This window comes from Schistocerca cancellata, chromosome 3, assembly GCF_023864275.1.
Source record: "Schistocerca cancellata isolate TAMUIC-IGC-003103 chromosome 3, iqSchCanc2.1, whole genome shotgun sequence".
NCBI classification, from domain to species: Eukaryota; Metazoa; Arthropoda; class Insecta; order Orthoptera; family Acrididae; genus Schistocerca; species Schistocerca cancellata.
In genome coordinates this window covers 586,193,642-586,265,730 of record NC_064628.1, presented here as the reverse complement: position 1 = coordinate 586,265,730, position 72,089 = coordinate 586,193,642, and the positions used below count along the sequence as shown (strand labels likewise).

General features: G+C 45.1%; 1 pseudogene; it reads right to left on the bottom strand.

Moving 5' to 3' along the window:
- Positions 1 to 36,381: 36,381 nt before the first annotated feature.
- LOC126177584 (5S ribosomal RNA) lies at positions 36,382 to 36,498 on the bottom strand (annotated as a pseudogene).
- Positions 36,499 to 72,089: the final 35,591 nt, after the last annotated feature.

Below are 72,089 nucleotides of genomic sequence, written 5' to 3'. Positions count from 1 at the left end.
AAGTATTGCCCATCCTCTGCTCGGCTGTCACACTGATGACCGGTACAAAGTGTAACGATACCGCAGTCACGTCACGCGTCCAAAATTCAATTGGTGTTACGACAGGACGCGCTCTGTCCCCAGCTTATCAGACATCTCTGATTCAGGTGCTGATGGGTGTATTATTCTTTCTAGAGGAAAATTAAAAAAAAAACAAATGAAACAAATTATTCTGTACCGTTTACAAGTTCTCATACACTATACGTATAGGAACTCCTTCAACGCAGTTCCTCACTATAACACTCATCACCAGGCACAAATCCCAGTTAGTCAGACTGTGTACTGTTATTTCCGATGTTATCAACATTAGAGAAGCATGCAAATAATATGACATTTTATGCAGGGTGTGGTATGTCTGTATTAAGCCAAACAGCGACTCATGAAGTGAAGCCATGTAAATGAATGGTTCTGCCGTCTGATTGTTGCTAATCGGGTGTAGGACGGCCAATAGTCGTGTACATAAGGAATTCAAGAAGTGTGTTGTGTACCTTGGACTGCGAGTTGGAAACATTATACTCAAGAGGCCTTGTGGGCTGCCACGTCGTGGATCTACCGAATGTGAAATTTATGGTTTTCGTAAATTTGGTTTCAATGCATCACGTTACTTTAGTGATCCATGTGTAGATGTGTAGGGTTACTGTAGAATGACATACCCACCTGCCTTGCAGAGATGAAATTTGTATTGAAAGCGACTCGGCCATCTCGGAAGGCTACAATGAAGCGAAAATATTTGAAAGAAAAAAAAAATTGTTGGCAAGCAGCGCACCACTGTCAATACTGAGGACTCCATGGCAACCGGAGACGCATTTGGCTTGGCATTAAGAATGCATCGACTAACGACGTCAGAAGAGGCCAGCGAACTGCCAAGGTACAAAATGACACGCCTGTAAGAGTATGCCAGTATCGGGAAGGAACTATATGATCCGTCATTGCCCTGCGGGTGACGTATTTCTCACACACTTCAGACGCCACATTTCTGGTTCAAGGCCACTCTTCGAGAGAAATCTTTGCTACGCCGTTATTAAAGTTTAGCTTCTCCTGTATCACCAACAGCTCCTGTATACCATGAGCTATATTCAAATCGATCGATCATTTGCCCATTTTAAATTTTGCACTTCTCTGTAACAGCACCCTGTGATATTAACGGAGCACAGCCTCTGGCGGGCGAGGATCTATACACAACGTTTAACGCTCCTGTGTAGTTATTTATTTACACCTCCAACCCTGCCGCTTGTGGAGGGCTGCTCTGCATCCCTTTGCTTTTTAATGCTAATAAAGTAAGTGACCCGACTTTGGCTCGCATCCGCAGTCTAACGCACGCTGGTCTGACGTTGCTCTACCAGGCAGCAACTGCATCGAACCATGCTGGTTGATGAAGGTTTAGTCGACAAAAACAGCAAGGTTACATTTTAGCGTATTGTCGGCGATCAGATCATTAGTGGCGAATGGGAGATGAGCAAACAGATCTCTGTCCACTGGATGGAGATGTTAAGTTTGCAGCCTCCTTTGTGTTATTATAGAGGAGCAGCCTGTGTGACTGCATTGAAAACCACCTCCTATCCTCCCCTCGGTTAAACAGATATCCACTGCGTAAACACCACATTCGACTGTGTAAGCACTTATCGCAGTTCCGCAGTCCTTCAAGAATCGGATATACTTATGAAGCTTTATAACATGTTAAGAATGTGACGCCACTCCCTCGTTTTCCCCCCTCCCACCAGAACCCATCTCAGAAGCCGAATAGCTAACGCACGCCTCTGAGGTGAGGTTTGATTCGAGGGTAAGCCGGTTCGAATCCTGGTGGTGGAAGAAATGGTCACCACCAGTATTTGAGCAGTAAGAGGAAGAGATATGCTTGAGTTAAGTTCGAGACGGTTTTTAAGGTTTTAGCATAATGTCAAATATTGGTCTTCATCAAATTACCTTCCATTAGGAAAGTGGAATGCGCTCCACAACTGTGTTATAACTTTCAAAATGGTAAAGAGCAGCAAGCAGTCGGTGTTTCCGTTCTAGTTTTATTAAAGCAGATCCAGATTTCGGGTAGTAACCAGCCATTATCGATGCAGTACTTCGGAGTTGTTATACATGCCCTCGTACGTCTTGATCTGTTGTTCAGGCTCTTGTCAGAGTTCATTAATGAATTTTGAAACTCTGGACTATCTTTGAACACCCTTGAATATTTTGGAATTTTCAATAACATGTTTCTCTCAAATGATACAATTTTCCGCATTTTTCTTCTTGTAAAAGTATTAGTACATACAATCACTGAAAAAACTGATGCAGTCACTCTTGTATGAAGTATTTTTTTCAAACTTTTTTATGTGACTTACCTGTAACGTGCTAATGTATTTTGTTTTCCTTTCGCGTTATAACACCTCTACACGTACTTGTTCTTCTGATTGATTTTCGCGTTGGCTCTTACAGACGAGAGAAGATCTTCTGTACCCGCTTAGTTGGTGTGTTGCTGATACGTAAGAATAACCGCAAATCTAATATATGTCATAACATCGTACAAAATTCAGGAGAAAACGTGATCTAGTAAGCATAAGACTTACTGATAGAGCTGTAAGTTGTCTTCAATTCCCTCCTTTTTCTAACTTGTGAGAAAAAGTCTTCTGAGCTTTATATAGAGATAGAGATCTTTTCGACAACGAAAGTAGAGCGACACGAACTGCAAAAACAAAACGTTTACAGCAGAGAATTAATTGCAGCACTGTTAAGAAATCTGAAGTGTTTCCTACTGCGTGAGACGTGTATGCATGAAGAACACCCGGCGAGGCGTACAATGCAGACTGCATTCTTCCAACTGTGAAGCTTGATAAGGATCCAGTAATAATTCAGACGGTCCTATAGTGTTCTTACTGATCACAGTGAAAGGAAAGGTACATGGCGAGGTCTTTACAATTATTTTCGTTGACCAAGTCAGTCAATGGTACAGGTGTTCTTCACTGCATGAGACTTTGTTTTACAACACGATCATTCTCCCAGCCAAGTAACTGACTGTCAATGTCCACGAACGGTCTGATTAGCATGAATGTGAAACAATATGTCTCAGCTGGTCTACACAATTATATATGAGTATTTTAAAACTAATTTACGCGTGCCTGAGGTCATAAAGTTTGCATACAAAGGTGTTAGTGCAACCTACTGTAGTTTACATACATATCATAATCACTACATGTAAAACGTATGTACGGATGCGTACATTATACTAAATAGATACTTTAAAAACGTCATAGCCCTCAAAAGAGGAGGATCTCATAAAACAGTACTTAGTGGAGTCACGAGGATTGTTGGTGCCTTAACTACATCTTTAAATGGCTCTGTAGAGGACAATAGGTGCAGTACAGCAAGTGTGGCATCCCAGAGAGTTACCGCACAAGAACAGACGTAATCCTTTTATTTATTAACGTTTCTGTTCAGATCTGTCACGTGGTATTTATAATGCGAGGCCTTGAATTTGTAAACTTCTTTGAAATTAGTTACAATATGGAAATTAGAGCTACGAAACTTAAGTAAAATCCTACAGAAATAGCAAAAATAAATAAAAAATGGGAAATTAGTTATAGTCGATACACAGGACCAAAACCCCAGTAGGCGGAAGGCGAAAAATAGCACCAAAAATAGAAATTTAATCATAATGGAAATCTTTTCCTCTCGGATAGCCACGTGTGTCAAGAGCACCGCTTCCGCGATTTGACGTGGTCCGCCGAGCAGACTAACGACGAGGGCCGGTGTGCCGGCCAGCCTGGATGGAGTTTCCAGGTGGTTTCACACATCCCACTAGATGAATACTGGGCTGGTACCCAAGTCCTGCTTCAGTTATATGATTCGCAAATATTTAGAAAATCATCCCACTCTTTCACATAGAAAACAATACACGCCTGAGCGAGGGGGAGGGTAACAGAGTAGCGAAAGGAAGAACATCCGGCCACCCCATAAATTAATCATGCCAAATTCAATAGTAACCATGCTGACCCTATGTAGATGTCTTATTTATTCTTGCCAGGTGGAAGAAGGAAGAAAAAGGTATAAAGCATGAAGAGTGAATAAATATTCTGCATTCCAACAATGACAGAGTGGAAATCTTAATGACATACTACACTACCTAATCCTTACCTTATAACTTGTTCCCAGGATGTCTAGCATCTCACCCGTTTTATTGCGTTCAGGTCGCCTGAGGGGGCTGCTGCTATTTATACCTGCGTAGCTATATCTGCTAGAAACATTTCATTCATTCGTATTTAAATCATACCTATCATTATGTCTATTAGAAATACAGAAATACTGTATCGCTAAGAGCAGATGCTGCAATATCTTTTTGTTTGAATTAGATCTCGCAACTCAACATCTTAGCCCATCTAACGAACTGCCATACTGACCATCGTTCTTGATATCCTCCCGGCGGAGGTTCGAGTCCTCCCTTGGGCATGGGTGTGTGTGTGTGTGTGTGTGTGTTTGTCCTTAGGATAATTTAGGTTAAGTAGTGTGTAAGCTTAGCGACTGATGACCTTATCAGTTAAGTCCCATAAGATTTCACACACATATGAACATCATCATCTTAGTATCCGGGTGGGAGCCTTTCAAATGTGGCCATCCAACCCTTTGTAACTCGAGGTCTGCAGCTGATTCGAAGTAAATACAGTCAAGCCTTACTGGTGTGTATTGCAAAAACAATTAAGGGCTCTTGCATGTCTCAAGGAACTAGAGAAGTTCTTTAGGAGAAATGGACGAAAATCGCATTATCCACTGTTCAGAATTTATGAGCATCTTTCACACCCATTAAAAATTGTTTCGCAGGAGGATTCCCGCTGTTATAAAAATGAAAAAAGAAAGATCCTAGACCAAATTAGTCCGTTTGGTTCAAACTCTGTATGTAGCATTCGTTTTCTGTTGCTGCGCCACGCCCTCGTCTGGAGCACTGAACTGCCTGGCACAAATGCAGCAAAACTCCATAGAGAGGGAGGTACCATCATTGTGATGACGACGCTCTGTGAAGCAAGAAGAAATATTCAGAGTGCGAGAGCGCTTATTTACAAAGCTGATGAAGCTGAAGCAGCAAAACAGTAAGAATGAAGTTGGGTTACATTACAGCTCTAGCTGGGCTTCTTCAGAGGCTGACTAAACGAGCCACCCCTTGGCGAATCCAGCTGCTACGGCCTACTGTCTCTACCGAGGTGGGGTTGCTGCTGTTGCAGAAGTACTGGCCACCGACTACTATAAACATCGCCCCCCCTTCCCCTCCCAGATCATTCTCAGATGCTCGCCAGTGTCAAAAATGCTCAATTGTGTGTGAAACCTCAGGGGACTTAACTGCTAAGGTCATCAGTCCCTAAGCTTATACACTACTTAACCTAAATTATCCTAAGGACAAACACACACACACCCATGCCCGAGGGAGGACTCGAACCTCCGCCGGGACCAGCCGCACAGTCCATGACTGCAGCGCCTTAGACCGCTCGGCTAATCCCACGCGGCTCGCCAGTGTCCCTTGTACATGACCGTATTGGAGTGCGCGCGTGATGCCAACCACCGCCATCTCTATCAGCTACTGACTTGGAGGTGGAGACTGGTGCAGTGGCACATGCAGTATCCAGCAGAAGTATCCAGTTACCTACCAAGGACTACTCCAGTTGTGGCAGACAATCGCCTGTGATAGGGACCGTATGCAGACGACTTAGCTCTTTCGAACTTGTGAGTCTCCCTCTGGGTGATTAGTTACTCTTGGCAGCCACCTTTCTAGTGGGACGCCTGTTCTGGCTTCGACTGCGGACAGCCCCGTCTCAGTCGCCGTGCTCTTGTTGCTGAAGTTTTCCACTGACGCTGATCACCGGCCATGGCCGGCACATTCCTTCGACGTCGACCGTGCTAGAGGTACAGTTCGAGTACCATCTCACGCTGAGCTGTATTTCGCGAGCCAGCAGCTGTCATACAATGGCCGCGGCGCGCGGCCTCTGCCAGCTATGGCCGTCCCACTAACCTCAGCTGGTGACGTTGCTTATGCACGCCAGCGTCCAGGCGTACCTGCTGATGGCTCGCTGAGCTCTGTAGCCCACTACTTCAAACCGGGATCGACGACTTCTCCTCCAATGCGGACCACGCCCACACCTCTCCAGCCGACGCGAATAAAATTCTAATTCAGCCAGGGATATCATATTTGCGGTCCGCCACTCGCTTCCAGTCACCACCTCCACTTTCAACATATGTCCCGAGGAAGGAGGCGGCGTTACTTCCTGACCTTCGCACAGCGCTTTCCTCCACCGTAATAGAAGTCACCCCCCCCCCCCCAGCCTCTGCGATGTTTTTCCAACGACTGCTTAATAAAGACTACATTTTTTCGGCAGATGGTGCTGTGCTGAGTTAGCAACATGCCACAAGACTTGTAGTGATACGAATATATAAGCTGGTCGCTCTAGACGTCAATGATGTGAGAGAAGCTGACAGCGTAGGAAGAGCGTGGAGCACATTTGGTGAATATAGCTGATGGTCGCATGTTGAGTCGAATTTTCACAACAGCTGAGTCTTGGGAAATGACACGAGAGCGAGGACGTTGCGTTCAAACCAGACGGAAATGACAGATATAGTGTCAGTTTCAGGCCTCGTAGAAAATCAGCCTTTCTGGGAAAACTTCACAGATTCTTCTGTCGTCCCTGTGCATGGAGCATACCTACCATACCAATACTGGTTTGGCTACCTAGGAGGAGCCGATGAAGGAGCTTATCTGAAGCCAGTCATCGAAGAAAGGTCAACGGTTGTCAAGAGGAAACAAGACTGATCGCAGGCAGTTTGTTTGGAGGCGAGAGGTGCCATGTAGCCGTCTCCATCGAAGATGAGCGTTTGTTTCGGAGGCCAGGTCCTTGAGCCAGTGAGGTCATTATCACTGCAGGGACCTGTGTTGCAGTATACAGGCGAATTCTCAGTGCGCACCCAAACCTTGACGCAACTGTTCCCTAGTTTTCTCCCATGTTCATTGGATTTCTGCGCTCTTTTGCCATTGTGGTTAGTGCACTGAAATGTTCAGGATCCCTGTGTTTTTTACTTTATGCTCGAATAATAGATTTTTTGTTTCTACTCCCATTCACTTTGCTGCTCTGGAATCGAACCCAAGAAGGATTATTGCTGTCCATCGTGGCAAGTAGGATCGCATCGATGGCCTTTGATCCAGAGCATTTCTGTTCCGATTAATGTCCGTCGTTACTCTTCCCGAGGAAACGTAGAGTTAGTTTAATCTGACTACCATAAATTACGCATTTATTTCAGCCATACATTAGGCTATGCATTTATTTGAGCCATACAGGCGCAGCCAGTGTTCTTCATTTTCCTCTCTCATCTCATATCTTCACAGAGTCAGCATGTTAATCTGAATTTGACAATGTCCTGCGTGTCGGTATCCGTGCCCCCCCCCCCCCCTCCCTCGCCACCATTACCCGCAGGATGGAATTTGTGTATCCCATCTGTCTGCGTCTAGTGTTATCCCATGTGAAAGGGAGAGGATGTTTTCGAAATGTTTGTGAATCGTTTAACTGAGGCGGGAGCTGGCTACAAATCTGGTATGCACCCAGTCGAACTTGAGAAACCGCCTAAAAGCCACATCTAGGCTTGCTAAGACACCCGCCCTCTTATTAATTCTCCAGGTGGATTTGTTCCAGAGCCAGCACATCTCCCTGACTTCCAGAAGCGGGGTGCTAACGCGTGCGGCTATACTGCCGCATTTACATGATGTATCACAATCAGCGGTGAAAATGCGTAAGTTGAAAGTAGACAATACTAAAAGCAAGAAGAGGTTAGTAAACCCGGGCTCTAAAATGCATACCTGAAGAACAATGGGCACTATTTCATCTCATATACCGTGAAATAAATCTCATCTACTAGACGTTCTTTGCTTTCCATATTTTGGGAGGTAGTAACATGGACCAAAACAAGACAGAAGGTCCAGCAAATGTGGGCTCTGAAGTCCATACCTTAAAAGCTACGAGCACTTGTTCAGCTTCGTTACTGTGAGACTCATCTCTTCTACTGAACAAGTACACGTAGTTCTTAAGGTGCGTAATTTAGAGCCTATGTTGATTGGACAATTTCTTCTTGTCTTCGTCCATAGCCCATGGCCAGGCAGTTCTTTGTGATGCTGCCCTGGAGTGCCTAGCTTTGTGATCAAACTCATATAGGATCTCCTTGGCGCAAGCCCAATGCAAAAACATGTTGCAGCCTGGGAGTGGAGTGAGAAGGGACGCCTGTTAGTGGGAGGCAACGTTGTCCTCAAATGTAGAAACCTGTATCTTTTTCATGGAAGCATCGAATAACAGAGATAAACATCTTGAAAATGGAATGGGGACCGGCAGTTTTGGGCCTTTGAAAGTGTGACGCCGCTGGGCGTTGACTTCCTGAAGACAATTGCTTATGCAATGTAAGAATCACAGGGATTGGCTCACTGACATAAACTACTGGTTAGACAGAAGTTCTGATGTGCCGAAAAATTTCGCCTCGTTGGTCACAGAAAAAGACAGAAAAAGGCAGAGAGAGAGAGAGAGAGAGAGAGAGAAAGTGAAGCGACTTTTTCCTGTGTAAAATGGTAGGTAGAACATTGTTGATTAACCAAGTAGAAGACAGCCAAGGGAAGGTGACTAACGTGTTCTAAGAACCATTTTCATCAGTCAGCACTTCGAAGATCTGGAGACCAGCCAACCACAATTCAGCAACAGATGCTAAATAGAGCAATGTGAAGTTTTCTTGAAGTAAACTATAAAGCACAAATCACATTATCCTTATCTTCACCTTGGACTTCATTGTCAACTTTTTCTTCAATTCTACAGTTACATCGCACATTCGCTGTACTTCCACCACCAGAGCTGATGTAGCGAGGGGCTTGGAGACATTTTGGACCAGTACGATGCCAATACAGGAGCGCCGCAAGTGAGAGCTTTGGGTGCAGATCCAAGAAGGGTATACCCCGATTTAGAGCACGTCATGCAGTTGTCGCACTGGGAGCAGCCGGCTGTACTGACAACTGCCCTAAGAGATGTCGTTCGCGTAGGAAATAAGTACGGGAGAAAAGTCACCTACACCTACTCGACAATGGAGGATGTGGACAGAACACAGTTAAAGTTGATGAATCTCCCCACAGAGGGTCATGATGACCTTGTTAAAAAAGTTTTTGAAAGAACAGACGAATGATTCGACTTCGACGAAATTTATATACCGTCTGTACTAGCTAATGGGCGCATTGCGCTAGACTGGAAAAAAAGCTGGCCTGAGTGCAATGTAGACATTGATCTCCCATAATGCACCGGAAATAAGCACTGGACACATAAATACACACAACGGTCGTTTGGTGATGCAGGAGCTGCGAAGGGCGGTGGAGGAGTGGAGGCTGGATGTAATCTGCCTGCACGAGCTATACTCACAAGCTGGGCAAATTTCCTCTATGGCTGCCACTTGGCAGGTAATAAGCATTGGGGATGAGCAAAAGCAGCTCTAATAGCAGTTAATAAGGTAGTCCTGTCACAAATGTCAGACAGCCACTGCAACGTCGTGGATCTTCAGTCACCTGCCGGACTCGTTTACATCGTAAATACGTATTTCCAATGTGGAGGTAATTTTGAAGATCACCTACATTACCTCAAACGATTCACCACGGAGTTGTGGGGGCGAAGCTTATCATAACATCCGACATGAATGCTAAATCTCCCCTATGGTTCAGTGGCACTCGAGTCGCAAATGGGGAGAGAGTTGAAGAACTAATAATGGCCTCACCTAGTTGTCGCAAACAGACCTGAGAATCCCCGTACTTATAGAGGTGGTGCTGGAGCCAACACAAATGTAACTCCGTCGACGCCCAGTGTCATAGGTAATAATAGAAGAGTCCTGGATTAGTTCACAACAAGTGACCACAACCTGATTGTGTTCACCCTGTGCTGCAGGGACACGGGGTGGAAGGTTCAATTTAACTTTAACAAAACCGATTGGGAATGACTAGCTCGGGAGTGTGAAGCTTCTCCATTGCCAGAAGGTGACGAAAATGTGGATAGATACGCCGAGGAGCTGGTGGGATCAATAGTTAGAGCGGCGAACGTTGCTATACCAACCGGGAGAAAAGCCGTTGCGGCCTCCCCATCCCCATGGACTGCCAATCTTGGACGCATGCGTCAGTCTGTACGAAGGGCAAGGAGGCACTACCAGCGAAGTGTCGTCTGGCAGGAAAAGCAGTTCTGTCTACAAAGGTATCGTAACACCAAAGAGTTGTTCCAGAAGTAACTAAATAAGGTAAGAATCAAGAGCTGGGAAAAATATGTGCTGCATCAGTTAGCTATTGACCATTGGGGAGTCCCCTATAAGTTGATCACGGAAAATATAATATCTCCTACGGTTCTGTCGGTCGACTATCAGGGACAGCGGCCGGGTGACAGAGTCTTGGCAGGAGACTCTGAGGTCCTCCTTCGGAATCTGCTGCCAGATGATGACGAGCATGACGACACGGAAATGCAGGGACAGATCCGCAGGGGGGATCTTGCTGAGTACACCAACAACTCCGAGGTGTTCCCCTTCTCTGAGGAAGAAGTGGTGCCCCTCAGCTAACTGCACCTCTTACTAGGCTTTATGAAGAATGCCTGGGGCTTGGCAAATTTTCAAAAACCTGGAAGAAGGCAAATGTTGTCATCATAAAGAAGGGAAAAGATAAAGATCCAATGGAAACCAAGTCCTATAAGCCAATATGTCTTCTAGATGTTTTGGGGAAAATATTTGAAAGGCTGTCAGCTGACAGACAGGCGGCACACAGGGTGCTGTGCGGGATGAGCGGCAGGCAGTTCGGCTTTCGGCCGGGGCGATCGGCGTGTGACGCAATCGCCCTGGCGGCCGAGGTCTGCAGCTCAGCCACGCGTAAGAATGTGGTGGGCTTTATGGTAGATATCAGTGGCGCGTCTGACAACTTGTGGTGGCCTGCGCTCTTCTCCTGCTTGCGGGAGAAGGAGTGTACAGGACCGCTCTAGGAAAGGGTGGTCTGGTTATCATGGCCTAGCGGAAAAATAAGTAAAACGATCACCAAGGGGTGCCCACAGGGCTCTGTCCTGGGGCCACTATTTTGGGATATAAATATGGCGTCCTTGCCGGAAAAACAACAACTTAGCGAGGACTTGCTAGATGTGATACCAAAGCGGTCGACCTCCTCCTACTGGTCGGTGGCCGTAGCCGTGAGAACCTAAAGTGGAATGGGTCATGACACCACTTGCTGAATGGTGTCACAAATCCAAAATGAAGATCGTACCAAATAAGTCAACATATTTACTGCTTAAAGGTTGCCTAATTAGGAATCCTACTGTCAGGGTAGAGGGAACACCAGTTCTTCGGCACCGCGAGGCTCGATATATAGGAGTAATTATACACGAAAAATGGAACTATACAGCCCACACAGATGCTGTAGCCCAGCGATCTTTAGAAGTTTTAAATAATCTAATTAACATTGCTAAATGTTCCATTTGCCACCCGACTTAATCAGACTTCACCACAATAGCATATTAACCTCTATAGTAGCATACGGGGTGGGGCTTTGGGCGCACAGGCTCACGAGGGTGATGCCTGCCATGGTTGTGAGGAGGGTGCAGCGGAATTTGGTGTTACGCTCTGTTGTAGCGTACAGAACAACGCCTGGGGAGGCTTTGCTGGTGTTGATGGGGCTATGTCTTCTAGGCGCTAGAATCCGCGAAGAGGCTGCATAGTATTGGGTAACCAAAGGAAAAATTGATAATACTAGGGAGATTAGGGGTACGGGTGGGTGACGAATTTGCAATCACAAGAAGAGTGGAGGAATTATGATAAGAGTCATGGGAAAATGAGGAAATGGGGCGGAGGGTCTTTGAACTGTTACCTGACGTTAGGGAAAGGTTAGATATGGGTTACTTTAAGCCGAGTAGGGACTGGTGCACTTCCTTACAGGTCAGGGACAACGTACGACATATTTATGTCGTTTTGGGAAACGGACTACACACGCGTGTGACTGTGGCGCTGAAGAAGGCACTCCTGATCATGTGATCTACGAGTGCCCGATATACAACGATGTGGCAACCGGTTTACGACAACAATTTCCCAACCGTGGCACCTTTTCCTTATTAAGGCGTGACGATACCTTCATATACTCAACACCTTGACAAACGAGGTATCACGAAAGAACCTGAGGGAGTTTATAAGGGACCACAATGGTCGCTAAATGAAAAGAACCAACTAAGAATAAGATGCCCCTGCCCAGTACTTTCGGGCGCGGAATGGCCGATCGCCGTTACGGTTGAGATCCGCCGCGCTCCTGGATTAGGGAGGCAGTTGTGTTACTAACATCGATCTGACAACAGTACTTACATAGTAGTTATTACGTACTAGTAGTTTTAGAATAGAATGTAGACACCAATTAGCAACCACTAACGAGGTAGGGACTGCGGCGAGTTCAAGTGATATGTGTTATCCCAGTGCCAGGGGCACGCCCACTGGGATTAGCTCGGTGGGCAGGCCAGCAACAGTAGGTTTATAAGAGCTTCTAACATACCTGTAACGCTGCAGAAATTACAACTTTTTTATATTGGTAGAGTAGAATAGTAAACATACTAACCTTGTCCATAGTAATAGCCACTAATGAATGTATGTAGCTGCAACAGTTAACGTATTAAATATAAGGCCCACTAATTAGCTTAGGTAGTGGGCAACGATGTATAATTATTATATTGTGTTTGGAATAAAGATTGAAATAGAACTGAAGGTGAATGAGGGTGAAAGGAAAGCAAAGGGCAGGAACTATTGATGTCAGATGCATTGGGACTTAAAGCGTATTCATTGGTGACGAGTTAGAATATGTGCTGGAGCGAGATTCGAACACAGCATCTCTTACTTACTAGGCAGTTGCGTTAAGCACTGCGTCATCTGGACTCAGTGACTACTGTAATTGCGCAGACTATTTTGGCACGCCTTCCTAGCGCCCCCTATCCACAGTCCCATCCATGTCCCATCCATGTCCTCCATGCTCGCTACGTGGAGATTCCCGCAGGAGGTCGAACGTAACTCTGCATCCGCACTGAATGTGATTGATGCATTGCCCATCGAGGGGAGTCAATTATATATCCAAAAGAAAAGAAGCTGTGCATTCATATAACCGATTCGCATCGACGGACAATGAGTCCACCACCTTCAGAGTGGATGAACTATTATGTGCCCAACTACCTAGTAAGCAGGAGATTCCGGGTTCGAATTCCTGTCCGACACAGATTTTCACTCTTCGCCGCTGATTCCGCATAAAGTCTCGATGTATCTGACATCAATGACTCCCCTTTCCTTTCTCTTCTCCCCACTTCATCTTCAACATACATAAAATACGCTAGTGCAGTGGCTGTGTTATTCTCATTACAACGCAAAATTCCGTTATTCTGATTACGATGCAAAGCTCCCTTGGACATGCATGCGTGGCCAAAGGACTACAATCAGCTGTAGAATGGAATGACGACAATGAAAATCTGTGACGGACCGGGACTCGAACTCGAATATCCCGTTTATCGCGAGCGGTCGCCTTACCATTTGGCTATCCGTGCACGACTCACGTCCAGACCGAAACATCCATATGTCGTCAACCATGCGTCTACGACCTGTAATCATACATCCATTATTGTCTAACCTTAGACGTTGCACTTGGAAGTCGCTTGTCCGGTATTGGCAGACAAATACGACACTGCAGTGACTGTGTTATTCTGATTACGAATACAGGTCGTAGACACATCGTTGACGACATATCGGGTTTCGGTCTGGCCGTGAGTCATGCTCGGATAGCCAAATGGTAAGGCGACTGCTCGCGATAAGCGGGAAAACCGGGTTCGAGGCCCGGTCCGGCACAGACTTTCATTGTCGTCATTCCATCCTACAGCTTATTCGTAATTGCGAATTCATTTGATGAGTTACACAAAATAGATTACTGAAGCTGTTCAAAAATGTTCAAATGTGTGTGAAATCTTGTGGGACTTAACTGCTAAGGTCATCAGTCCCTAAGCTTACGCACTACTTAACCTAAATTATCCTAAGGACAAACACTCGCACCCATGCCTGAGGGAGGACTCGAACCTCCGCCGGGGCCCGCCGCACAGTCCACGACTGTAGCGCCATAGACCGCTCGGCTAATCCTGCGCGGCAATTGAAGCTGTAAACTGGGAGAAATTACTATGAATTTGTAATGTGCTGTTTGGTTCTCTTATCCGCTACGTCCCTCAACTGGGTTACGCGTGCCAGTTGTCCAGATGCCTTCAGAGTCGACATATCGCCCTCAACGCAGCGGCTTCAGTAGATCCGGTAATAGATCTCCGGCGTAAGGCTCGAGTATAACCATTAGCGTACCCACTCAAAATTGTTTATGCAAATCTGCCTCGAGATGGACGAGGGAATTTACTGCCAGGATTTGAATAAACGGGTAGGAGCAGAGCGTGTGGCAAGGGGCAGGCGGCGACACGGATGTCCGGCCGCTGGGAGGCAACGCGACGCCTGCCAAAGCCGTGGCCGGCCAGTAGGGCCACCGGCGCCGAGTTAATTTTAAGTGGCCGCGCGGCCGGGCGATTACCGGGCGCTGCTACACCCACGGGGAGAACTACCGCCAGTCTGACTCAAAAAAGGTCCTAATAATAAAAAGAGCCGGACGTGGCCCCCTCCCCATATGGAAGATCATTATCGCGTACGTGACGCGGATACTAATTATTTGCGTCCCGGCCTCCTCCACGGTTTTAAGCGTAGAGTTACGTCGAAAATGAAGGAGAAAAAAACTAGGTTTGGGAGACAGCTAATAATTCAAGAACTGCTAGCGTGGAACGGGAGGAGGAGAAGGAACCGTTTACCGAACATGGGCTGGCCGCCGAAATTATGAGGTAATCTATACCTCGGCTTAAAAAACCAACGTGGGAAGATCGATTAACGCTGTGGCAAGTGGAGCGGGACAGACGGGTCGTGACCGCTCTCTGCCGGTGGCGGGTCTCTCAGAATGAATGAAAGTCCGCAGGCTGTGACAAACCGACGAAGGCAGAAAGAAACCAGGAAGCCGCCAGAAGATGCTGCGGGTGGTACCACAATGTTCTCCATATACGTTACGGACTCTGTGAAAGAGAGAAAGAATTATTCAGGAAATGTTGCGCGAATATTTTTGGGTAGTCACTTCAGCGTGACATGGGCATCGACATGTGTGCTGGCGTTGCATGCCGCTTACTGCACTATCTGATCAAATGTCTCCGCACTCCCGTTTGTAATGCGAACTTCACCACTAGATGTAACGAAAGGTGGAACCAACAGTGTAAAAGGAAGCGAGGAGTATTTTTCTGCCAATAGAGAAGCAGTGACAGCAGATTGGGTCAATCAGGACAGCCCAGTGACATCGAAGGTGGACTAGGCATTGGTTGTCACCTGAGTAACAAACCCATCAGGGCATTCCAATCCTTTAGGCTGTCAGTGCGACTGTTTGCGATGTGACTGTGAAATGGAAACGCAAAGTAACACCCATAGCTACAAGGCCAGTCAGACCTAATGTACTGGCGAACAGGGACCGCCGATCATTGCCAAAAGTGGTTGCAAAACATCGCATTAAATCAGCGGGACGGTAGTCTCCTGAGTTCCAAAACACTACCAGCAGTCCAGCTAGCACAACGACTCTCTGTAGGGAATTAAAAAGAATGTGGTATAATGGTTGAGCAGCGTCTTACAATCCACGCAGTTCATGGGCTAATGACTGTCCACGCGAACTCCAGGTAACACCTACATACTTTGGGTACAGAGAAGGAAGTCGCAAAGTGCAGACTGTGTGGTACTGAGGATGAAAATACGCCACACTTTATCTTCCGCTACAAAGCACTGGAAAAAAAGGAAGGCAGGTTGGGATTCACGCCCAATCGACATCGAGGCCATTAGAGGTGGAGCACAAGCTCGGATTGTGCCAAGGATGGGGAAGGAATCGGCCGTGGCCTTCCAAAGGAACCATCCAGGGATTTGCCCGGAGAGATTCAGGGAAATCACGGAAAACCTGAATCTAGACGTCCGGACGCGGATTTGAGCCGTCGTCCTCTCTAATGCGGGTCCAGTATGCTAAACACTGCGCCGCCTCGTTCGGCACGAAGCACTCGAGGCAGAAACACACGAAATATTTGGGTCACTAATTCCTCAAAAAGTTGCTGCTAACAGAGATCTAGTAACTACTTTTAAGGGTACTGGTTAGCTGTTTTAAAATGACAGTGAGAGATATCACACAATGAACTCAGTTTCGTTGTGGGCAACGGGGCTAGGACCATTGTTATTTTTTCTTCCTGGCTAAATCAAATGATTGGGAAATCGGTGATTGCTACCGATAAATACGCACGAGTTAGATGGATACGTATAGCTGAAGACCAACACACCGGAACGTTTATGGAGCACTGGATTTATACTGGTTGATGATGATGATGATGATAATGATGATGATGATGATGATGATGATGATAATGGTGACTCATAATCAATGCACTGTGTATTTATTTAGCACACGGCCATCAATCTAATCAATCGATACAACTACAACACATTGCTTATGTTTCAGCAGTGGAAATAACAAGGAAAACAATGTATGATTCACCGCTAAACAGTATTTATTATAAAATAACAATCCCAATCGCGGATTATTGCTAACCAGTAAAACTCCTTCTCTTTAAAACATCGAATTCCATGTGTAAAACTGCTTCGAACGTCTGATTATTTTACAAATGCGTTAATCTCTTAAATATTTACCTTTAATAGAAGCAAGAAAAAGTATGGAGAAGCGCTGAAATTATGCTTTCACTTCGTTGCAAGTCGCAAAGCACTGTTATTGTGAAACACTGGTTGAATAGAGACAAGATAATTTGCTCCTCATTTTAAGCGAAAGCTACTTTTTCACGCATCTCTATGTTTCTAACGTCATATGTCATGAACTTTTAATTGTGCTATGACATAATTTTGGGTGTACATTCTTTGGTATACAAGGATGGTGGTATAATTTTGCAAGTCCATTCATTAGCACCGAGCGAGGTGGGGCAGTGGTTAGCACACTGGACTCGCATTCGGGAGGTCGACGGTTCAATCCCTGCCGCGGGCATGGATGTGTGTGTCGTCCTTAGGTTAGTTAGGTTTAAGTAGTTCTAAGTTCTAGGGGACTGATGACCTCAGATGTTAAGTCCCATAGTACTCAGAGCCATTTGAACCATTTTTGATGGTAACGCACGGCCCCACCGAGCTGCCATCGTGGAGGAGTACCTTGAAACAGAAGATATCAGGCGAATGGAGTGGCCTGCCTGTTATCCAGACCTAAACCCCATCGAGCACGTCTGGGATGCTCTCGGTCAATGTATCGCTGCACGCCTTCAAACCCCTACGACACTTTAGGAGCTCCGACAGGCACTGGTGCAAGAATGGCAGGCTATACCCCAGCAGCTGCTCGACCACCTGATCCAGAGTATGCCATCCCGTTGTGCGGCCTCTGTACGTGTGCATGGTGATCATATCCCATATTGATGTCGGGGTACATGCGCAGGAAAGAGTGGCGTTTTGTAGCACATGTGTTTCGGGACTTATCACCAATACCGTGGACTTACAGATCCGTGTCGTGTGTGTTCCCTATGTGCCTATGCTATTAGGGCCAGTTCTGTGTAGTGAACGTTGTGTGGTACCACACTCTGCAACTGTCCTTAATTTATGAGCATGAGTGTAGTTACACACTGCCATATTACGTGCTACAATTCCGAGCCCTCTGGCGGCAGAGAGCTGGAAATATGCAGACATGAAGAATAAAGGTGTAGAGTGTTAATATAGTTTGTTTTATTTAAAAAGCTTCAAGAGCGTTCACATTTAAAAAAAATACAGAGACATTTCAGCACGCCCTCGCAATATTCACAGAGCATTGAACTAGTCCATCCTCTGCTTTCTCTCTATTTTGATTCGATGAACATAATAATGACAAAGAAACCTTATATCGTATATTCGGTGAATATTCCTCACCATCCGGTACTCATTGCTGAAGTCAGACATCGGATCATAGGTAGGCTTTGTACACCGACTACACCGTACCTCTCATTAACGCAGAAAGGCAGTTACAAAAATCCCTTGCAGGACCAGCAGTTTTACTAAAAAATCGCAGCTGCTACGACTCCAAACGTTTGAAAATACTACTGCATAAAATGATATTTGATGATTAAAAGCATCTTAGTGCAACCTCATGTGCAAAGGAGTCGAACTCAGTGTAGGTGCACTACGATCGAAAACTGTCCTTGTCTCTGTTTTATGTCCGCTGGTTGTTGCTACGTTACACTAAGTTCTCAGTATAGACCACAGCGCTTAGGCTCATTTCTAATGGCGAAGATTTTAAAATAACCGTAATAACCGCGAGGCTACACATACTAGCCTACCTCTTCAAACCAGTTACACGAGGCTCACAAAGAGCCCTAATAGACACAGTTGTTCCCTACTGCTTAAGACATTTCTTGGCTGCTCCACTGAATGACTGCGGCGGAAGAACAGAAGGCGCTCAGTATAAGAGCCTAAGATATTCTGCAAGATACTAATTTCCTGTACATAAACGTTAACTACAGTGAAATATATGCAGTGAAACTCTTGACAGAAGGCACACGTGGCTTCCACACGTGCCGGTAGCCGGAAGTCTGCTGCGCCTAATTAAAATACTGCGCTTACGTAACGGCAGCACACATCAAGATTGTTAACTCAACTTTTTTTTAACAGCCCGTGTCGTTAACGGCCGCTGATAGGTGGTATGTGAATGGTGCACGCTTATCCACCTGAGAACTGTTCACAAAGGAAATCTAAGAAAATTCCACCAACTTTTTTCATTCTAAGAAATGTCAACCAGACTAGCCAACTGCAAACATCTTTTAATGATGTGAATAACTGCAGTATAGACTTTTTCCTGCCATCTGTAAATGAAAAGTAGAAGTTAACCACGTACTTAACCCCTGCAGAATGTACAAACGGCTAAAAACATTGAAGACACCTAAATACAAGTGTCGAGGTTAGCGCAATGCACACGGAATGCAATATAGGAAGTCCTATTATTGATTAATTACGACTGTCTATGTACACGACACAATTGTCTCATCTTAAAAGGCACTTTTTCTATCATTAAAAGCCGACGTGCTTGAAATGACAGGAGTTCGAGTCTGCGTTCTACAATCATGATTTAATTTGTTTCGTGGAGTAGTTAAATCGCTGAGTACACGATAAACTGCACCCTTCACTCTTGGCCATGCGATGCAAGACACTAAACTTGTTGCATTCGTTTCGAAAATTTCCTACCAAGGCTATCCCTTGCAAACTTAGACTACACTCCGTGCCCAAGAAGTGTAGAAATTGGTCAAGGATGTTGGCTCAACATCTGGCCATTACGTACTGTAGGCTGCCTTAATATTTATGATGAAAATCTTCTCGACTAATGAGAGTCACGCCGACTATACTTACTTACAAAGATTTACGAGATAATTGTGATGATAAGCGTATAGGTTTTTTAAAAAAAATTTAATTTTCATCGTGTCCACCAATATAAATATACTAAATGCAGCGAGCTACCCGTCTTCGTCTCTTCATCCCATCAAATGAGTGTGTGTCACCAGATTCTTCGAAATATTTGGTTATAGAGGTGACTGCCTTTTTACTTTGATAAGCATCAACAAAAGCAAACACCCGGATAATGGAATGTAATACAATTAAATCAGGTGATGCCAAGAGAATTAGATTAGCAAACGAGACACTTAAACTAGTAGATCAGTGTTGTTGTTTGGGCAGAAAAATAACTGATGACGCCCGAAGAAGGCAGGATATAAAATTGTGACTGGAAATGGCAAGAAAACATTTCTGAAGAAGAAAAATTTGTTAATATCGAATATAGATTCAAGTGTCAGGAAGCCTTTTCTGGAAATATTTGTATGGAGTTTAGCCACGTAAGGAAGTCAAATATGGACAATAAACGGTTTGGACAAGAAAAGAATAGAAGCTTTTCGAATGTGACACTACAGAATAATGCTGAAGATTAGATGAGTTGATTACGTATGTATTGAGGAGGTTCTGAATTGAACTGAGTTGAAAAAAAAAATTGTGCCACAGCGTAACTAGAAGAAGGGATCGGTTGATAGGACGTATCCCTGAGACACCAAGGGCTCACCATTTTAATACTGGAGGGAAGTTTGGGTGATAGAAGTCGTATAGGGATACCAAGATATGAATATAGTAAGTAGATTCAGAAAGATGTAAGTTGCAGGAGTTATTCGGAGATGAAGAGACTTGCACAGGGAAGAATAGCATAGAAAGCCTTTTCAAAACTGCATATAGCGTAAAATTAATTGGAGGCTCCATACAAGAATAAACTATGTGGTGATATATTCGATACAGTCTGGAACCGCGCGACCGCTACGGTCGCAGGTCCGAATCCTGCCTCGGGCATGGATGTGTGTGATGTCCTTAGTTAGTTAGGTTTAAGTAGTTCTAAGTTCTAGGGGACTGATGACCTTAGAAGTTAAGTCCCATTTGATATATTCGAATCACAGTTGATCTTTTCTCCACTGCGACTGCTCTAAGGTGAAGTGGTCCGTTATCCTGCTGAAATATTATGACACACCAATCAAAATCTATTTTCAGTGACTTTCTATCTGAAATTATCTAATACCGAAGAATAAAAATGGCTTGCTGTAGATCCGTACTGTTCAAGTTATCTGTCAGGATTGTACGATGAGATATGTGATAATACCACCAGCCATTAAATAGACAAAAATCGTACATACGCACTATCCCCAAATCTTGGTACAGCCACTTCATAAATTCATCATGTGAAGCCAGAGATTTGATGAGCACGGCCGGCTTAGGACCCAAGCGACTCCTGTCCAGTAGTGTGGGATTTCTGACACTGGCCTCTCAAAACATATTTTCCCTAATGTCGTTTGTTGTTGACAAATCAGCTTATTCTCAAGAGATAGCAGTTTTCGTTCAGTTAATTGTTGCCTGCATAGGATTCATATACATTTCATTTTATCTATTACTAATATTGTGTTATAACTTCATATACCACCTAGATTTGGTCCTACGGAACATGAGGTATCAAATAAAAAAAATTAAAAAGTAATAGACGGAAAATCGTGAGGTAAAACAGTGACACCGCGCGTTGCCCAAGAGTGTGTTATAGACCTTCTACTGTTTCTGCTCCATATAAACGATTTATTAAATAAACTGAGCAGCTCTCTTAGAATGTTTGTAGATGATACTGTCATTTACCGTCTAGTAAAGGCCTCAAAGATGAAAACGAATTGCTAAATGACTTAGATACGATATCCGAATCGTGCGAAGAGTGAAAATTGTCTCCCAGCAAGGAAAAGTGTGAGGTCATCCACATGAGTACAAAGAGAAATCTGTTAAATTTCGATTACACGATAGATCACACAAATTGAAAGGCTGTCAATTCGACTAAATACCTTAAGAATTACAAGTATGAACAGCTCAAGCGCGGGCGATCATATAGACAATGTTGTGGGGCCGGCAAACCGGAGACTATGTTTTACTGGCAGAACACTCAGAAAATGCTGCAGGTCTATTAAAGAGACAGACTGCCTAGACTACTCTTCTTCGTCCTGTGCTAGAGGATTGCTGTTCTGTAAGAGAGCCTTATCAGATACGATTGGCAAAGGACGTCAAAAATATGGAAATATAGGGAGCTAGTTTTGCATTATCGCGAAGTAGGGGAGTGAAATATCTAGGGATGGAAGAATAACTAACGAAATTAATAGGAGGTTACAGAAGGGAGGCAATTTCTACCAAACAATAAAACATCTGATTTGGAACAATGAAGTTTCAGAAAGAGCAAAACTCCTTATGTATAAGAATTATTACATCCCTATTGTCACCTATGGTGGAGAAACATGGACAATGACAGAAAGGGACTGGAGCAGACTGCAAGCAGGGGAAATTAAATTTCTCAGAGCAGTTAAGGGAAAAACAAGAATGGACAGAGTAAGGAATGTAGAGATTAGAAAGGACCTCAAACAAAAAAGTATGAGAGAAGAAATTGAAAGAAAGAGATTAAGATGGTATGGGCATGTTAAGAGGATGCATGGGCAGAGACTTCCCAAAATTATGGAAGAACTAAAGATGGATGGGAAAAGACCTAGAGGGCGCCCAAGAACACGATGGAAAATGGGAGTGAGAATATTTGTTGAAAGGAGAGGTGTGACCTGGCAGCAAGTGGAGGAAGAAAAGTGGTGGGAGGGCCGAGCCAAATGGAGAGGACTCGTCAGCACCCAGACCCGGCAATAGCTGGAGCGGGATTCGGATATAGATAGACAGGGGGGAGAGTGTCACGGATGTCATAAGCGACTTTGGATAGTAATAATTAAGACAAACGCGTCTTTAGCAATGAAGAGATCTTTTCACGAAATTTCCTTCACCAACTTCATCCTCTGGATGTGAAAATATTTTATTGTCGCCGACCTACTCCTAGGGAGAAATGATCATCATTATAAAATAAGAGGAATTAGTACCAGAGAGTGGATCGGTAGAGAAACAGTCTGAAGGCGGTTCGAAGAACCCTATTGCGGAATAGTCATGCAGATGAAGATGCCCATAAACGAATACTTTTGGGACGGATAAATGAACTACCTCTTTACACCTTTAATCTGAAAAATCTTGAATATGTACTGGCGTTGATGTTGGCAGGTGACCAGGTAATAAATTCTAAAAGTGAGAATAATCTGTAAAGAGCAAAACATCAACTACAAAGAATCTTTGCTTCTTACAGCTTTCAGATGTTGTTGTGGTCTTCAGTCCTGAGACTGGTTTGCTGCAGCTCTCCATGCTACTCTATCCTGTGCAAGCTTCTTCATCTCCCAGTACCTACCGCAACCTACATCCTTCTGAATCTGCTTAGTGTATTCATCTCTTGGTCTCCCTCTACGATTTTTACCCTCCGCGGTGCCCTCCAAAGCTAAATTGGTGATCCCTTGATGCCTCAGAATATGTCCTACCAACCGATCCCTTCTTCTAGTCAAGTTGTGCCACAAACTTCTCTTCTCTCCAATTCTATTCAATACCTTCCCATTAATTATGTGATCTACCCACCTAACCTTCAGCATTCTTCTGTAGCTCAACATTTCGAAAGCTCCTATTCTCTTTTTGTCTAAACTACTTATCGTCCACGTTTCAATTCCATACATGGCTACACTCCATACAAATACTTTCAGAAACGACTTCCTGACACTTAAATCTATACTCGATGTTAACAAATTTCTCTTCTTCAGAAACGCTTTCCTTGCTATTGCCAGTCTACATTTTATATCCTCTCTACTTCGACCATCATTAGTTATTTAGCTCCCCAAATAGCAAAACTCCTTTATTACTTTCAGTGTCTCATTTCCTAATCTAATTCCCTCAGCATCACCCGATTTAATTCGACTACATTCCATTATCCTAGTTTTGCTTTTGTTGATGTTCATCTTATATCTTCCTTTCAAGACACTGTCCATTTCGTTCAGCTGCTCTTCCAGGTCCTTTGCTGTCTCTGACAGAATTACAATAAAATCGGCGAACCTCAAAGTTTTAATTTCTTCTCCATGGATCTTAATTCCTACTCCGAATTTTTCTTTTGTTTCCTTTACTGCTTGCTCAATATACAGATTGAATAACATCGGGGATACGCTACAACCCTGTCTCACTCCCTTCCCATCCAATGATTCCCTTTCGTGCCCCTCGACTCTGATAATTGCCATCTGGTTTCTGTACAAATTGTAAACAGCCTTTCGCTCCCTGTATTTTACCCCTGCCACCTTCAGAATTTGAAACAGAGTATTCCAGTCAACATTGGCAAAAGTTTTCTCTAAGTCTACAAATGCTAGAAACGTAGGTTTGCCTTTCCTTAATCTATTTTCTAAGATAAGTCGTAGGGTCAGTATTGCCTCACGTGTTCCAACATTTCTACGGAATCCAAACTGATCTTCCCCAAGGCCGGCCTCAACCAGTTATTCCATTCGTCTGTAAAGAATTCGTGTTAGTATTTTAGAGCCGTGGCTTATTAAACTGATAGTTCGGTAATTTTCACATCTGTCAACCGCTGCTTTCTTCGGGATTGGAATTATTATATTCTTTTTGAAGTCTGAGGGCATTTCGCCTGTCTCATAGAGCTTGCAGGTATCTAACAGCAAAACAGAGTTCATTTACGAGTACGACAAAATTAGACCTAAAACTGTAAAAAATGGGAAAACACTGGACCAAGTAACTTATTCTACACACTTAGGACATAATAAATCAGAAACTTGATTATATTTTCTGACTAATAGTCGCGTTACTCGGAAGGGCTGAGATGATTGAGGGTTTTCCGTGCTGACATATCTTTCTTCGTTCGCCCAGGTCGCAGTCCCATGTGCCGCGTTGGGCTGCTAATTCGCCAAGTGGAGGCAGCTGCAAGGGCGACAACCCAACCCCTCGACACTTCTCCGCGCTGAAAAATCACCGATCGCCTCTGTTGTGTCGATCGCCGAACTAATTCAAAGCCAATCACAACTATTATTGCTCGTAATTCATAAGTTAACGGCGTGTTATGTTATTTGGCTTTTATTTTACATAATCCGGCCCTCGACGCGGCTCCCCTCGGTGCGTGCGCGCGCTAAGCTCGGGTCGCAGTTTGTATGGACGGATTAGCGCCGCCATTGTGCGGACGTGCCCCGATATTGACAGGACCGCACCGATCACGGCCGCCAATTCGACCGCCCCACAGCTGTTTCACGCTATTCCTTCTCAACAACTGAGACTCAGGTCGAGGGCGTTGATGACGTACGCTGTCGTACCACAACCGCACCTACCTGCAATTGACGTTACCTCGTTTCAACTGTCGCTGAGTAGGCACACTTTTGGCCGAGGCGAGGCAGTGTACACGACTGGCCATTAAAACTGCTACACCAAGAAGAAATGCAAATGATAAACGGGTATTCATTAGACAAATATATTATACTAGAACTGACGTGTGATTACATTTTCACGCAATTTGGGTGCATAGATCCTGAGAAATCAGTACCCAGAAAAACCACCTCTAGCCGTAATAACGGCCTTGATACGCCTGGGCATTGAGTCAAACAAAGCTTGGATGGCGTGTACAAATGGCTCTAAGCACTATGGGACTTAACTCCTGAGGTCATCAGTCCCCTAGAACGTAGAACGACTTAAACCTGACTAACCTAAAGACATCACACACACCCATGCCAAAGGCAGGATTCGAACCTGCGACCGTAGCGGTCGCGCGGTTCCAGACTGTAGCGCCTAGAACCGCTCGGCCACCCCGGCCGATCTTGGCGTGTACAGGTACAGCTGCCCGTGCAGCTTCAACACGATACCACAGTTCATCAAGAGTAGTGACTGGCTTATTGTGACGTGCCAGTTGCTCGGCCACCAGTGTTTTTCAGTAAGGGTAGAGAATATTTCGTATGGCCGGACCTTATCCACCTCTTCCTCGTGTGTAAATGATTCCTTCTTACTCTCATCTTTGCTACTTCTTCCTCACGCCGACAACACTGCAGTGATAAGTCACTTAATCTGAGAGGTGAAACTACACTGGTGTGCAAAACTTAAGTCCGAGGAAATTTTCGCATAATGAGCCACTGCCCACTACATTAGACATCTCGATGGGACTTGGACCATAAGTGGAAAGAATTGCTGCAATATAGTACAGAAGATAAACGAAAGAAATTACGCTCTAGAAATACTGCATACAGACAAAAGTTTTGTTGAAATGATTTCGTTGCTGTGGTCTTCAGTCCAGCTCTCCATGCTACTCAATCCTGTGCAAGTCTCTTCGTCTCCGAGTAACTACTGCAACCGACATCCTTCTGAATCATCTTAGTGTATTCATCTCTTGATCTCCCTCTACGATTTCTGTCCTCCACGCTGCCCTCCAATACTAAGTTGATGATCCCTTGATGCCTCAGAATATGTCCTACCAACCGATCCCTTCTTCTAGTCAAGTTGTGCCGCAAATTCCTCTTCTTCCCAATTCTATTCAGTACCTCCTCATTAGTTTCGTGATCTACCCATCTAATATCAACAGTCTTCTGTAGCACCACATTTCGAAAGCTTCTATTCTCTCGTTATCTAAACTATTGATCGTCCATATTTCACTTTCATACACGGCTACACTCCATACAAATACTTTCAGAAAAAGACTTCCTGACACTTAAATCTATACTCGATGATAACAGATTTCTCTACTTAGCAGGCCGCTGTGGCCGACCGGTTCTATGCGCTTTACTCCGGAGCCTCGCTGCTGCTACGGTAGCAGATTCGAATCCTGCCTCGGGCATGGATGTGTGTGATGTCCTTATGTTAGTTAGGTTTAACTAGTTCTAAGTCTAGGGGACTGAAGACCTCAGATGTTAAGTGGCGTAGTGCTTAGAGCCATTTGAACCATTTCTCTTCTTCAGAAACGCTTTCCTTCCCATAGCTAGTCTACATTTTATATCCTCTCTATTTCGACCATTATCAGTTATTTTGCTCCTCAAATAGCAAAACTCATCTACTACTTTAAGTGTTTCATTTCCTAATCAAATTCCCTCAGCATCACCTGATATAATTCGGCTACATTCCATTATGCTCATTTTGCTTTTGTTGATGTTCATCTTATATCCTCCTTTCAACACACTGTCCATTCCGTTCAACTACTCTTGTAGGTGCTTTGCTGTCTCTGTGAGAATTAGAATGTCATCGGCAAACCTCAAAGTTTTTATTTCTTCTCCCTGGATTGTAATTCCTACTCCAATTTTTTCTTTTGTTTCCTTTACTACTTGCTCAATGTACAGACTGAATAACATCGGGGATAGGCTACAACCCTGCCTCACTCCCTTCTGAACCACTGGTTCCCTGTCATGCCCCTCCACTCTTATAACTGCCATCTGGTTTCCGTACAAATAGTAAGTAGTCTTTCGCTCCTTGTATTGTACCCTTGCCACCTTCAGAATTTGAAAGAGAGTATTCCAGTCACTACTGTCAAAAGCTTTGGGCCTAAGCCCATCGCCAGATTGACTTCTTTGCAAATTTTACCTTTTTGTCCCAAAATATAACAAAATTTTTGTGATACATAGTTTAAAAAGATTTTACACCTGCGTACTAAAATTTAACAAAGTTTTTATGATTTTATAGCTTTACAGTAATGTATGCCCTATATTTCGAACTTACTTCCTGAAAAGTCCTCCTTTGAATATTAGAGGAAGGATCTGATTTTCTTGTACAATCCGTACGGGTCAATCACCTGAATTAGAAACAAGATGACGGATACATTTGTTCACGTCGACTGCTGATTCTGGCTCAGGCCCGAAGTCAGTAATCACTTCAAGAAAACTTGTGGCTGGTTTGCAATATTTCCTACAGAGTTATTTACGAAAACAAAATCGATAAAATAAAACTGAAAGAAGTAAGCAACGAGACGAACAGCAAACTTAATACAGTAATTCACCCCGATTATGATGGTCCTCTGGACATTACAAAGGGCGGGAAGTGGTTCTTAACAGGGTGTGTGATCACCTCGGACGGCAAAGTATGCTCTGCAACTTGCTCCCTTGCTGGCCACAAGCCTGGAAAGTTCTTGTGGTAGGACGCTCCATTCCTCCGTTAGCGAGGATGGTCCGTCGTTGATGCATGCCTATGTGCTGCAGTACGTCTTCGCAACCTACCCCATAGTGTTCCATGGTATTATAATCGGGGGAACTGGCAGGCCAAGCAATCGCCGAATATCCTTTCGTTCCAAAAGCTTCTCCACCCGCGCTATTCGGTGCGGTCGCGCACTGTCAGCCACAAAAAATGTGGCCAGGGCCGAATACAGCCTTGTAAAGACGCTCTTGGGGACGGGTTATAGGGTCCCAATATCGTTGACGGTTGAGTGTACCGTGTTCAAAGATCTGGAGGGCATTAATCCTCCCCAGACCATAACAAGTAGACCACCAAAATCATCATCTTAGACAATGTTTTTGGGTGCATCACGTGTTCCCAGCTCTCGCCATATGAGGGCACGTCCAGAACCACTCCTCTCAGATCTGCTCTCATCTGAGAAGAGCACGCAGGGCCATTCCATGTTGGCCCAGTCCATATTCTCTTAGCTATAACGCAAACGGTGGCGCCGAGGTGACGTTGTTGACCGTGGTCGACCATCTACTCCCTTTCGGGCAGTAGAGCCCGTGGATCGGAGCGCTCCCCATGCACGTGGGAATACACTTGTCACATTTCGTCCTTCTTCCCTGTGTGAAGTCATCCCAGTGTTGTCTCCGAGCCATCTTACCATGAAGAACACGACGACAGTGCGCCGTAACTACTCTCTCACTTACACACACTGTCTCTTCCGGTTACTTCAGCTGCCCCGTGCTGTGAGGCCAGACTCATTTGGCACTATAGTCACGGTGATCTCACGCACTGTGGCTTCCACCTTTCTGCGTCAGACTGCTAGACCTCTAGCACTTTCATTCATTTTAACCGAGTAGTTAATATGTTATGTTGTCTTGTTTACCTCGTACTTAAGCTCTGCAGAGCAGAGTGGTTTTTCCGTTTCAATTCGAAAGGTGGCGCGTGTTGTAAAGGTATTCGATTTGTTTACCGTATAGAAGAATGAAGACGTGGGCAAAGGAGACTACCATGAATTCCACAAATTTGATACATACATCTAACCCCAGAGCTAAGGAACATAGAAAATAACATTCAGGGGTCAATTATTGAACTATATGAAATAAAATCGTCATAACCTCTGAATGGTTTGCGTTACGAGTCACAAACTGCGCGGTTGGTCGCCGGGCATGATGGGAACTAGTATTCGCATGCGCACGCTCCTTGTTGTTGTCGTACATTTCCACGTGAAAATGTCACGGTACAGCGTGCCAATAAGCGAAATTGGCGCATTTTGGGGGACTGAGAATCATCATTTCGCGATCGAGAATTCTCTTCACCCTCAATGGGTGACTGTGTGGTGCGCAATGTCCAGTCACAGAGTAATCGGTGAGATATCTCTTGATGGCACGGTGACTACCGAACGGTACGTGAAGGTTTTTGGAAGATGATTTGATCCCCATTATTCAAATTCACTCTGATTTCGACTAAATGTGGTTCATGTAAGATGGAGCTCAACCCCATCGAAGCTGGAGAGTGTTTGGCGTCCTGGAGGAGCACTTTGGGACCTGTTTTGGCTCTGGGGTACCCAGAGGCCACTGGCATAGGCCTCGATTGGCCGCCATGTTCTCCGGATCTGAAGACATGCGACTCCTTTTTGTGGGGCTATATTAAAGAAAAGGTGTACAGCAACAACCTCAAAGCCATTGCTGAGCTAAAAGCAGCCATCGACAGCATCAATGTTGAAACACTTCAGCGGGTCACGATGAATTTCGCTATTCGTCTGCGCCAAATCATCGCCAGTGATGGCAGGCTTATCGAACATGTCATAACCTAAATCCGAATACTTGTAATGACGTTTACATGTTGAATAAAGTGTGTGCACGCCACAGTATTAACTAATTCACCCTTTCGCGTTCTTTTTCATATAGTTCAATAATTGTCATCCTCTTTGTAAAGACTGGAACCTAAGAAAGAACATTCTAGTTGCTACTCTCGTAGTAAATATGCAGTACTAAATCATAATTTTACTATACATTTGTTCTTAACACTTCTAAACTTTTCTGAAGCAGCTGAAATCACGACTACGGTCTAAAATCTTCCGAGTGCAGAAACTGAGAAACAGCGACAGGAGTTTATCAAAATGGCTCTGATCACTATGGGACTTAACTGCTGTGGTCATCAGTCCTCTAGAACTTAGAACTACTTAAACCTAACTAACCTAAGGACATTCGAACCTGCGACCGTAGCGGTCACGCGGTCCCAGACTGTAACGCCGAGAATCGCACAGCCACTCCGGCCGGCAGGAGTTTATCACTCGATGTTTAAGCTGCACATAATTTCCAAAGATGGGTGCTGACGCAGGCAGCGAAAGTTATCGTTCAGCTGATGTCAAGGCTACCGCTGGAGTTCATTGCTGCAACAATATCAAAGAGTCTAAAAAATATTAATTAACTAGCTGTTTTGCCACAACCTCGGGATGAAAACAAGCAAATTGCTGTAGAATACAGAAACTGTAATATATTCCCTTTATCAAAATCTAGTCTTGTAATACGCAAGCATTTGGCACAAATCTTTTACTAAGAGGAAGAAAACCAGTAACAGATTTGAAGCAAAGTATACATATTATGTCACTGCGGAGATAGCGTTCTTGCTACTCATTTTCTCTTTTGAGGTCAAACGAGTTGAAGTATCGTATGTCTTTCTTAAAGTAATGTGCAAGGTCAGTCTGATAGCACTGGACGAAATGAAATATTGGGGAACTTGACTGCAGAAGACTTATTTACTGTTAACACAGGACCTACAGTTTTTCCATGATATGTGAGGCTTCTGTATGAGCGCGCAGAAGTTCGATTAGCCGTCAGATTGTAATGATACAAGCATCTGATATTGTTGGAGGCCTAACATAATGCAGTTATAGCTAATAGACATAACAAAGAAACTTTCCTGTGAAAAATAAATACTGATATTATGGTTCTATTTAGGGTTGCCCGTCTGAACCTAGCGGCTCACTCGCGGCTCATCCAGAAGTGTCTCAAAGAGGAACCGCATAGGTAGCAAACTCATATGTTGGCACACGTCCATTTCAGCTCAGTGTAGGCACCCCTCTAGATAGATTCATTATTACGTTATCTGAAAGGACCCTATCGAAGTAAGCATGGAGCCGAAGAGGTAACGGAAATGACGCCGAATTACTAGGATATCGGACATCGAAAAGAAATGAAAGACCTGTCAAGTGCAGAGTGACAAGTGCAGAGGACTGGAGTAGCGAGGCGAACAGCATCGTGCATATCTATAGCTGCTTGGCGCCATATAAGGTCTTCGCATTAGTAATGCCAACGTGCACACGTTACTACAGATCAAATGAGACCCTTTCTCGTTATCGACGAATTCGTGTTTTAGGTTGTACAACAGCAGTAGACGTGTCTTGATTTAGCGGGAAACTTGAATCTACTATCATTCAGCCAAACGTCGTAAAAGAGGCGACTGCACATGAGTCACTACCTTTGATTTGGTAGTATAACTTTAAGTGAGCACTCACATCTCTGCATTCCTTTATATTAAAGTATGAGTAGGCAGATCTACAAAGGTAACGTTTATCTAAGTTCTTATGCCTGTGCAACGGGTGACGAATTTCGTCTACAACACAACCGTCATCCACAAGCAATCGACCCACGGCGAATGTCGTCAATAATTAGCAACTGAGTGCATGAAAAAGCCACCTCAGTCACACGAAGTGAAAGCTACAGAGAGAGAATTGTGAGGCGTCTGGCGTGGGGCATTCTACTAAAGTAGATACATGAAAGTGACACAGGAGGCCCGCAAACATTACGTAAATTCTGCGTAAGTCTTGTAACACTGCTTCATTATGTCGCTAAAATCAACACAACACTTGAAGTTAAAAATTATGTTTGCTGACGCATTTTTGGGCTTAGCCTGTCATCAGAGCTTCGTGATGTAAAATGTAGAAGAGATAGGATGATAAGACATGCGTTAAGAGATCAGGGAATAACATCATGGTACTATAATCGCGTTTTTCAACCTTTTTCTCTTTGGGGCACACCAAAGCACGATACGAACTTTAGCGACACTCCTACTTGTGACTGTTTTCCTAGATGTAAAGAAGCAAACACACGAAGTCTATACTTTTTTTTTTATTACAATGCGTATAATCACGCACAAGGGTGATCCCTAAAGTAATGTCTCCTATTTTTTATAAGTTTATTTCTACAATCGTTTACATCGGTTTACAGCTTGAACATTTAGTTATTTTTCGTCGCAATTACCATTTATGTTGATGCATTTTAAAGATGCTGTGGCAGTTTTTGTATGCCCATGTCATACCAGCTCGCCACCATGCTGTTCAGAAAGTTATGAACCTAAAGAGACCCTTGAGGTTTTAGGGGAGTCTTTGTTGGTCTTGATCAACGTGACCTGTCGGTATCTTTTTACGGTTTTCCAGTGTTAGTGGGAATCAGCGAATAAGAACTTTCAACGTCCCCTTGGCAGGAGGCTGAGGCTGAAAGTTATTCGCCATGAAGAGGTTCTTCAGAGAATGAACTATCATGAAGGAGGGCCACGTTATCGTTACTTTGGGCTTAGCTAATGTCTGAGACGCTGTCATCAGAATCCGTAGAAGAAAAGACGTCCTTGAAGAGGAATTCCCATCCGCTGATTTTTGTGGTTTTGGCTTAGCGCATGCGGTACCCGCACACCCGATTTTTGATCTTCCCTATTGCAAGCAAATGTCGCACGATGGTGGAATGGTCGATGTTCATCACATCTGCAGCTATCGAGTTCACTGACGTGGATCGTTGCGGATTAATGCGTTTAAACGATCTTCATCAAACCCTGAAGGTCTTAATAAAGGCAGAGAGTCACTAATGTAAAAACGATCCTCCTTGAAACGAGAAAACCATTTTTCTTGCCGTGCTCTGTACAGTGGCATTATCCCCATACAGGGCGCAACTGTTTCTGGCTGCCTCAGCAGCTGTCGTCCCTCTACTGAACGCAAACAGAAGAATACGTCGGAAATGTTCCGATTTCCCCACTTAGCACTCCATTTTAAAGCGTCCACATCTCCACTCACCCTCCCCAAACGACAAAAGATACACTACTGACCATTAAAATTGCTACACCAAGAAGATGACGTGCTACAGACGTGAAATTTAACCGAAAGGAAGAAGATGCTGAGGTATGCAAATGATTAGCTTTTCAGAGCATGCACACAAGGTTGGCGCCAGTGGCGACACTTACAACGTGCTGACATGAGGAAAGTTTCCAACCGATTTCTCATACACAAACAGCAGTTGACCGGCGTTGCCTCGTGAAACGATGTTGTGATGCCTCGTGTAAGGAGAAGAAATGCGTACCATCACGTTTCCGACTTTGATAAAGATCAGAGTGTAGCCTATAGCGATTGCGGTTTATCGTATCGCGATATTGCTGCTCGCGTTGGTCGAGATCCAATGACGGTTAGCAGAATATGGAATCGGTGGGTTCAGGAGGGTAATACGGAACGGAACGCCGTGCTGGATCCCAACGGTCTCGTATCACTAGCAGTCGAGATGACAGTCATCTTATCCGCATGACTGTAACGGATCGTGCAGCCACGTCTCGATCCCTGAGTCAACAGATGGGGACGTTTACAGGACAACAACCATCTGCACGAATAGTTCGACGACGGTTGTACTAGCATGGACTATGAGCTCGGAGACCATGGCTGCGGGTACCCTTGACGCTGCATCACAGACAGGAGCACCTGCGATGGTGTACTCAACGACGAACCTGGGTGCACGAATGGCAAAAACGCTTTTTTTTTTAGGATGAATCCAGGTTCTGTTTACAGCATCGTGATGGTCTCATCCGTGTTTGGCGACATCGCGGAGTGAACGCACATTGGAAGCGTGTGTTCGTCATCGTCATACTGGCGTATCACCCGGCGTGATGGTATGGGGTGCTATGGGTTACACGTCTCGGTCACCTCTTGTTCGCATTGACGGCACTTTGAACAGTGGATGTTACATTTCAATTGGTGAGAGATGTGGAGAATGTGCTGGCCAGGGCAACAGTCGAACATTTCCTGTATCCAGAAAGGCCCCTACAGGAGCTGCAACATACGGTCGTACATTATCCTGCTGAAATGTAGGGTTTCGCAGGGATCGAATGAAGGGTAGAGTCACGGGTCGTAACACACCTGAATGGTAACGTCCACTGTTCAAAGTGCCGTCAATGCCAACAAGAGGTGACCGAGACGTGTAATCAATGGCACCCCATACCATCACGCCAGTATGGCGGATGCGACCATAATGAAACTGTAAACAGAACCTGGATCCATCCGAAAAATGACGTTTTGCCATTCGTGCACCCAGCTTCGTCGTCGGGTACACCATCGCAGGCGCTCCTGCCTGTGATGCATTGTCAAGGGTAACCGCAGCCATGGTCTCCGAGCTGATAGTCCATGCTGCTGCAAACGTCGTCGAACTGTTCGTGCAAATGGTTGTTGTCTTGCAAACGTCCCCATTTGTTGACTCAGGGATCGAGACGTGGCTGCACGATACGTTACAGCCATGCGGGTAAGATGACTGTCATCTCGACTGGTAGTGATACGAGGCCGTTGGGATCCAGCACGGCGTTCCGTATTACCCTCCTGAACCCACTGATTCCATATTCTGCTAACAGTCATTGGATGTCGACCAACGGGAGCAGCAATGTGGCGATACGATAAACCGCAATCGCGATAGGCTAGAAGCCGACCTTTATCAAAGTCGGAAACGTGATGGTACGCATTTCTCCTCCTTAGACGAGGCATCACAACAACGTTTTACCAGGCAACGCCGGTCAACTGCTGTTTGTGTATGAGAAATCGGTTGGAAACTTTCTTTATGTCAGCACGTTGTAGGTGTCGCCAACGGCGCCAACCTTGGTGAATATTCTGAAAAGCTAATCATTTGCATATCACAGCATCTTCTTCCTGTCGGTTAAATTTCGCGTCGGTAGCACGTCATCTTCGTGGTGTAGCAATTTTAATGTCCAGTAGTGTAGATTCTACTTCTCCGAGAGTATTGTACGTAAGTCACGGCTACAGCCAGGCATCGGTGTGAGGATACTTGCGTTAAAGTGCGACGTGATTACGATGCAATTCACGAGCGCCCAACGGAACCCGAGGAACGCCAGCGGCGCCTGCACGCAAGAGCCGCGCGGCCGGAAAGACGCGTTGCTGGCGGCCGGGGCGCCCTGCCGGTGCTTCGCGTGAGCGTCCCCGGCCGGCCACCGTGCGTCATTACAGGCCGCGGACTCAAATTACCGCCCGCTCCTCTCCAGGCTGCAGCACTCCGCTGCCGGAATACAAAGGGCGCCAGCCGAGATTTACGGAACGGACCGAGCGCGAATTTCTTTCCTTTGTAAAAGCCGATGCATTACTCCATGACGAGTTGTTAAACACTGTTATTTAGCGAGGGCGTGTAAGCTACTTCCACGGGAACAGCCGCAGAAGCACGCCCGCTTATTTCCTCAACAGTAAGGGACCCTACTATGCACGGGGACGATACACGAGTTCTTCGACTCCCGAAGGACTGAGATGCAGCTTGTAAATCAGTCACATAGCAGGCAGCTGCGTGTCCGTGCAGCAGAACTTCTCAGACTGTTGACTAAAGGGCCGGCCTGTGTGGCCGAGTGGTTCTAGGCGCTTCAGTGTGGAACCGCGTGACCGCTACCGGTCGCAGGTTCGAATCCTGCCTCGGGCCTGGATGTGTGTGATGTCTTTAGATTCAAATGGATCTGAGCACTATGGGACTTAACTTCTGAGGTCATCAGTCCCCTAGAACTTAGAACTACTTAAACCTAACTAACCTAAGGACATCACACACATCCATGCCCGAGGCAGGATTCGAACCTGCGACCGTAGCGGACACGCGGTTCCAAACTGAAGTTCTTAGAACCGCACGGCCACATCGGCCGGCGATGTCTTTAGGTTAGTTAGGTTTAAGTAGTTCTAAGTTCTAGGGCACTGATGACCACAGATGTTAAGTCCCATAGTGCTCAGAGCCATTTTTTTGTTGACTAAAGAACTCAGTTCTGTGCTTGCAGCATTAGACGGCCCAGTTTACAGAGCAGCTGCCGATAAATATCTGACGAGAGACGACAGAAAAACCCGAATACAATTTACATTCGACAATGAGCAGTACTTTAGTGTCTATTTAGAGTTTATTCCCGTTCCATTGGCGAATATACCCCGAGAAGAATGACTGCTTATATGCCTCTAAGCGAGTTGTTATTAATCAGTTGTTATTAATTAGATTTACGTTCTCTACGAGAGCAACATGTAAACAGCTGTACAATATTCATTATTCCGGACTGTAACATTACGGGAATTTCCTGAGCAGATTTTCGCGAAATATGTGACGTTATTCTTCAAGAATCTGCTATTTCACATGTAGCAACATTATTTTTACGGTCTACTGTCACATCATATAAATGCGCGATGTTCCGTGTTTATGAACCCCGCAAATCCTGAATAAAGCACTCCGTCCTCAGGCCACGAGTGGGCTACCTGGACCATCCGACCGCCGTGTCATCCTCAGCTGAGGATGCGGATAGGAGGCGCGTCTGGTCGGCACACCGCTCTCCCGGTCGTTATGATGGTATTCTTTACCGAAGCCGCTACTATTCGGTCGAGTATCTCCTTAATTGGCATCACGAGGCTGAGTGCACCCCGAAAAATGGCAACAGTGCATGGCAGCCGGTCGGTCACCCATCCAAGTGCTGGCCACGCCCAACAGCGCTTAACTTCGGTGATCTCATGAGAACCGGTGTGTCCACTGCGGCAAGGCCGTTGCCCACAAATATTGAATAACACTGCAGTAAAAGTCCTAGTAATCTAATGTTTTGCAGTCGAACTGCGGTTTCTCTCTATCCCGCCAACAAACCGAAAGCTCTGACGAGTAATTTTCTTCGCTCACAGCTGAGCGTATGCAGTCATTCTATTTAATATCGTCGCTGGTAGTTTCTGCTTGGTACCTTTATGACATGACTGATTGTAGATGTGAATCATTAATCGTGAAGTCAAAGAGTACCACACTTCTACTTTCGCCGAAGCGTGTAACTTTACAGTTCGATGCAAAAAATGGCTCTGAGCACTATGGGACTTAACATCTGAGGTCATCAGTCCCCTAGAACTTAGAACTACTTAAACCTAACTAACCTAAGGACATCACACACATCCATGCCCGAGGCAGGATTCGAACCTGCGACCGTAGCGGTCACGCGGTTCCAAACTGACGCGCTTAGAACAGCAGGGCCACACCGGCCGGCAGTTCGATGCAGTAAGAGCTTGTTTCCAGTCTTAAGAACAGTCAAGAAAAAGACAGAATCGAACAATACTTCCTCGTGTAAATTACTACAGTCGCACCTTTAGCTCTCTCAGAATGCATTTAAAAAAAAATAATACTCGTAATGTTATGGTGTGACAAAGAAGAGAGAAGGCAGACTGGATCGAACAATACTTCCTCCTAGATGATCACCTCATCTGCAAAAGGGACTGTGCAAGCTGGTGGTGGCTCTATAATGTTGTGGGCTGCGTTTACATGGAATGGACTGTGTCCTTTGGTCCATCTGAACCGGTCATTGACATGGAGGTCATTTGCGTCCATTCATGGACTTCAGTTCCCAAACCACGATGGAATTTTTGTGGACGACAAAGCACCATGTCAATGGCCGCAATAGTTTGCAAATGGTTTGAAGAACATGCTGAACAATTCGAGCAAACGATTTGGCCACACAGATCGCCCGTCGTGGGACGTAATCGAAAAGTCTCTTCGTGCGCAAAATTGTGCACAGGCAACACTTTCGCAATTATTAGCAGTTACAGAGGCAGCATGGCTCACCATTTCTGCAGGGGACTTCCAACGACTTGTGAAGTCCATGCCACGTCGAGTTGCCGCACTGCGTAGGAAAAAGGAGCTTCAAATGGTTTTGAGCATTATGGGACTTAACATCTGAGGTCATCAGTCCCCTAGAACTTAGAACTACTTAAACCTAACTAACCTAAGGAGATCACACACATCCATGCCCGAGGCAGGATTCGAACCTGCTACCGTAGCGGTCACGCGGTTCCTGACTGAAGCGCCTAGAACCACTCGGCCACCACGGCCGGCAGAAAAAAGGAGGTCTGGCAGGATATTACGGAGGTATTCCACGAGTTTTGTAACCACATTGTAAACACGCGACTTTTTGCGGGTATATTACAGCAGAGTGTGGAACGGCTGGTAGAGCTTACACGCAAAGGGCTCAGCGAGGCTGGGAAGAGGTGCGTCTGTGCGCCGTGTTTGCCTGGCGCCGCACGCACGGCACATGGGCGTCTGCGGCCGGCGCTCGCTGTTGCCGCGTTTCCTGGCGCCTTGCCGCGCCGTTATCACTGGCAGCATACCGCGGCGCCAGCCCCACAGCCGCCACCTCACTGCCGGCGCAAACCACAAGTCACAATAACACCTGAAACTTCCTGGCAGGTTAAAACTGTGTGCCGGACCGAGACTCGAACTCGGGACCTTTGCCTTTCGCGGGCAAGTGCTCTACCAACTGAGCTACCCAACCACGACTCACGACCCGTCCTCACAGCTTTACTTCTGCCGGTACCTCGTCTCCTACCTTCCAAACTTTACAGAAGCTCTCCTGCGAACCTGCCAGGACGTTTCATATCAGCGCACACTCCGCTGCAGAGTGAAAATCTCATTCTGGGCACAATAACACCTGTCTGAACACGTTTGTAAGCCCTCAGTGGGCGCCGAATGACTTGTATTTCGTACTCCCTGTGACCCCCCAATTGAGAATTATGGAGTATCACGGGCAGGGCCCTACTACCAGCTCGGGATTTTGACGATCTAACGCGCCCCTCCGTATCCGCATCCAGTGACGCCTGTGGTCTGAGGATGACACGGCGGCCGGTCGGTACCGCTGGGCCTTCATGGTCGGTCCGGGTGGAGTTCAGTTTTTGACGCGCCAGGTGGACAGAATTCGGCACGATAATCCTCACCAGGATATCCAGCAACTCTGTCAATCAATGCCAAGCCGAATAACTACTTGCATAAGAGCTAGAGTTGGACCGACGCATTATTGACTTGGTCAGTCTGTCAAGCTCTTTCTCTTGAATAAAACATCCAATTTTTCAAAAACTGTAATCATTTGTTTGTCTTTACATGACATCGATCATACCGATTTCTGTCCCATTCGGATAATTCCTTCTGCGGCGGCGCGGTTGTTTCCGTTCCTTTACGACGTATCTGAACCTACCTGTGAACATTGTCTCAGCAGTTCATCAGTAGGGAAGCCGAGCGAAACCTACTGTACTTCGACGTGAACCAGGCTGCAATTAAAGTCACTAAATCTACGTTTCGGGAGAAAGTTTTCACACGAAATGAAAGGTTGAAAATTTTGTCCTTAATTAATATATTCTGAAACACAGGTGAACAAGTATCACTGCTAAGCCCATGCTAATCTTAACGCAGTCACTCACTATCCCTTTCACTCACGTTAGCCCGTTTATGGTGTTGCATTTCCCGAAAACGTAACAGCTGCAAAAATACGTATTGTTTTTGGTTGAAATGGTCGCCAAATATTAAGTCTGTCGGTACTTAACGCAGTCACAGTTTTTTAGCCACCGACCTGCTCAATATGCTATGCGGAATTTATGTCTTTTCTCATCACAAAATTCACTTAAAAATTCCGAAATTTCTATACACTCATCAGAATAATTATGCCGTCACTTTTCAACACTTTTGATGTATGAAGCACTGCTAGATCCGGCAACTTATCATTTCCATCGGAACTACTACTACACACGTCCGAACTGTTTCATGGCTAGGCTCCCACTCAGCTCTAGAATTCTCTAAGTCTTCTCTACCAGCAGAGAAAGGCGCGCGAAGAATATTGCTTTACCATTGGTCAGTTTACTCAACAGCAAATAGCAAAACAACATTCTCCCGCCTTAGTCCGCGCTTTTCATCCATAACCAATCGCAAAATAGTAAACCTCACGACTGCACTTTTTACCGACGTAATTATCTAATATGCTGAAGTTTTGCTTATGCATAAAGTTATTTACTAATGTTATTTATACCTGAATTAACTTTCCCTTTACCATAAACTTACTTTACAAATCTATTCTACAGAAATCCCCTTTGTCCATATCCATACTTCTTCGAAATGTTCCCACACTAAATCTTACTACATAACTCGTTAAAAAATTAAAAAATTAACCTTAAACCACACTCACCCATCATTCATACTGCTAAAACATATTTATAATATTTTACATACACAAAAAGACATAATAACACTTTATGAAAATACTAGAACAGTTTATGAAAAACATTCTATTATTTTAGTGCACTCTAGTGGGCACAATCGAAACTAAAATCACAGTCCCCTTATCCAATATTGTCCTCTATCGGCAGATACATAAACTACGTACGCGTCCAGTCTCGAGTCACCATCTGTCACTATCCAGCTCTGAGACACATATCCCACTTAACCGCCTCCAAGGCAGGATCGGTATACGGCGCTACGTCTCACTTCGTCGTGCGTAGTTTATTTTTCTTAGAATTTATTTTATGGAGGTCGTATCAGAACATTCTTCACGCTAAGCAATACTATGATACGTCAGTTAGTACTCGTAGAATCATGAAAGCCCGTACCACTAGAGTATACACTGCCTGACAGAAAAAATCAAGCACCCAAAAAACATGGTTGGATATCAGAATACCTTCCTACAGTACACTCCATTCGCGAGTATGTAAATGATCAGAGTTGCACTTTGTGACAAATGGACGGTTACCACAATGCAGTAGTACTGTTCGTGTTTAGAGTTGTTTCCAGGCCTGGTAGTGAATAGAAGGCTGTAAATAGCGTGATATGTAGAGTTATTACTATGCATGACACGGAGGTGCCGCAATCTCGTGTGAGACAGAGTTATCAGTACCTGACAGAGCTTGAAAGAAGGATCACTGAGGGTCTCCATTTAGTCGGCTCGTCGAACTGAAGATTTGTGGGGGATTGGCATGTGACCGTGGCCCGGTATTGGGCTAAATGGGAACGTGTGGGCAGGGTTACTCGTTGTCAAGGTCCCGGTCGAACTCATCTGACCACATCAAGCGAGGATCGCTGTCCTGTGCACGCAGCGTGTCCTAATACCTTCACAACGCCTACCGTCTGACTAGAAGTAATGGAGTCTCTGTAACATCTTGTGTCGTCCTACAACACTGATGGAAAACTAGCAGCAACAAGCCTGGGTAATTTCGGTTCCGTGGGTTTTAACATTATAACACAACGACTACCTTTGCAGTAGTGCCATGATTGGGAAGCATGGACTGCTGATGAATGGCGTCGAATTTATTCTGTCCACATTTATCCAGTGCCAAAAAATACTTCTTTTTCGACATCAGTCTTCCGGCAGTGAAACGGTCTTACTTGGTCTATGTTATGACACTGAAGAGCCAAAGAAACTGGTATACCTGCCGAATGTCGTGTGGGGCGTAGGGCCCCCGCAAGCAAACAGAAGTGCCACAACACGACGTGACATAGACTCGACTAATGTCTGAAGTAGTGCTGGAGGAAACTGACACCATGAATCCTGCAGGGCTGTCCATAAATCCGTAAGAGTACGAGGGGGTTGATATCTCTTCTGAATAGCACGTTGCAAGGCATCCCAGCTAAGCTCAATGATGTTCATGTCTTGGGAGTTTGGTTAACAGCGAAAGTGTTTAAATTCAGAAGGGTGCCACTCTGCAGCAATTCTGGACGTGTGGGTTGTCGCATTGTCCTGCTGAAATTGCCCAAGTCCGTTGGAATGCACAATGGACATGAATGGATACAGGTGATCGGACATGAGGCTTACATTCGTTTCACCTGTTACAGTCATGTCTAGACATGTCAGGGCTCACATATCACTCCAACTGCACACGCCCCACACCATTACAGAGCCTCCACCAGCTCAACAGTCCCCTGCTGCATGCAGAGTCCATGGATTCATGAGGTCTCCATACCTGTACACGTCCATCAGCCCGAAACAATTTGAAACGAGAGTCGCCCGACCAGGCAACATGTTTCCAATCATCAACAGTCCAATGTCTGTGTTGAAGCCTGAAGCTTTTTGTCGTGTAGCATCAAGGGTACACGAGTGGTCTCCGAAAGCCCGTATCGATGATGTTACGTTGAATGGTTCACACGCTGAGCTTGTTGATGGCCCAGCATTGAAATCTACAGCAATTTGCGGTAGAGTTGCACTTCCGTCACGCTGAACGATTCTCTTCAGTCATCGGTGGTCCCGTTCTTGCAGGATCTTTTCCCAGCCGCAGCAATGTCGGAGATTTGATGTTTTAGTGGATTCCTGATTTTCACGGTACACTCGTGAAATCGTCGTACGGGAAAATCTCCCGGCTGGTCCCGGCGGAGGTTCGAGTCCTCCCTCGGGCATTGGTGTGTGTGTTTGTCCTTAGGATAATTTAGGTTAAGTAGTGTGTAAGCATAGGGACTGATGACCTTAGCAGTTAAGTCCCATAAGATTTCACACACATTTTTGAACATTTTTTGGAAAATCTCCACTTCATCGCTACCTCGGAGATACTGTGTCCCTGCTACGGTCGCAGGTTCGAATCCTGCCTCGGGTATGGAAGTGTGTGATGTCCTTAGGTTAGTTAGGTTTAAGTAGGGGACTGATGACCTCAGATGTTAAGCCCCATAATCCTCAGAGCCATTTTGAGCCATTTTCTGTGTCCCATCTCTCGTTCGCCGACTATAACACTGCGTTCAAACTCACTTAAATCTTGACAACCTGCCATTGTAGCAGCTGTAACCGATCTAACAACTGCGCCAGACGCTTATTGTCTTATATAGGTGTTGCCGACCGTAGCGCCGTATTGTGCCCATTTACATAAATCTGTATTTACATAAATCTGTATACGCATGCCTCTACCAATTTCTTTGGCGCTTCGGTATATATTGTACACCTATTACTACTGATCGTTGTCGTTTTGTCAAATGTTAATGAAGTCGTATGTATTCTTTTCTGTATTTTCTTTCTTTTCTATGTTTAACGTTCCTTATCTTGGACTATAAGGATTTTGTGCTTACAGATGGAATGTAAAGTATTATGCAAAATCAGTACTTTTATTTATTGTGTGTGTGTTTCTGTATGTGATCTTTCCAGAGTCGCGCCGAGTGGCCACGCGGTTACAGGCCTCCCGCTAGAGGTTCGAGTCCTCCCTCGGGCATGGGTGTGTGTTGTTCTTACAAGGGAACCTCCCCATCGCACCCCCCTCAGATTTAATTCTAAGTTGGCACAGTGGATAGACCTTGAAAAACTGAACACAGATCAATCGAGAAAACAGGAAGAAGTTGTGTGGAACTATGAAAAAATAAGTAAAATATACAAACTTAGTAGTCCATGGGCAACATAAGCAAAATCGAGGAGAGGGTGAGTTCAGGAACGCCGTGGTCCTGTGGTTAGCGTGAGCAGATGCGGTACGAGAGGTTCTTGGTTCAAGTCTTCCCTCGAGTGGAAATTTTAATTTTTTGTTTTCAGTTTATGTCACAAACTCTTATGTTTTCGTCACTTTTTTGGAGTGATTATCACATCCACAAGAAAACCTAAATCGGGAAAGGTAGAAGAATCTTTTTACCCATTCGCCAAGTGTACAAGTTAGGTGGGTCCACAACATATTCCTGTCATGTGACGCACATGCCGTGACCAGTGTCGTATAGAATATATCAGACGTGTTTTCCTGTGGAGGAATCGGTTGACCTATGACCTTGCGATCAAATGTTCTCGGTCCCCATTGAAGAGGCAAGTCCTTTCGTCGACTAATCGCACGGTTTTGCGGTGCTGTCGCAAAACACAGGCACTAAACTTATTGCAGTGAACAGAGACGTCAATGAACGAACGGACAGATCATAACTTTACGTAAATAAAGAAAGTAAACTTATCACTCGAGGGAAGACTTGAACCAAGGACATCTCGTTCCGCAGCTGCTCACGCTAACCACGAGACCACGGCGCACCTATGCTTACATTCTCCTTGATGTTGCCTATCTTGCGCATGGACTACTCAGTTTGTATATTTTGCTTATTTTTTCATAGTTCCACGCAACTTCTTCCTGTTTACTCGATTGATCTGTGTTCAATTTTTCAAGGCCTATCCACTGTGACAACTTATAACTAAATCTGAGGGGGGTGCGATGGGGAGGTTCCCTTGTTAGCACAAGTTACTTTAAGCTAGTGAAAGTCTAGGGACCGATGACCTCAGCAGTTTCGTCCCTTAGGAATTCACACACACACACACACACACACACACACACACACACACACACACACACACCTTTCTGGACTTGCTCTGCAACCTGAGTTTTTAAATTCCGCTGCGCAGCGCTTACTTGCTGCTATTTTGCTTCGAAAATGACGAGGTGGTCACCTGTCGAAATACCGGCTGTTCTCGACGACGTCACGCGGCTGTATTCCCGTGAATAATGAGATATATTAGACCACAGGGACGACGGAGTCATCTTGTTAACAGGCTACAGCCTACACTCCGCTGAAGAGAGACAGATTCATTCGAAATACACTATCACTATAAATAGACATGTCTGTAGTGAAGTGCATAGCTATAGGCTAAGCAGATAAAATATTATCCCCCTTTAGAAGAGCACAATGATCGATTTGGTGCGCTGCAGATGGTACAGAACTGGTATCAGACGGTAATGTGACTCTCCACCGCTAAAGTATGTCATAGTGGTGATACAGTGTATATGCGCCAGGCGGTTGTACGGAATCAGCGCAATAAGATGGATCGATGTGGAGACATAACAGAGTGGGAGAAGGGCCTATTATGTTTGAACGTCATCGTGACCACACCTAAATGAAGGGGCTCGATTCTATGGTCTATCAACTCCTGTTCAACATATACCACTCACAACCATGTGACACAGCGTAAGCACGCACTGTCTGTAACAACCAGTTTCAAAGCCGACAGAAACTGCTGCTTTCCGTGAATGTGGGTAAATCTCAACCAGTCACCGAATGAATACTCCGAAGGAGAGTCGGGAACCTCACGAAAAGCCACTGCTAACAGCTGTACCTAGATCTGCACGTCTTCAATCGGCCAAACAGAACATAAAATGGACAGTAGCTGACTGGGTGCGTTTAGTGTGTGCCCTAGATTCGAACCTGTGATCATAGCGGTCGCGCGGTTCCAGACTGAAGCGCCAACAACCGCTCGGTCACACCGGCCGATCGCTTTTAATATCAGTAGTACAGTATACCAGGGATTCAGATGGTAGAGTGTGGAAGCCAGTATAAAGTCAGTCGGCTATGTTTGGTGATGGTAGTGTGTGCGTATGTGCCTTTACTGCAGTTAGGAAACAGACACCATTAGTGACAGTACGTGTTGTGTTCATAAACCACTATTGTGGCAATGCCACCCGGAAAACATTTACAGTAAGATGGAAAAACAAAAATTGTTGTGCACAAGTAAATGGGATGCTCTAATCATCAAATCGCCAATAAATTGAACCATTCTAGTACAGTGATTGACAATTTTGTTATAGTGGGCGGACGATATGGACATAATGTAAAACATCGATTAAGTAGAAGATTATTTGAGGCACTGAAACGGTTCCTTTTACGGAACGAAGGACACAAACCGTTATTCTGTCAACGTGTTGCTGACTTATAATTATTAGTAATCGCCAGACGTGTACGACAAATTTTCTCCAGTGGCCAACGTCTTGAATTCAAGAAACGACTGTAGAAACGTGTTCTAACACCCAAGCGCAAATATGCTAGGTTGGGCTTTGCTGAAAAACATATGTCGTGGACTTCAGAATGGGATAAAGCGATCTTCAGTGATGAGGAAAAGTTTAATATAGATGGGCTGTATGGAATTCAATATTACTGGCATGATCTGAAAACAGAGCAGAGGTAAGAATAAGTAGAAATTTTTGTGATGATAATGTTGTGATTTGGGCAGTCTTCTGCGCTAAAGATGAATCACGCATTGCTTGACAACACTATAATGAACTCTAACATGCACGCTGAGATGCTAGAGACAGAATTGTTTAAAATTGTATGAGGACCTAGGGGACGAAAGTTTAATATTTCAACAAGATAATGAATTTGTGCATGTTTCTGCTATAACCAAAAGTGGTTTGAACATAAAGATATCGATATATTGCCCTGGCCTGCACGTAGCTCGGGTATAAACCCCATGGAAAACAGTTGGGAAATACTTTCAAGACGTGTTTATCGCAATGGAAGGCAATTTGAGGTCGTATGCGAGCTGAAAAGTGCAATACGAGAAGGGTGGGCAATTTCGGTACAATAACTACAAATGCTATCAAAATCAATGTCGAAGAATGTTTGAGGTAATTAGGAAGAACGTAGGCTGGACAAAGTGGTAACAGTGCAGTAATAAAAAAAAAAAAATGGTTCAAATGGCTCTGAGCACTATGGGACTTAACATCTGTGGTCATCAGTCCCCCAGAACTTAGAACTACTTAAACCTAACTAACCTAAGGACATCACACACACCCATGCCCGAGGTATTTCGAACCTGCGACCGTAGCGGTCTCGCGGTTCCAGACTGTAGCGCCTAGAACCACTCGGCCACCCCGGCCGGCGTGCAGTAATACAAGACGACAGTAAGTGCCATTATACCAATTTTCACCTAGAAAATGCAAACGCCTTATTTTGTTACTCATGCTATGAAAGAAACTATGTAATACCGTCATGACTGTTTATGTCTTATATGTATCTACTATTTTCGAGGTAAATTTGATACAGTATGCTACAGACACAGTAAAAGTATTTTCATAAGAGCCCTACCTTTATACCGATTTCCACAACCGTATTCTTGAATCCGATTATAAACAGAAAAACAGCATTGCACGGTAGTTCTTTCAATCATCTCAGCTGTCATCCCGTAGATGAATGTAGCCTTGCTACATTCCAGTCGCTGGGACCACATCTCTGCTCACAGTATCTTTGGTTAATTATGGTCTTGATTGGAGCTGATTTACTCACATATTCCGCTTCAGGAACCTGACAGGTACTCTGTTAAGGCCAACACCTACTTTCTAACACCACTAGCAGTGAACTGTGGCACTCAACTTCGCAGTGTTACGGCAACTGAATGATGGAATGAACCTTTTGTAAATGGCATTAGAAGACATGATTTTTTTTTATTTCAATTTTCTGCTTTCTTATTCGGTCACTGTTTCCTCAGTAAGTATTTGGAAACTAAGTTCTTGTGCCATTGACAACCTTAACATAGGAGTAAAAATATTATGTTTTTTTGGAGAGGTTCTGCAACAATATTGTGCTACGAAAGTAATATTATTCGGCTTCCGAAGGAACCGAGAGTCGTTGACTAATCGAGTAGAAGTAAGAATGACACGACTATATAACTACGTTGTCGGGAAGTGAGAGGAAGTGACGAACTTCCTTTGGTCTTATAGGAGAGCGGAAGTTGTTGGCCAGGTCACCCGTGTAAGTCATGGCTTCCTGGTCGCGGGTAAGGAGCGACCGCTACGCGACACTCACTGCGTTCTAAAGGCCTCCAGAGTGCAATGCGCGAGGTCACCAGAGGTCAGAATCGCATCTGACACAAACATCATGTCGAAGATTCTCTTCTGCTTTATACTGTTTCTGAACATTCTGAAGTCTTTTTTCTGTTGAGCAAAATTTTACCGTACAATAAAAATACTTCTAAATATACTTGTTATTCTTGTTGTTGTGGTCTTCAGTGTGAAGACTGGTTTGATGCAGCTCTCCGTGCTACTCTATCCTGCGCAAGCCTTTTCATTTCCGAGTAACTACTGAAACCTACATCCTTCTGAATGTGCTTACTGTGTTCATGCCTTGGTCTCCCTCCACAATTTTTACCCCCCCGCCCCCCCCCCCCCCCGCTTCCCTCCAGTGGTGATGGTGATCCCTTGATGTCTCAGAATGTGTCCCATCAACCGATCCCTTTTTCTAGTCAGGTTGTGCCACCAATTTCTTTTCTCCGCAGTTCTGTTCAGTAGATAGTTACGTGAACTACCCATGTAATCTTTAGCAATCTTCTGTAGTACCAAATTTCAAAAGCTTCTAGTCTCTTCTTGTCTAAAATGTTTATCGTCCATGTTTCACTTCCATATATGGCTACACTTCACACAAATACTTTCAGAAGACTTACTGACGGTTAAATGTATACTCGACTTTAAGAAATTTCTCTTCTTTAGAAACGCTTTATCTTTCCATGAGCAGTCTACATTTTATGTCCTCTCTACTTCGACCATCACCAGTTATTTTGCAAGTAGCAAAACTCGCTTACTACTTTAAGTGTCTCATTTCCTAACATAAATCCCTTAGCATCATCTGATTTAATTCGACTACTTACCATTATCCTTGTTTTGCTTTAGCTGATGTTCGTGTTTTATCTTCCTTTCAAGACACTGTCCGTTCCGTTTAATTGCTCTTCCAAGTTGTAAATAGCCTATCGCTCCCTATATTTTACCACTGCCACCTTTAGAATTTGAGAGAGAATGTTTCAGTCAATATTATCAAAATATTTCTCTAAGTCTATAAATGCTATAAACGTAGGATTGCCTTTCCCTAATCTATCTTCTATTGGTTGTTGTAAGGTCTGTAGTGCCTCGCGTGTTCCAAAATTTCTCCGGGATCCAAACTGAGTTTCCCCGAGGTCGCCTTCTATCAGTTTTTCCATAAAGAAATATGTCTATCCAGATGCAAAAACCAAAGCGTCGACCTTTCAAAATACACTCCCGGAAATTGAAATACGAACACCGTGAATTCATCGTCCCAGGAAGGGGAAACTTTATTGACACATTCCTGGGGTCAGATACATCACATGATCACACTGACAGAACCACAGGCACATAGACACAGGCAACAGAGCATGCACAATGTCGGCACTAGTACAGTGTATATCCACCTTTCGCAGCAATGCAGGCTGCTATTCTCCCATGGAGACGATCGTAGAGATGCTGGATGTAGTCCTGTGGAACGGCTTGCCAAGCCATTTCCCCCTGGCGCCTCAGTTGGACCAGCGTTCGTGCTGGATGTGCAAACCGTGTGAGACGACACTTCATCCAGTCCCAACGATGCTCAATGGGGGACAGATCCGGAGATCTTGCTGGCCAGGGTAGTTGACTTACACCTTCTAGAGCACGTTGGGTGGCACGGGATACATGCGGACGTGCATTGTCCTGTTGGAACAGCAAGTTCCCTTGCCGGTCTAGGAATGGTAGAACGATGGGTTCGATGACGGTTTGGATGTACCGCGCACTATGCAGTGTCCCGTCGACGATCACCAGTGGTGTACGGCCAGTGTAGGAGATCGCTCCCCACACCATGATGCCGGGTGTTGGCCCTGTGTGCCTCGGTCGTATGCAGTCCTGATTGTGGCGCTCACCTGCACGGCGCCAAATACGCATACGACCATCATTGGCACCAAGGCAGAAGCGACTCTCATCGCTGAAGACGACACGTCTCCATTCGTCCCTCCATTCACGCCTGTCGCGACACCACTGGAGGCGGGCTGCACGATGTTGGGGCGTGAGCGGAAGACGGCCTAACGGTGTGCGGGACCGTAGCCCAGCTTCATGGAGACAGTTGCGAATGGTCCTCGCCGATACCCCAGGAGCAACAGTGTCCCTAATTTGCTGGGAAGTGGCGGTGCGGTCCCCTACGGCACTGCGTAGGATCCTACGGTCTTGGCGTGCATCCGTGCGTCGCTGCGGTCCGGTCCCAGGTCGACGGGCACGTGCACCTTCCGCCGACCACTGGCGACAACATCGATGTACTGTGGAGACCTCACGCCCCACGTGTTGAGCAATTCGGCGGTACGTCCACCCGGCCTCCCGCATGCCCACTATACGCCCTCGCTCAAAGTCCGTCAACTGCACATACGGTTCACGTCCACGCTGTCGCGGCATGCTACCAGTGTTAAAGACTGCGATGGAGCTCCGTATGCCACGGCAAACTGGCTGACACTGACGGCGGCGGTGCACAAATGCTGCGCAGCTAGCGCCGTTCGACGGCCAACACCGCGGTTCCTGGTGTGTCCGCTGTGCCGTGCGTGTGATCATTGCTTGTACAGCCCTCTCGCAGTGTCCGGAGCAAGTATGGTGGGTCTGACACACCGGTGTCAATGTGTTCTTTTTTCCATTTCCAGGAGTGTATTTTCCCTGGTGCTGTTTGAGCGATTACGGGAAAGGAAGTGAAAACGGCAACGTGACGATGAAAAAACATGACAATAGTTATCTTGGTGGGGTGGAAGCTCCTGTTGCTGTTTTTACGGTGTTTGTGAATTATATTTGGGGTTTTAAAAGCTCGGACTAAACATTCAGAACTACTCCACACTGGGCAAAAACGTAACGATGAACAAGTGGATAGAGACATAACACAGCATCTCTCGATGCTTGTGTCGACGTGAGATTTTTTTCCTAAATATCGCTTTTCCGCTAATTAGATGAGAGTGAAGTGAAAAACGATTGAAAAACAATGTTTATAATCGCAGCCCGCAAAGAACTACATCAGAAATTTACAAAACGACGAAATAGCTACGTAAAGAACATGCACCACTATTATTATCGCAAGAAATATTCAAAAATAACCACTCTTGGGACAAAGAAAGATGGTCTTCCGATTACTTTGCAGATATGTTATTAAGACACGAAATCGATTAAATCAGGACAATCTGTACAAATCCATCTTTACAGTTACTACTGTTTCAGGTCAGCAGTCACAAAATGTATAAATGCACACGTTATAATTTTTAGGCCTAAAATATAAAGCTAACAACGAGTTTTGTATAATATTTTGTAATACTAAGACAAGACCTTTTGAAGATACACAGAAGAGTTAAAACAAATTCAAGTAAAGCATAAAAAAATGCATTGTGTTTTGCAGAAATGTGAGTTTTTAAAAATACAAATATGATTAGCAAATGCAGTGAAATTCTACACGTCATATTTGGATATTCGCTCAATTACAGCGGAATTTTGCATCACATACTCATATTTCGAAGCCGCGAAGACTTCGCTTTAGAGCCAGTGGGATCGCTTTGATTCTTTGACCTGTTCTAAATCACAGAGACAGACCATAGAAGCTATGAATATAATGAACGAAATTGAGCAATACACAAAGGCAAAGATTCCTTAACGAAAAGTTTATCGAAAACGAAGAACGCTTTGAGCATTGAAGCAGAGTTTCTTCAGAAACAAGACACACTTTTCGCAAGTGATACGAGGTATTACTGAACTTTCTTCGAAACGGATTTGATCAACGGTGCATTCATTCAATACCTTTTCATATGAATTGTCGAGCATTATATCGCCTTGCTGAAAACCTGAAACAGGTCTCTGGGAAGATTCGCGTAGGAGAGCAGGAATGCAGCTCTTACTAACGCTACAACTACTGAGTATATTACGACTTATTAGTGTATACTAAAGCTTCCTTTGTTTCTGTTTCACAGTGTCTACCTTACGTGACTCCATCCGATAGGAATTCTTGAAGCCAGTAACATATTCGAAAATACGAATATATTACATACGATTTACGTTCCATAGCGGCGAATGTTTAATGTCAGCCTTTTGCTGACAGGGAAACAAGTTATCTGCACTTGTGAGCGATTATAATCTCGCGTTTAAACCCGAAACCACACAGCATAAACGCAATTTTGGCACTTACATGCAAGCCAGACTACATGAGTATCACAATCTGATGTGTATGTTGTATAGGCTACTGCAACACGAGCCACTAAACATAATATTCTGGCATATCGATTTGCCAAGCAAAATTAAAAGAAGCACAAATCTGGTGACACGTAATTCACGGTTCATAAATCTCTACTGTAGTTCATTTCCTTACGACGAGAACACGGCAAGTGCCATCTCCCGATTTCCTAGGACCTTCACTCAGTGAAAGAGGAGTCACAATAAGCGGACACTTGGCTCGTCTTATCCCGAGATACTCGACCGTTTCTGAAGAAACGACGCTCAAACTCTTTGAGGTATTTTTGGGGTGTGCTTTATGTGCCTTTTACCGAACAATATCCTCAAACAAAATGGTGGCTCAGTGGTTAGCGTCGCGGCTTCTTAATTTTGCGCCCCTGTTCGAAACCCGATTGTTGTTTTTGTTTAATTTATGTTATCTTTTTTTTGTTGTCTTTATTTATATACCCATATCCGTAGAAGGTTACTACACGAATGTCTCTTATCAACTTAGGGGATGTAATGGCGTTAAACTATGCTAAAATTACACAACTGGATTCTGCAATAAGCATCAAACATTTATTATATAATGTACGTATGCTGAGGGGTTGCAACCCGTTCAGATTCTCATATTCTGATACTTCATTTTCAAATCAATTCTGATATTAATTCTTATATTTTATTCATATGTTCATTCTTAAGGAAGATTTGGTGAATTCCCTAGGCTGATACCGATCGTAGAAACATTCGAAAGACAGATATTCGCCAACAGCACGAGCATCGCACGAAGGCAAGTTGGCCACAGTGACATTTCTTCGTATGAATCTCTCCCGGGAAAGCAACTTCGTTAACGTTGGTAACGATTTCGCGCGTTGGCAAAAATTTCGCAGCAAACCATACACAGCGGATCACCTGTCAGAAAGTGGCGCTTGCAGTTGATTACGAACCAAGGAACTTTACAGGGTTTTTACCGAAAACCATTTCACATAATTTTCTCATTTTTTAAAATTTCATTTATATGACATATAATAAGTAGATACGCTGGAAAACATTCGTGTAGTAATCTTCTATGGACGTGGATATATAAATGAAAAATAAAAGTGATAATCTGGTTTCAAACACTGGGCGCATAATTAATAAACCGCCGCGCCACCACCCTGTCTAAGGAGCAAGGCCCAAACAGTACCTGGAAAATAAATCGAAATCTTTTATCGTCGTTTTGTCCAGAAATAGTCGCGTATCTAGGTATAAGCTAAGACACGTGTTGACTCCTCTTCACTGAGCGAAATTTCTGGGAAATCGGGTTACGGCATTTGCCGTGTTCCTCTTGTTAGTTCCTAAATCGACAAATTTTCATACAGAAAACAGAGATGAAAGCAATCGCGATTTTCATAGAAATGATGTGATCAGGCTACATGTACATCATTTGTTTGTGAGTATGACTACTTGCTGGCCATTTACGGAGCAATTAATAGCTACATGGCTTAAATTTAATAAGAATCGACATGTCAGTCAATAAAACTAAACACATTAGTCCAATTTAATGCCTCAGTAATACATCACCCCTCCAACCTCGTTCGCTGTCTTCGTTATGGGCCTAGCGACACTGTTTAAGGCACTTGATTCGCCTTTGGGAGGAGCGAGAATCAAATTACCGTCCGGCCATCAAGATTTACATTTTACTTGGGCTCCCTAAGTCTTTTAAGGCAAATAGATTCTTTCAAAAGAACTCTCCTACCTCACCCAAGTGCAATCCAACTTTGTGCTCTATCTCAAATTGCTTCGTTCTCATAGGTATGTGAAATTCTAATCCTCCCTATTCTTCTCTATGTCTGCTCTTGCACTTTCTTTTTGCAGCATAAACGATGATAAAAAATTGTTTCTGAAGGTTAAAGCAAGCAAATAAGCGTAAAAAAACCAGTCAAACAACTGGTAAAGAAGCTCATTTCCTATAACAACAACATCAAGGAAAACTGATCCAAGCTCTCGTTTCGAGTAAAATGGTAGCTCGTTAAACGCGAAGTGGTGTTGGAGCTAGGCACATGGGACATTCCATTTCGGAAATCGTTAGGGAATTCAGTATTCCGAGATCCTAAGTGTCAAGAGTGTGTCGAGAATACCAAATTTCAGGCAATACTTCTCGCCACGAATAACGCAGTGGCCGGCGGCCTTCGCTTAACGAGCGAGAGAAGCGGCGTTTGCGAAGTGTTGTCAGTGCTAACAGACAAGCAATGCTGCATGAAATAACCGCAGAAAACAACGTGGGACGTGCGACAATCGTATCCGTTAGGACAGTGCGGCAAAATTTATCATTAGTGGGCTACAGCAACAGACGACCGGCAAGAGTTAAGTTTCTTAACAACTCGACATCGCCTTCAGCGCCTCTCCTGGGCTCGTGACCATATCGCTTGGACCCTATACGACTGGAAAGCTGTGGCTTGGTCAGGTAAGGTGAGCCCCGATTTCAGATGGTAAGAGCTGATGGTAGGGTTCGAGTGTGGCACAGACCCTACGAAGTCATGGACCCACTTTGTCAACAAGGCACTGTGCAATCTGGTGGAAGCTCTGTAACGGTGTGGGCTGTATTTACATTGAATGGACTTGGCTCTCTGGTCCAACTATACCGAACATTGCCTGGAAATGTTTATGTTCGGCTAATTGCATACCGTTTGCAGCCTTTTATGGACTTCATGTTATGGTTGACAAAGCGTCATGTCACCATGGCACAATTGTTCGCGACTGGTTTTAACACTACTCTGGACAATTTGAGCGACCACCCAGGTCGACCGACACGAATCCCATTGAACGTTTGTGGGACACAATCGAGAGGTCAGTTCATGCACAAAATCCTGCACCAGCAACACTTGCACAATTATGGACGGCTATAGAGGCAGCATGGCTCAATATTTCTGCAGGAGACTTTCAACGACTTGAGTCCATGCCACGTCGACTTTCTGCACTACGCCGGGCGAAAGGAAGACCAGCATGATAGGAGGTGTCCCAAAACTTTTTTCGCCTGAGTATAATGGACCTCTGAGGATTACTGTAATCGGTTAGCACAACCTCCAGCATTATTTTTTGCAAGTAAGAAATATACCAGTCATTTGCTGAACTAGTGGATCCATGAAGGCGACGAATGACGCGATCAAACACTTCGTATTATTTGCAGCAAAAACGAACTTATGATATTTTCGTTTAAAATATGTGTTGCGCAATTGGGTCAGAATTTAAATAGTTAATAGGCGTAGTAAAAGATTTTAAATAATGTCTTATTTGTATGCAGGTACGACTCTGTAGTCTTGGTATCCACTGAAATGCCTGTGCCACAGCACCGTTGTACGCCGCTAGAGGAGGTAAGAGAAAATGATGCAGTCTACCTACACTTTATCAGTGGGCTGCCCCATTTTATTTTGGATCCTCTAGCGGGGTGCTACGGTACTGCGGTGTAGTGATTTCAATGTATACCGAGACTACAGATATGTACCTGCAGGCAAACCAAACATTAATTACGTAGATTTATTTTTTCAGTGCTATAATTCAAACTTTATGGCTACTCCTCTTAATTCATATGAATGCTTCTTCTGTTTAATCCATCTCCGATGACCTCGTCATTGACGGGACGTTAAACCATAATCTTCATTCCTTTCAACCTGTAATCGGTTTATAGCAGGTTGAGAAAGAGTGCAGCTACATTCGACGGCGGATGTGAGAAGCAAAGTTATCGGTTGTGGGTCTCCGCTACCGGAAACGACTGATAAATAAGCGTTTCCGAATATGCTACGCCATTTCTCAGGGTGTAATGTGGCGAAAGTTTTCATTCATACCTCCATATACGAAACATGCCTAGTGGCCAGAATACGAAAATGAAAACAGGAAATGTGACTTCGATACGTTACCTACAGTTTTTATGGCTTATATCAATCTCTTGAGAGTTATGGGGATGGCTGGAACCGCCAAACGTGTATAACTTGTAGTGCGTATTCAAGTTGGGTTTTGTTTACCTAAGCAACTGCTTCTTCCATTCGTGGTATATCATACATTTTGTTTTCGTCGGAATGACTATTACTCACTTCTACGACTTCATCAAACAGTATTCTGTCGTTTGGGTTATGTGTTAACAGCAGAAAGTCATCTGTAAGTCTCAGATGATTACTTACATCCGTGATCCCTTTGTACCGGCTCTCCAATTTTCTAAATGAAGGAAAAAATGTTGGCGAGTATCTTGACTGACTACTCTTTCTTTCTGTGTCTTATCATCTCCTGTTCTCTCAATATTCTGTTATTGAAGGAAGAAAGTTAAGGTCTCAATATGCCATCAACCTAGTCTTCTACACAGACGGAGTAAAGGCTCGCACAAAGCAGAGATGGCCCCAAAGACCAAAATGACAGAAAATTATATCTCGACTGGAGGACGTAATTTTGAACCTGTGACCGTCCCCAACGGCAATATAGCCTCTGTGCCCCTCGCTCGCTTGTACAGTATTTGACAGTTTTTAAAGGTCAACAAATTGGACTGGGAAAGTTCTTGGAAGTTAGAATTATGTCGAGAGCTGGGTTTTAACGGAACTCATTTTTTCTCGATACTCGTGTACGGATTTTTTTTTCTTCCCTTGTTGCTTAGTCGAGTTTTCATTACAGTACATTTTAACGGCGCTAAAAATTTACGAGAAGCCTCCTGTATAGAAATGTGGAGCAGCGTGCTGTTTTAACAGTATCTCTATGACGCACTTTTTTGTCAAAGCTATTCTAAGTTTCACAGCTTTTAGGTAATAAGCTTTACTTTCAACAGAAAAAATTGTGAAAAGTATGGAAAAGATAATCTACATGGAAGGAAACTAGAGCTGACACACTTTCATAACACATTTGTAATTTCCCATGTTTCCTATGTCTCTCAAGAAATATATTCTTAATAATATTGAAATGGTTCAAATGGTTCTGAGCACTATGGGACTTAACATCTGAGGTCATCAGTCCCCTAGACTTAGAACTACTTAAACCTAACTAACCTAAGCACATCACACACATCCATGCTCGAGGCAGGATTCGAACCTGCGACCGTAGCAGTCGCGCGATTCGGGACTGAAGCGCCTAGAACCGCTCGGTCACAGCGGCCGGCTCTTAATAATATCTTCGCCTTGTTAGCATGTTTAGGCGATTACAAAGCTGGATTAACAAGCTGCTCAGTAATGCTGTGAGCTAGGCTCTCGTCCAAACAACCAAATTAATGGTAGGCAGAAACACTGGACAAGCATGGGGGCACATCTTACAGTGGTGAGTACCAATATCACGCCATACAGACATCTGCTCGCTGCATGGCGGCGCTCTGTAAGTAACGGAGAGCACGCACTCACTCTCCGCCCCTCCCCACTCCCATCCACCTTAAGCCGTTGGCTTCTCATTTTGGAGGACGGAGGTTAGTTTCTTAGCGCGAATACTGTGATGGTTCAGCAGAGTTCCCCCCCCCCCCCCCCCAGTCTAAGCTTGCATTTTGTCTATAATGGTAATGGGGTCGTCGCCGACGACAGGACATTAAATTTTAATTGGAAAAGGGAAAAAAAAGGGGGGAATGGAGGATGGTTCAACAAGTCCGTTTTCGTCAGTATAACTTGAAAGTTTTGTCTCCGAATGTTAAGAGTAATCATTTTGCAGTATCTGCATATCGCATTTCTTCAACGTTCCCCTGACATCCTCGAGTCGACTAACCGTTAGCAACCCGTGACGAAGCGCAGGGCTGTTCTCTGCATCACTTCTACCTCTATCTTTAACGCAAGTGAGTATCGACGCTGGACTGAAAACAATACTCAGAAATATGGTAGTCCATCTTCCATTGGAGCGAATTGCACGTCCGGAGAAATTCATTGTGGCATTTTCCCTTCTCACAACCAGCCTGGTAAATCCCTCCAAGGCTGATATTACCCAATGTTTAACGGCCTTGACTAATTCTACTGATTTACCGCAAACAGCGTGGCTATAAACTGTCGGGCTATTTCGTCGATTTATGCACATTATATTATGTTAATGACGAAGACCAGCTGTGAGTCATTGATAATTTTCAGCTCTTAATTATCTTTCTAATTTTGTACAGTGCATCATTTTAACTACCAGTAGAATAAATTTTCTGAGACCGACTGTATTCACAAAATCGATTATTTCGCTCGAGAAGGTGGACGGTACAAACAGGTAGAAGATTATCAGTGCTGGCATCATCTCTCTTACATTTTTTACGACACAATCAGGTGAATTTTGAAATTTCTTTTTACTTTCCTGTTTTCGGCCAAACAGAGCCGGTCTTCACACTGTCATTAAACAAAAAGAAATAACAGGGAATCATTGTATAATATATAAAATATCCCAAGTGACTGCTTAAATGATGATAAAAAAAAATGAAACTATGCTTTAAGTCAGATGCTAAAAGCGTCTCCGTTAGCGTTGTCAACAATACAGTAGGCAGTAATCCGTAGAGGTCGAGTTTTTGTACGTGGAATGCAATCCTCGCTTGTTTATTGATAAGTGTCTACAGGGTTATTCAAAAATAGTTTCACAAATTGCTTTACACCGAAAATAGAAAACAGTTCATTTAAATGTACGCCCAAAAATACTTGGTATATTAAGGAAACTTTACGTTCAACACATCCGTTACACATTGTCAGCTTGAAAGTGTCATTAATTCAGGAACGCATAATAAATGTTCAAAATTTCCTCATTTAGCTTCTAACCACGCATCCGCTCTTCGAACAGCACACTGCCGCACCGTTTCAAATACTTCCTGTCGGTATCGAACGGTTTCGCAAGCTTCCGTGACACATCGACGAGTTGCTTCATCCGGGTTGTCTGCTGCATAACTCAGGTTTTTAAGGCGCCCCCAGAGATACAAAGGACTGAGGTCGATAGCACGTGCAGTCCTTCGAAATGATCCTCCACTACCTTTCCATCTGTCGTGGTAAATACCAGCCAGTGAATCCCTTAAAAAAAAAAAAAAAAGGTTCAAAATCTGAGCACTGTGGGACTTAACTTCTGAGGTCATCAGTCCCCTAGAACTTAGAACTACTTAAACCTAACTAACCTAAGGACATCACACACATCCATGCCCGAGGCAGGATTCGAACCTGCGACCGTAGCAGCCGCATAATGCTTGATTATGCTTACTACCTGAGTCCCCATCTTACTCTATTACTCGCTCCTGTGAACGGGAACGCGTTATGCAGATCTTGGTTCCTCTCGCGTCCATCTAGAAAAGATAACCTGAAGATGCCTACATAAGGCGAAACGCGTCGTTGAAAAATAAAAAACTAAAATTGCAACCAAGACTGTTTTCAACCAATACTGAAAATGAATGAGATTCACGCTGAAGGGTGGGTAGCGCTGCATTTGTCATGATGTCTAGCTGTAACAGCATCACTTACAATTGTGTAGTAAAAAATACTAAAAAAAAATAAAAGAACTGAGTCAGTTGCCAACTCCCCAAGACAGTATGTGATTTTCTCCAGCCTGCCTCCCCACAGAGAATATTTCGTAGTGCGTCGGGAGCAGGAATCTCCCAGCGGTGACAAAGCGTGTGACTCAAAGCGAAGAGTGCGGGCGTCGCTGCATCGACCACGCAGCCCCTTTATCTGCGCGGCTACGTTCTCATCTGCCGCCTGCCTACGCATTCCTATCACTGTGCGTAAATCCCGCTGTTTATGCGCCTCCCCGCAGAGCCCCACACTCATTTCCCGGGGCACCGCCCACGCCTGCCAGCCACGCCGATAGCAGGTGTGGAGTCTCCCCGACTACAGCCACGTCGCGTCTCTACTGCCGGCTCACACTTCACTTCTCATCGTCAATAATTTCACTGCAGTACTCTGTTGGGGGAGGGAGGGGGGGATCCTTCTGGAATCTATTTTTTCCCCAGCATTTCTCTGACTGGTTTGACATGTCATAGTGTCTTTCCATGACTTTTGGCTCCTGACAGCGTAAGGACGTTGGGTGCAAGTGCCACTCTTAGATGAGGAGTTTGACACAAGATACGAGGACATGTTGAAAGGAATGCCACTGATTTTTTATGTGAAAACACTTTAACCTTTTAAAATAAAACAAACCTCATTAACATTCTACAACTTCGTTGTTAGTGCCAACATTTTTTTTTTTTTTTTTCAACATAGTCGCTCTGGGTAGGGATATACTCGTATTTCTCCCCGCGAGAGACCCGTTTGGTGATACCGTCTTTGTAGAATATTTGACTTTGTTAACGGAGCCACAGCTTTACCTTTGCATGCACCGCTCCATCGACATCAACCTGAAGTCCTCGAAGGTTTTCTTTACGTTTTGGAAACAGATGAAAGAAGTCGGGACTGTATGGAGGATGACCGATGAGAGTCTACCCAAATGGGTCGGATTGTTGCAGATGTCGCTGCGCTCGTGTGTGATGTGGCATTGTCAAGCTGAAGCAAAGGGTGCTACATGATCGGACCAACTCTTCGAATTCGTGCTTTCAGCTTTCTGAGGGTCTGTTTCTCACGCACAGACATAGTTATGTTACACGTCGCAATGTTACCCGCAACAATTTGGAGTCCTCTAGCGGCAGAGGATTGCAAATTGGGTCAACGAAGCGTGAAAGTCGACCAAGGAATATGCATGACATGTAGTACGAGGGTAATCCCAAAAGTAAGGTCTCCTATTTTTTTTATAAGTGCATAGATCTGTTTATTTCTACAATGGTTTACATCAGTTTACAGCTTGAACATTTAGCTATTTTTCGACATAACCAACATTTCTGCCGATGCATTTTTGTAGACGCTGTGGCAGTTTTTGTATTCCCATGTCATACCAGCTCGCCACCATGCTGTTCAGAAAGTTATGAACCTCTTCTTTCACCTCGTCGTCGGAGCTGAATCGCTTTCCGGCCAAATGATCTAAAAGAACCTAGGGAACAGATGACAGTCACTGGGAGCCAAGTCAGCATTATAGGGTGGGTGGGTGATTACGTTCCACTGAAACTGTTGCAGGAGAGCAACGGTTTGCCGAGCGATGTGTGGGCGAGCATTGTCAAATGGTTCAAATGACTCTGAGCACTATGGGACTTAACATCTGAGGTCATCAGTCCCCATCAGAACTAAGAACTACTTAAATCTAACTAACCTAAGGAGATCAAACACATCCATGCTCGCCGGCCGGAGTGGCCGAGCGGTTAGAGACGCTACAGTCTCGAACCGCACGACCGCTACGGTCGCAGGTTCGAATCCTGCCTCGGGCATGGATGTGTGTGATGTTCTTAGGTTAGTTAGGTTTAAGTAGTTCTAAGTTCTAGGGGACTTATGACCACAGCAGTTGAGTCCCATAGTGCTCAGAGCCATTTGAACCATTTGAACATCCATGCTCGAGGCAGGATTCGAACCTGCGACCGTAGAGGTCGCGCGGTTCCAGACTGAAGCGCCTAGAACCGCTCGTCCACACCGGCCGGCGACCGTTGTCATGGAGAATGTGTAAGCCCTTGCTCAACATTTCCTCTCCTTCGGTTCTGAATTGCCCGTTTGAGTTTTTCAGAGTCTCACAGCACCTGTCAGCGCTAATTGTGGTCCCAGCGATTCAAAACTGCATCGACAGAAATGGCGATTATCTCGAAAAATAGCTAAATGTTCAAGGTGTAAATTGATGTAAACCATTGTAGAAATAAACAGGTCTATGAACTTACAAAAAAGAATAGGAGATCTTACTTTTGGTTCAAATGGTTCAAATGGCTCTGAGCACTATAGGACTTAACTTCTGAGGTCATCAGTCCCCTACAACTTAGAAGTACTTAAACCTAACTAACCTAAGGACATCACACACATCCATGCCCGAGGCAGGATTCGAACCTCCGACCGTAGCGGTCGCGCCGTTCCAGACTGTAGCGCCTAGAACCGCTTGGCCACCCCGGCCGGCTTACTTTTGGAATTACTCTCGTACGTCAACTGATATTGAGAAAACAATTAAAAAATTCCGGAGGTATTACTTTTCAGCACTCTCTCATAGAAAATCGTCGCAGGCCACAGACCAGTCGGAAGACTTTCTTTACTTGACCAATGTGGGTCATTTCAAAAATGTAGGAAAGTCCTCCCACTCATTTATCACGGTATGATCGACGCATAAATCTTTGTTTAAAGTTGAAAGTCACTGAAAAAATTATTGCCGGTTCTATTAGGTTAGTGGATTTTTAGATCAAGGATAATGTGACTATTGATGCAGATAAACGCAGCAACTGTAACAGCATATATGAACGACGTCCGTGAGAAGTAAGTCAGATACGTTGCCATAGTTTGCGTCTGGCAGTTACAACGCCCCCACCTTTTCATCCGCACGAAAAAGATCAACTGAGGGCTGCTAGTATTCAGCTATGCGAACGCCTTACTCAAAATTGCCGACTCTTGCGCATCTTGAGTGGGAGAAATGAAAGCCGAATTTCAATAAAGTGGCCAGTGAGCGGTTGGCGGCAGCGCGTTCCGACAAGAATGCCGCCTGACTGACACACGCCGAGACCTCGGCGCTTGGCCCTCCTGCCAAGGTGAGAGCGCCTTCGCCCACGCGGGTGCGTACACAACGGCGGGGGCGTGGCCGAGGCCGCGGCGGGCCCGGCATAAGGCAATATTTTAGCGCTACGCAGAGCGCAAACACGCCGCCGCGCCGCGCCGCGCAGTGGCAGCTTTTACGCAAATTGCTGGGCCTGTTGGACGGAGTCCACTGCGTGCCACCGCTCCTATACACCTCCCACTCCTTTTTACTCACTACAGACGCCAGCGTTTTATGCCAGACCACTGCCGAACTCGAGCGTATACGGCACGAATACACGGTTTAACAAAATCAACAGTGAGCGGAAGAGGCTTGTCACCATGTAGGTCGTTTTGCGATCACCGTTTCTGACTTCACAATATTCACGTTACGTGGAATTCACTTTCTTGGGTTTCGCGAGACCTCTTTCGATATGACTGTGCTGAAGTACTCACTGAAGGTTTTTCAAAAATGGTTCAAATGGCTCTGAGCACTATGGGACTCAACTGCTGAGGTCATTAGTCCCCTAGAACTTAGAACTAGTTAAACCTAACTAACCTAAGGACATCACACACATCCATGCCCGAGGCAGGATTCGAACCTGCGACCGTAGCGGTCTCGCGGTTCCAGACTTCAGCGCCAGAACCGCGCGGCCACTTCGGCCGGCGAAGGTTTTTCTCGTTGCCCTTTTAACAGTGAAAAGCATTTCATTTAACATTTCCCTAGCTATAGCTCTCTGCTCTCTTTTACAGCTCTTGTGCGGTATTCCCTGTTTCCTTAGCTTCTTTACAGAGACTGTATATGGAGTTCCAACCAGCCTGAATGCTGACGACAGCTTTCATATTAAGATTGGTGGTGGTAACGTGGTGGTAAATGTACACGGTCCAGTCACATTAATGTGATCGCCTGTGAAAAGCCTGAATAACCACCTTTTGCAGCGCGCAACGTAAGCAAGAGTGCCAATGATGTCCTGGAAGGTGCCGACAGGGATTTCTACATCTACATCTACATACATACTCCGCAATCCACCATACGGTGCGTGGCGGAGGATACCTCGTACCACAACTCGCATCTTCTCTCCCTGTTCCACTTCCAAACGGAACGAGGGAAAAATCACTGCCTACATGCCTCTGTACGAGCCCTAATCTCTCTAATCTTATCTTTGTGGTCTTTCTGCGAAATGTAAGTTGGCGGCAGTAAAATTGTATTTCAGTCAGCCTCAGATGCTGGTTCTCTAAACTTCCTCAGTAGCGATTCACGAAAAGAACGCCTCCTTTCCTCTAGAGACTCCCACCCGAGTTCCTGAAGCATTTCCGTAACACTCGCGTGATGATCAAACCTACCAGTAACAAAACTAGCAGCCCGCCTCTGAATTGCTTCTATGTTCTCCCTCAATCCGACTTGATAGGGATCCCAAACGCTCGAGCAGTACTCAAGAGTAGGTCGTATTAGTGTTTTATAAGCGGTCTCCTTCACAGATGAACCACATCTTCCCAAAATTCTACCAATGAACCGAAGACGACTATCCGCCGTCCCCACAACTGCCATTACATGCTTGTCCCACTGCATATCGCTCTGCGGTGTTACGCCCAAATATTTAATCGACGTGACTGTGTCAAGCGCTACACTACTAACGGAATATTCAAACATTACGGGATTATTTTTCCTATTCATCAGCATTAATTTATATTTATCTATATTTAGAGTTAGCTGCCATTCCTGACACCAATCACAAATCCTGTCCAAGTCGTCTTGTATCCCCCTACAGTCACTCAACGACGACCCATGTTGACTCCAGCGCCGTGCCGAACTGGACTATGTTTCTCGGTTGAGGATCCGTGGCGCGAACAGCGTCATAGAAGTGGTCACACAGAATGCCGATAGGGTTTAGATGCAAGGAGTCTGGTAAACTCATTCCAATGTTCTTCGATCCACGCATGCACATTGCGAGCTGTGTGACACGTTGCATTATCTCGCCGGTAGATCCCACTGTGCCGAGGAAAAACAAGCTGCATGTAGATCTCGACATGGTCACCACTGACAGATGGATACGTGTGTTGATCAGTTGTGCCCTCCAGAACGACGAGATCAACCAGGGAATGGCACGAAAACTTTCTCTAGACCATAACGATGCCTCCTCCGGACATGGACTCTTCCGACGGTTGTTGCAGAGTGTTTGCTTCAAATGGATTCAAATGGCTCTAAGTACTATGGGACTTAACATCGGAGGTCACCAGTCCCCTAAACGTAGAACTACGTAAACCTAACTAACCTAAGGACAGCACACACATCCATGCCCCAGGCAGGATTCGAACCTGCGACCGTACTAGCTGTGTGGTTACGGACTGAAGCGCCTAGAACCGCTCGGCTACAGTATCCGGCGAGTGTTTGCTTTCAGACGGTTCACGCCATGAATGCCAATGACAATCTGTCCGAGGGGGCATAAATGTGATTCATCTGATAGGGCCGATTAGCAGCAGTCAAAATATAAGCGCCTTCTCTGGAAGCCCACACACAGCAACGTTCGCTGAACGGTCACTGAGGAGTCTTTTTTGATAGCCCCTTGGTTCATCTGAGTGGTCAGTTGCTGAACAGTTGCACGTATATTCGAATGTACACATCTCCACATCTGTCGTTCACCATTGCCATCTAAGCCTCGTGGTGCACCACAATTATCTCGGCACCGGTTTCAGACAGCGCCGTTTTACCATGCATGGTATTCCTTAACAACGGCGAAATGTGTACAGTTTAGAAACTTAGCTGTTTCCGAAATTCTTCAACTCTTGGCCTGAAAACCAATAATCATGCCCTTATCGACATTACGTAAAACACTCCGTTTGTGTTTTAAGTGAATAACCGCACTATTTTCCATGTGTCGAGAATACGCTTTATATAGCGTCCACTGTTAGCGCCGCCATATGCCTTCTGTGAGTAGCTACGACACGATGACGTATAACAGAGGAAGGGGTCACATTAATGTGGCTGGAGCGTGTTATACCCGTAGTAAAAGTTAAAGAGTTCGCTTTAGTGAACGACGTACTAGTGCTCCTTTTATGATTTAACTTGAATTAACTGACAGCACGTCCGAGATCCCAACTGAGTGGCCAGTGTGGCTGACTGCTGCGCACAAGACCAGGGTTCAATTCCAAGTACTGACAGCGATTTAACACCAGCGGAAGGACTGAACCGGGGTGCACTTAGCCTCGTGAGACCAACTGAGCAGGTACTTCAACGACCAGTAGCGGCTCCAGGTTACGAAAACTGCCTCCATGCCGCAACCAATGACGCAACTGCCACAGCATGACAGGGAGGTCGGTCAGTACTGAAGGGCTAAGCAGGCCCCTTGCACTGAAGCGCCAGAGAAACTGGTATAAGCATGCGTATTCAAATATACAGATACGTAAACAGGCAGAATAGGGCGCTGAAGTCGGCAACGCTTATATAAGACAAGAGTGTGGCGCAGTTGTTAGATCGGTTACCGCTGCTACAGTGGCAGATTATCAAGATTTAAGTAAGTCTGAACCTGTTGTTATAGTCGGCGCACGAGCAATGGGACACACCACCACCGAGGTTAGCGATGAAGAGGGGATTTCTGTACGACCATTTCACGAGTGTACCGTGAATACCAGGAAACCGGTAAAAGATCATACCTCTGACATCGCTGCGGCCGCAATAGATCCTGCAAGAACGGGACCAACGACGACTGAAGAGAATCGTTCAACGTGACAGAAGTGCAACCCTTCCCCAAATTGCTATAGATTTCGAGCTGGGCCATCAACAAGTGTCAGCGTGCGAACCATTCAACGAAACATGATCGATGTGGGCTTTCTGAGCCGAAGGCCCATTCGTGTATCCTTGATGACTGCGCGACACAAAGCTTTACGCCTCACCTGTGCCAGTCAACAACGACATGGGCTCTTGACGACTGGAAATACACTCCTGGAAATTGAAATAAGAACACCGTGAATTCATTGTCCCAGGAAGGGGAAACTTTATTGACACATTCCTGGGGTCAGATACATCACATGATCACACTGATAGAACCACAGGCACATAGACACAGGCAACAGAGCATGCACAATGTCGGCACTAGTACAGTGTATATCCACCTTTCGCAGCAATGCAGGCTGCTATTCTCCCATGGAGACGATCGTAGAGATGCTGGATGTAGTCCTGTGGAACGGCTTGCCATGCCATTTCCACCTGGCGCCTCAGTTGGACCAGCGTTCGTGCTGGACGTGCAGACCGCGTGAGACGACGCTTCATCCAGTCCCAAACATGCTCAATGGGTGACAGATCCGGAGATCTTGCTGGCCAGGGTAGTTGACTTACACCTTCTAGAGCACGTTGGGTGGCACGGGATACATGCGGACGTGCATTGTCCTGTTGGAACAGCAAGTTCCCTTGCCGGTCTAGGAATGGTAGAACGATGGGTTCGATGACGGTTTGGATGTACCGTGCACTATTCAGTGTCCCCTCGACGATCACCAGTGGTGTACGGCCAGTGTAGGAGATCGCTCCCCACACCATGATGCCGGGTGTTGGCCCTGTGTGTCTCGGTCGTATGCAGTCCTGATTGTGGCGCTCACCTGCACGGCGCCAAACACGCATACGACCATCATCGGCACCAAGGCAGAAGCGACTCTCATCTCTGAAGAAGACACGTCTCCATTCGTCCCTCCATTCACGCCTGTCGCGACACCACTGGAGGCGGGCTGCACGATGTTGGGGCGTGAGCGGAAGACGGCCTAACGGTGTGCGGGACCGTAGCCCAGCTTCATGGAGACGGTTGCGAATGGTCCTCGCCGATACCCCAGGAGCAACAGTGTCCCTAATTTGCTGGGAAGTGGCGGTGCGGTCCCCTACGGCACTGCGTAGGATCCTACGGTCTTGGCGTGCATCCGTGCGTCGCTGCGGTCCGGTCCCAGGTCGACGGGCACGTGCACCTTCCGCCGACCACTGGCGACAACATCGATGTACTGTGGAGACCTCACGCCCCACGTGTTGAGCAATTCGGCGGTACGTCCACCCGGCCTCCCGCATGCCCACTATACGCCCTCGCTCAAAGTCCGTCAACTGCACATACGGTTCACGCCCACGCTGTCGCGGCATGCTACCAGTGTTAAAGACTGCGATGGAGCTCCGTATGCCACGGCAAACTGGCTGACACTGACGGCGGCGGTGCACAAATGCTGCGCAGCTAGCGCCATTCGACGGCCAACACCGCGGTTCCTGGTGTGTCCGCTGTGCCGTGCGTGTGATCATTGCTTGTACAGCCCTCTCGCAGTGTCCGGAGCAAGTATGGTGGGTCTGACACACCGGTGTCAATGTGTTCTTTTTTCCATTTCCAGGAGTGTATGTTGCCTGGTCGGACGAGTCTCATTTCAAATTGTATCGGGCAGATGAGTGTGTACGGATGTGGAGCCAACCTCATGAATCCATGGACGCTGTATATTAGCCGGGAACTATTCAAGGTGGTGGAGGCTCTGTAATGATGTGGGGCGTGTGCAGTTGGAGAGATATGGGACCCCTGATACGTCTACATATGACGCTGACGTGTGATACGTACGTAAGCATGCTGTGTGATCACGTGTATCCGTTCATATCCATTGTGCATTGCGACTAACTTGGGCGATTCCAGTAGGACAATGTGACACCCCGCATTTGCAGAATTGCTACAGAGTGGCTCCAGGAACACTCTTCTGAATTTGAACACTTTCGCTGGCTACCAAACTCCCCAGATACGAACATTGCAACGTTCTATTGAGAAGAGATATTCAACCCCTCGTACTCTTACGGATTTATCGTCAGCCGTACTGGATTCATGGTGTCAGTTCCCTCCATCACTACTTCAGATATTAATCGAGTCCGTGCCACGTCGTGTTGCGGCACTTCTGCATCTTCTCGGAGGACCTACACGATATTACGCAGGTGTGCCAATTTCTTTGGCTCTTCATAGTACAACAGACAGGAAACTACACTCATCTGCCTGTCTCTCATAATCTACTTCGGCAGTAAAGTAAAACGATACATTTCTACGTAGTGCAGAAAATTTCTTCCTCACAATATTTCGTGTCCCCTTTTACCACGGAAGCTTCCAGGGCAATTACTACCTAGCAGAGAGAAGACACCACTTATCACAAACGATGTGTCCATATATGAACACATAATTAACTCCTTAGCGGCTGGACATATTACGACTTAATTAACTTGAAGCGTTTACACTGTTCAGCCAGAACATTGCGACCATCTACCTAATAGGCAGTATGTTCACCTTTGGTACGGATAACAGTGGTGACCGTCGTAACATGGAAGCAATGAGGCCATGGTAGGTCGCCGGAGGGAGTTGGCACCACATCTGCACACACAAGTCACCTAATTCCCGTAGATTTCGGGGAGGTGGGCGATGACCTCTGACGCAGCGTTCGATCACATCCCAGATGCGTGCGGTCGGGTTCATATATGGCGAACTGGGGGCGCAGCACATCAATTGGAGCTCGCCACTGTGTTCCTCGAATTACTCCATCACACTCCTGGCGCCTTCCGCACAACGTTATCTAAGTCATCGTTACAGTGTAAGTTATTCGCAGTTGTAATCGCTATGTACTTTTTTGAATTCACAGCCTTTGGATTTGTAAAAATAATTTTTCTTTACTTCACGTCTATGGTCACAAATGTTTGGTCATCAGTCTAACGGTTTCGGTCCATAATGAACATCTTCAGATCTGTTTTATAAAAACATGTCCTAATATACTGGAGCCACAGTGGCATCGTCAAATGCTAAACACAAAATTAGATCTGTGTTATTTATCGTGTAACAGAAATTTAGCAGTCATGTGGACGACTTCACACTTTTTATTATTAAGAATCAATTGCCACTTTTCGCACCATACAGATATCTTGTCTTATTTTGCAATTGGTTTTGGTCATCTGATGTGTCTACAAGAAGGCATATGACAGCATCATCTGCAAACAATCTAAGAGGGCTGTTTAGATTGTCTCCTAATTCTTTTATATAGATCAGGAAAAGCAGTAGGACTTTAAAGCTTCCTTGCGGAGCACCAGATATTACTTCTGTTTACTCGGTGACTTTCCATTAACTAATACGAACTGTGATCTTTCTGACAGAAAATTCGGAATCCAGTCGCACATCTGAGGTGATACTCCGTTGGCAGCGAATTTGATTAGAAGTCACTTGTGAGGAACTAAATCAAAAGCCTTCTGGAAGCCAAAAAATATGGAATCAATTAGACATCATCTGTCGACGGCAGTCGTTACTATGTGTGAATAATGAGCTAGTTATGTTTCACAAGACTGGATCCGTACTGGCTATTTCTCAAAAATTTGTTTCCTTCGAGATAATTCACAATTTTAGGACTCGGTATATGTTCGAAAACCCTACTGCAAATCGACGTTAGTAACTGAAATGAACAGTGTGGAGAGGTACACTGCATAACGGGTAACAAATGATTAAACTTTAATTAAATTCGAAACTGACGTCCATCATCAACTTAAATATGAAATGTGACCTGCATTCGTTGTGGCATCAAAGCAAACAGACTCTGAATTCCATCCTGCCATGCCTGAAACACATCCTTTGTCAGTTCAAGAAGCCCGTTAGCTGGATGCTGGTATGAACGTGTACGTATCCCAATCGTATTTTAAAACTGGGCAACAAATCAACTAACTGGGCAGACCAGACAAGAATTCATACATTAGTAAAGTTATTTGTGGTGTGTACTTCAATGTGAGGCCTTGTATTACACTGCCGTAATATGCGGTTTGTTACTGTCGTCATAAAATGTATCCGGCCGCTGTGGCCGAGCGGTTCTAGGCGCTTTAGTCCGGAACCACGCTGCTGCTACGGTCGCAGGTTCGAATCCTGCCTCGGTCATGGATGTGTGTGATGTCCTTAGGTTAGTTAGGTTTAAGTAGCTCTAAGTCTAGGGGACTGTGACCTCAGATGTTAAGTCCCATAGTGCTTAGAGCCATTTGAGCCATAAAAGGTATGAGAACTGGCTTTACCATTTTTGCCACTTACTGGCCGAATTCAGTCTCTCTTCAACAATTACTAAATTGTCATATCTAATAGCTTCCTACAACGTCCTACAACATTATTCTAAGAGAGGTATGGGTCACGACAATCTGTGCGTCGCGTTACCTTTTACCAGTTCTTCTATGGACACGTTGCTGTCGATCTGACCGCCAAAAACAGATGTGAAACTCATCGCTGTATACTGCAGAATACCACTCAGTGATCCAGTGGGTCTGATTCTCCACCAAGCCAGTCTCTGTTGTGTACAGCATGATGATGGTGCGAAACGACATATGGCAACTCGAAATCTCAACCCAGCTTCCATTATGTGTATTTGATAATTCGTGGTGACACTTTACCCGTAACCTTTGCCAGTATTTCAGCTGTTGTCATCTAGCTTTTCGTCAGGGACAGTCGAATGGCCCTATGACCTCCTCGAGGTGTGATCGTTCTGGGAGACCCACCCATGCTGCAGTCATTGCATTACAGCCAACTGTTTCTGCGATCTATCGGTACAATGTTCCTGTGTCCCACAAGCCAACGGTTCGACCTATCTCGAAGTCCAACAGACATCAGTAAACAGCATGTGCTTGCCCTTGGGAATGCTGTTTTGCGATGTGTATCTGAAAAGTTCCAGTACATCTACTCCGCAAGTTACTTTGTGTAAAACGGTAACTTCCATACTTTACTGTTTCAGTCGCATATGGTTTTGGGGGAGAACGATTACCAGTAAGCCTACGCTCTAGAAACGTTAACATTAAACCATACTGTATTGTAGATCACCTCTCTTACAACGTCTGTCACTGGAGGTGGCTGATCATCTCTGTGGTACTTTCATGTTTACTAAATTACCTTGTAACGAAACGTGTCACTCTTCTTTGGATCTTCTCTATTTTCTCTATAAGTACTATCTGGAACGGATCTCATACTGACCAGTGATACTCAAGTATTCGTCGAACGAGTGTTTTGCAAGCTACTTCCTTTGTTGATGGACTACATTTGCTGATAATTCTTCCAATGAATCTCAGTCTGGCACCCGCTTTAGTTGCGATTAATTTTATATGGTCGTTCGATTTCGAATCGCCCCGTAAGTTTACTCCTACGTCTTTTACGGAGGTAACCGCTTCCACTGACTGTTCAGCAATTTTGTAATCATACAATTACAGTTCTTTCTGTTTATATATTCGCAGTAAGTTACATTTCTTTTTTAATTTTGTTGTCACTCCTTGCAGCAAACATCGATCCTCTGCATGTACTCCCGCATTCCTCTACAATTTCCTAGCGGTGCGACTTCTCTGCAGACAACGTTACTGCCCGCGAAAAGCGTCATGGAACTTTCGACGTTCTCTGTTAGGTCATTTATATGGAATGTGAAAAGTAATGCTCCTGTGATGCTCCCCTCGGGCGCGCCCGAAGTTTCTTTTACATTTGGGCACTTCTCTCGTTCAAAATGACATGCTGTGTTCAGTTTGCTAGAGACTCTTCAATCCAGTCACGCAGTTGATCCAGTATTCCGTTCGCTCGTATTTTCTTCATTAAGAGGCACTGCTGAAATGTACCGAATGCCGTCCAGAAGGCAAGGAACGCGGCATCTACCCCAGTGCCTGCATTTATTACTTGTGTGTGTCTCGCAGAGGAATAGAGCAAGCTTGATTTCCCACGATCGTAGTTTTCGGAAACCATGTTAGTTCCTTCCGTGGACGTTTAGAAACACCAAATAGCAATCAATACACACACCATTCTTCATATGTAGGAACTGTATTTTTCTGTAGTGAAAATGTTCAAAATAATTTCGCACGATCATGCAATTTTCATGCATACTCTATAGGCATGTGAGTGCAAAGGGCGTTAAAAAGTTTTGCACATTCGTCTCTATTTTTTTTAATTTTTTGCAGGGGGAGAATGAAATTTTTTTGTGAACATACATGGAACTGTTAGCTATAAGTGGTACATAAAAGTATTTTCTTTTATTTACAGGTGAGCAATAATGGACCGTGAAGTAGATGTCAGGTTGCGACAACGGTCGGTGATGGAAGTCCTGTTCAAGACCGGCGATGACTCTGCCACGTCGATTCACAGGAAGTTTCTCCCTGTTTATAGGGAGGACACAGTGGATCGCAGCAGTATCCAGCG